The sequence below is a fragment of the Eleutherodactylus coqui genome, chromosome 7 (genome assembly GCF_035609145.1).
Source record: "Eleutherodactylus coqui strain aEleCoq1 chromosome 7, aEleCoq1.hap1, whole genome shotgun sequence".
Classification (NCBI taxonomy): Eukaryota; Metazoa; Chordata; class Amphibia; order Anura; family Eleutherodactylidae; genus Eleutherodactylus; species Eleutherodactylus coqui.
Window position 1 is genome coordinate 140,510,575 of NC_089843.1, and position 72,089 is coordinate 140,582,663.

Sequence of the window (72,089 nt, forward strand, 5' to 3'; positions counted from 1 at the left end):
AATATGATGCAGATACACAATGTATCCCTCTGCTGATGAGTTTGTGGACTGTTCATCTGCAGAACCCCTATATACTCCTCAACATTGAATTAGCAATACCAAGAAGGAAAAGTCATACGTTCTTGAAAATCTAAGGAAGCTGAAGGTGCCGCTAACATATACAAATGACATGTGGCATGTAGAATGGGGCTTCAATGGTATCAAAGCCAGATTGAAAGCAAGTTTTTTCAGCCACATGAAACCTCAAAAATCATACATAGTCTTGTGGCATGATTGGGCAATGCCTCCTGTTCATCAACATGTCAGTTATCACCACTCATTGCAAACTGGAAGAGACCCTGGTTTATCTCTTCAGCAGATTCCTATGCACTTAGGTGGGGATGTCATCAATGTCAATGTTACATCTCCAAGTGATTGGGAGAATCATGGCAAACAGAGGTAAATTTATGAATGGACAGATTGTCAGAATAGAAGAATGGAACATAGTGATCCATTCTGTACTACAGGTAAAGTAGTATCATAGTTAATATCATAGTTGACATCATATTCCAAGCCTAGGGCATCGAACAGTGTCTACACAAACCATCTTTAAGTGTTTGCAAAACATTGAGCTATGAGCCAGATGTCCAGACACAGGTGTTCCATTGATCTCACACCACCACTCTCAAAGACTAACATCGTGCAGAGCATGATGGCAATGGAGGCTGGCATGGAGGTCTATACTCTTCATAAATGAATATTTGCTTTTGTTTTGGATGCAATGATAACTGGAGACTGATCTAGAGACCACATGGGCAATGCCACGAAGAGATCTTCATGAGGGAACATCACACTGGTCCTACTTCTGGGATTTTGGTATGGGGCATAATGTATGGTAGCCAGACCTCTCTAGTCTTTTCTACAGATAAACTAACAGCTCAGTGCTATGTCGATTTGGTTGTGGAACTAGTCGTATGGCATTTGTCCAAAGTGTTCCAGAAGCTACATGTTCCTTGTGCAACTGTGAGCAGCCTGCATGGACTAAATATTCTACTATGGCCTTCATCATGTCCATATTTGTCTCCCATTGAGCACATCTGGAAGGTCATTAATCAGCAATTGCAAATGGAGCTGCTAACACTGTATCCTAATGATTTGTGTGCTCAAGTGCATTCAACATGGGAGAACATTCCTCAGACAACCATTAATAACATCATTGATAGCATGCCAAGGCACGTAAGTGCATGTATTTCTGTGTGTGGTGCTGATACTGAATAAATCAAGATATTTTGAATATTTTGAGTCCATTTTTTCATTATTTACATATCATTAACATGTCTATTGATCCTGTAATTTCCATATTTGCATGACTTATGATTCTTGGTGTTACTTTTTCAATGTTGAAGAGTGTGAATTTTAACTAGCAAACCCTCATAAGCCTTATTCTCACACCATTTACCCATCCATTTTGTGTATATTGTCACTAAAATATGCCTCAAAGTAGACAATATCGGAAGATTTCTGGGTATTCCCAGGCAGATTGAGAAGAAGTCTTAAAATGTACCGCAAATGATGATTGAAATGCTGGTAGATTATATTATATTCAATTAAGATGCCCAAATACATTATTGCATCTTAACAATAGAAAAGCAAAGATGAGGATATTTTTTATGATCTCTAAAATGCCTCCAGAAAGAAATTATTCAATGTGCAGCAATTAAGAAATGCTTCAAATAAATTTTCCTATTCTAATTAATCTTCAGATGAATAGTTAGTCATTAGAGATGAGCGAACCTACTCGTTTCGAGTAATTACTCGATCGAGCACCGCGATTTTCGAGTACTTCAGTACTCGGGTGAAAAGATTCGGGGGGCGCCGGGGGCGGGGGGAGGCGTGGCGGCACGGGGGGTAGCAGTGGGGAACAGGGGGGAGCCCTCTCTCCCTCTCCCCCCCCCCCCCACTCCCTGCTGCAACCCCCAACTCACCCACGGCACCCCCGAATCTTTTCGCCCAAGTACGGAAGTACTCGAAAATCACGGTACTTGGGCGAAAAGGGGGCATGGCCGAGTAGGCTCGCTCATCTCTATTAGTCATAGATAAAAAGTATTGATGTCTCTCTACACGGCTTGTACATAGAGGTCTATGTTTTGCCACCTTAATATACATATATATATATATATATATATATATATATATATATATATATATATATATATCAGAATAAACTTTATTAAGTATCTTATTTTGTCTTTCATCCTTATTCAAGTGCATGGTGCTGAGCTGCAACACCAGCCAAAGCCCATGGGCAAGAGCCGCACTGTTTCTGGAAAGTAATACTTTTTTAATATCCTTTAGAAGCAGTTTTAGAATGCAAAAAAATGAATCATATTAAGTATACAGATCATAAAACATGTACAATGTTTGCCAATGACATGTTGTTAAAAAATTATTTTGTTAAGAGTTATGATATTTACTAGGGATGAGCGAACGTGTCCGTTACGGACACATCCGCACCCGGACACCGGCTTTGCCGAACACTGCAGTGTTCGCGCGTAAGTGTCCGGGTGCCGCCGGGGGGCGGGGAGATGCGCGGCGGCGCGGGCGGCAGTAGCGGGGAACAGGGGGGAGCCCTCTCTCTCTCCCTCTCCCCCCCACTCCCCGCCGCACCCCCCCGCGCTGCCACGGCGGCCCTCGAACTTTTTCGCCCGAACACTGAAGTGTTCGCAAAGTTCGGTGCTCGGGCGAAAAAGGGGCGGAGCCGAACGTGTTCGCTCATCTCTAATATTTACTTGCACAGTATGGAATCAAGTATATAACAATGTGCACATCCAGCTAATGAGCTGAATGCTGGTGGACATACATGCTCAGTCATCCTCTCCTGTGTTCACTGCTATGCTGCCAGTAGAAATAACTTTCTGTTTTTCTTGACAGGGACCCCTGCAGTAGTGTAGCGGTATACCTGAGAAGACAGGAGCAGTAAGAAAGGACTATATTATCAGCTGCCAGATTAGAAAGGAGACTGATTCTGTCTAGAGCCCACCCAGCAGTACAGAATATATCATCAACACCAAGGGGAACACATTGAAGCAAAAAAGAATGGGAAAGGTATTTATTTTATGCTAGAAACACTGCAACTTATTTTGCAATAGCTATTAACAGACTTTCAGGACTTTGAGTGTAAAAATGATTCACAGGATAACCCTTTTAAAAGTGGAATAGAATCCTGCTAAATGGATGTATTGACAACAATGAGTACTTTAAACTACTAAACAATAAACACACAATAGATGTTGATGAGAATGAAAAGTTGCAAAACCCAACAGAGCTGTGTATTTCCCAGAAATAAGGATTTTTCACATTTGTGTTCACATATGTGTTGTAAAAAAAAAAAGTTGAGAAAATTATTTAGCATGCTGTGCTATTTTTTCGGGTAACGAGCGCTTGACAGGAACCAGTGCTGTTTGTGACTGTTCTATTCTTGACTTGCATTCCCTTTTTTTTCCATTTCTGTGATAGAACAGGAAAAAAATGAATTCCCAATGCAGATTTGAGTAAACCTTTAAGTGCAAATGGAAACCTGTATTCATACCCTTGAACATACATATTAGTGAATATATAGATATTATGCAAAACAGCTTTCTGAGCAAGCGGTCTACTAAAAAAATCATATATTATATTTATATAAAACTGTAAACTTTGCTTGCAATGCAATCAGGCAAACACATTACTTTGCTGAAATGTTTGATTTACTTGAAGTATTTAACCCACAGTTGTTTTGTATAGATGATCCTACTAAAATATTCTAAGCACAATTTATAATTTCAAAGACTATGAAATGACACACTTCGGAATATTCATTATTCAAGACTTTAAATTATTTGCATTTAGTTTTATACTCGTATGTTGCAATCTTTCATGCTGTGCAAATCAGTAAATTAATAGTCATTTACCTGGTACTTAAGCATACTAATACACACATTAAAGTTAGTGTTACATTTGTGTAACTATCACTTTTTGCATCACATATCTGCACTTTTAAAGTTAGTATTTTAAGGGGAGGCAGTGATAGTGAGAAGGTACAGGTCCATAAAATGGAAGAATCTGTCTCAAAATGGCCGCTAGACACAAAATGGAGCATTATAAGATGTAAATAAGCTTGTGTGTAGTGAAACAATTATTCAAGCAGAAATAGCTTTAGAGCAGTATATTCGGTGCAATGTGTAATGATGTGTCTCTCTCTGTTCTTTTTCATGAGAACCAAGTCTGGACAACAGTTCTTATCAGAAAAAGTCTTCCCACACTTTCGGAAAGACTTGGACAAGGGAACTGACTGTCTTGCAACCACCTGAATAACAAAGTGAATACAAGGGAGGACAAGGGAGATAACGCTGAAAAGAAACAGACGCTTGAGAACATAACAGATATATTCTCACTAAACAATGCATGATTCTTAATGTTTTTCTAACCCAATGAGATTAAACCTCGTGACTAATGACGTATTGCTTTCCTGTATTAGAACTATAGTCAGTCAATAAAGATTCAGTGTACGCGCCTTAAGCAGAGTGGGCTGTATATACTTGCCGCGGCTCATCTCTACATATCTGTGAGAGCTAATTACTATAAATCATATAGTTTTTGGCCTCTCTGATGCATCCAGGTATGAACTAATTTGGAACCCAAGGCTTGAAAGGTTAATGTGACCGGTCATGTGTAACGGTCCTTAACAACTGGCGTAGTCGGCAGGATTATTGATTGACGCTGATGATAACCATTGGACTGCGACACAGACCTGGATTGATGATATCAGCCGTGCCAAAGTCCGGGGACTGATCAACCCCATACAGCGCGGTAAGTCTCATATATACATATATATGATGTCTACCGTGGTCTGTTTTGGCACGTTTGATTGTAGTCTGTCCTGCGGTCAGTCGTTATTTCAATGTACAATTGTTAAGCTGTCATCAATAGACATTGTTACCTCAGGTCTTGGGTAATCTTAAGTGACACCAAGGCACAGAATCGATAGATATAGGTACCTAAGTTGCTGTTGCAAATTTATTGTGTATTTAAAGATATCCATGAGTATAGGTTCCAGGGGGCGATTCTGACCTCCATTGGAAAAAGGGCTCGGATATTAGGTGTATTTAAAGATATCCATGAGTATAGGTTCCAGGGGGTGATTGAGCATAGAGCATCAGACGTGAAAGTCTTTGAACATCACGTGATTAAGCATAGGGCGTCAGACCTCCAGTGGAAAAAGGGCTCGGATATTAGAAACATGTTGAAGTTCTTTAAGAAGAAGTCCAGTGTTACTGGTCTCCTGGATCCTGTCCACTTGGTGTCATGTAGAGGAGGGAAGGAGTATGTGAAGAAGGTTAAGAAGTAATGTGAGATAGTGGGTATGCCGTCTGGTGGCAGGCTACAACCTGGATTGTGGTCAGAAATGTTGATTAAGTGTAGAGGGTCACTGAATGATGCTGGTTTATTGAAAGACGCTGAAATGTGGCATAAGGTTTCTGTACAGTTGAAAGCTGAAGGTTATGAGGAAGTTGAATGGATTGAAGAACATGTAAAGTCTTACAAGTACCGTAAGCCTGTCAGACCGCCTCCATACGAGGGCTCTGATAAGACTGATGATGTTCCACATTGGATGTGCACAAGGTGTGGAATTCAAAACCCAGCATATGTGTTTATCTATGAGTCTAAATGCAGGGAATAGTTCATATTCACAGAGAGCGGACAGCCGTTTTACAAAGGTGGGGCTGTCGGAGAAGGCTTGAAAAGTGTGTTAGCTGATAATGAAGGAATTGTAGTTAATAGACGTTTGCTCAAGTTTGCAGAGAAAGATGTTTCAGTAAGTAATGTAAAGTTGAAGTAAGAAAGTTGCAGATTCAAGATGGCGATTATTCATATGCTTTGAGTTGAAGACAAAGGAAGGCAGTCCTTCACCACATCTGAGGGCACCGCCCCAGCCGTGTCATGGACGATGTTTTTCTCCCTTTTGTCCTGCCCCTAGATGGCCGTGTTGTTATTGGGGCCAATACCAGTCGATATATCTTGATACGTGTCTAGTATGTAGTATTCCTGGACCCTCCCGTCACCATCGCCCAGTCAGGCCACGCCTTCGGTGGCCATTTCAGTGCCAGCCATAGCCCTGCGGCCATTTTAGCTTCTGTTGTAACAATACCTTCAGCTGCCACTAAGACGTCCTCTTAGCTCCGCAGCAGAAATGAGCTGGCCTCTGACCTCCCATCTATGTATGTTTTTACCCGGCATACCAATTCTTTGAACTGCAATGACGAGTGCCTTTTCTGAATTTTACATAGAAACATTCAAGTCCCCTCATCCCACCTGCAAATAGCCTTCTCCCGATTATCTGTTCTGCAGTCTGTGTTTAGCACCCCCATCCCAAGTAGGTCTGTGCTTAAAATTGCCCACAAATGTAGTTGTTGCTGGAAAAATCTTTTCCACTTTGCAAGGGGAAAAAATGGAGGAGAAAGGGAATCCTCTAGTATGTGTCCCCCTATGACATGAAGCAAGTTCATGCAGAGTCTGCAGACAATTATGTGACAATTAACCACCGTGCTGTCTGTCCTGTATGTTTTAATGTCATAACATTGTGTCATTGCTGTACGTGTTGTCCATTCCTCATAAGTCAGATACTGCTGAGAAGAAAGGTCGGAAGGAGAGGGTCAGTGTGTGATAATATATATAGATATATAAATATAAAGGAGTACATAGAGGGTTAATGCTTGATCTATGAGAAGCCGCAGCTAGTCCGGAGCAGGTCCTCCCCCCTTCCCTTTGTTTTTCTCTTCATCTAACTCTCAAGACCAAAGATTAGAGCGGAGAACACTGGACAATAATTAAGTTTGCTTGACTAGAATAGAACCCAAAATGAATCCAGTGACTCTTACTGTTTTTGCTGTTCTTTGTGTAAATGTCAGTTCTGTAATTGGTTGGACGTGTGCATAATTGCTAAATGTGTGTTCTTTTATGGGGAATATTAGTGTTGTGGAATCTGTTGTACATCTCTAGTATTACAGACAGTTAAAGTTTGACTGTTTCCAGGGAGGGGTGGTAGTGATTGAATGCATTTGTTTGCAAGATAAGGACAGTTGCATCATACGCGTTATCTCCTGGTGTGAACGGTGTGCATCCTAGTGCAATGTATCCACAATTTCCTGAACTCTGTAACGGCACAAACATTGTGTGTGTGGTGAATCATAGGCATTTGAATGAGAGAGACAGACTTGACCGCATGGATGGATGAGAGTTAATGACCCGTGTTCAGACGATGCAGATATTGACTGGGGATACAATTTCCCCTCCTCCCCCCTGCATATGCAGACTGTAAATTTTCAATGTGGATAGATGTTTGTAGAATATTCTACCCTAATGTAATTCATGTCTCTGTTATTGGTACTGATATCTTACAGGCCTTATCTGCATCCACCAAATTCCCACCGGATAGATCGGTACAGGTTGAGACCTCAGGTGCCAGTTCAGAAGAGTCTTGTAAACTAACTGCTCCAACAAACACCCCTCTTCTTCCAGTCCAGAAAAAACGCTGAAGGATCAGCCAGACACCTACGGCATGTCGGTGCTGTGTGCTGATAATTTGGAAGCCTGCCAACAGGCCACAATTTCACTGTTAATTTTTCTTGCAGAAATGACAAACTCCAGTCCTGCAAAATAAAGGTTGTTCTCCTGGGTCATTGTTTAGGCCAAGGAACTGGACATCTGACAGAGGAACAAAAGGCTGTTGTCCAGGCCATACCTGTACCTACATCTGTTGCCAAACTCCGCACCTTTCTGGGCCTTGTTTCATACTGTCACCCATGAATCCACTCGGTTTCCTCTTTCATGCAACCACTCTATGACTGTCTTTCAATTATTCTTTTCTTTCTCACCTCTGAAGCAGCTCTCTAGTCTTGGGTATTGCCAACTACTCTTTACCCTTTACTCTTTTCTGTACTGAACTTTCTAGCCATGTGACGGCAGTGTTGACACAAAAGCACGGAGGACAACCACGGCCACTTGGATACTACTCGATGAGGGTGGATCCAGTGGCTCGAGGAGCTCCCTCATGTGTTTGTGCGGTGGCAGTAGTACAGGCAATGGTTGACAAACCTTCTGAGTTGATATTGGACTATACCCCCCCCCCCGCCCCCCCATTCCTTAGTGGTCCTCACCCCTCATGTCATTCGGACCATACTCACGCAAGTACAACCCAAGCACTTATCTCTGGCCTGTCAGATCTGGCTACAATGTGCTCTTTTGAACCTGGCTACTCTTCTTTTAATTGAGTATCCTGGTTCACAGGGGGGGGGGGGGAAGGCATAGGTGATCTAGGTATTGCAGATCAGCTATTTTTAAAATTTTTTGCAACAAGATTATGATCTATTTGAAATAGAATATCAGCCTGATTGTCTAGCAGTAATCGGTGCAAGGGGTTTCAGAAGTGCCAATTCAGCTGGCAGAAACTGAACCGCTTGAGGTAGTGTTTTAAGGGTCACGATACCTCATGCGCTTCCTTATGCTGGAAGGTCCTGAAAGCATATTGAGAATTGCGTGATGGGACCCTTGAGATGTTGTATCAAACTTCACCTGTCCGGTGAGGCTCGTATACACCCCGGGTCTGAAAGTCACCCGACCTTCTGTCGGATGGCAGCAGACCAAGCGACACCTCTCCCCGTCCTCACTCTTACGTACGCAGAGGAACAAGCCCTTAGCCCCCTTGGTCCGTCAGTAGCCCCTGACACATGTCCAGGAAGATGCAATTGCAGACACTGTCTCTTCTTTATGTTAACTGAAAGCCCTTGTTAATAATGCATATTCTGAGTTGTTTTTGTAGATGGTACCAGGGCAATTGACGACTCCACGCTGGATATGCAGTGGTCACGCAACAAGATGTCCTAAAAGCAGAATGCCTCCGCATGTCCCAGGACAGGAAGCGGAGTTACAGGCCCTCACTGAGGCGTGTGGAGTGGTAGAAGGTAAGACGGCAAACATTTACACTGACTCCCGGTATGCATTTGGCATAGCTCATGACTACGGCCTAACATAGAGGGCCAGACAGCCAATTAAGAATGGTGCAGCGGTGACAAAGTGGAAAGCTCACACCAATTCCTACAGCAGAGAAACAAGAGGCAATGCCATCACAGATCACACAGCAAAGGCAGCGGCCCTTAAGCCGTGGAAGAAAAGAAGAATTTAACAATAATTTTGGACTTTGATATAAACCTTGGACTTTGAATTACTTTGATACAAACTTTGGACTTTGATATGCTAAAGACTTTACAGTTACAAGCCAGCAATGAAGAAAAAGACAAATGGACTAAATATGGAAGCAGCAGAAATGGGACGGTGAATGGCGAACAGTCAACAGAACTTGCCCACCACGGTCCCTGTGCCACATGATGGCCCAGCGAATGCACGGAAAGACACACCTACCGGGGGTCCAGAAGTCCGCCTTGAGGTCGTGTCCTCTGGCCTGCTCCGTCGCCTCCGGTGCCGTCCGGCATGGCGTGCCCACGAGGGTCTTTCTGACTTTATTCCTGATAATGTTGCCTTCTGTGGCTAGAAACGCACTGACGCCGAAATCTGCGATCTGCACGGAACCGTCTTCACCCAGGAGGATGTTTCCAGCCTTAACATCCCTGAGGATCTGGCCGTTCTTATGCAGGTACTCCAGGCCTTCTAGCACCTCCTTCAGCATGGTGGCGATGCTTGCCTCATCCAGCACCCCGTTCAAAGCAGCAATGATGTCGACGCTTGAACAAGGACGAGTGGCTCCTGGGTTTCCTGTAGTTGCTGCATCATCACTTGTCCAATTTTGCATGATCTTTGCCGTAAGCAACAGGGCAGAAGTAAATTTGCCACATAACGCTTGCCTAGACCACTCTACCCATTTCAGAGATTGCAAATTGGCTACACTCAGCTCCCACTTGTTGGGAAGCATGAATATGTGCTTGTTGTTGATTTCTTTTCAGGTTGGAGACCTACTCTGTTACCAAAGTAAATAAGCAGGTAACCGTACAGAAGCTCATGAATGAGGTAATCCGCAGATATGGGGTACCGGAAGTGATTGAGTCTAACAAAGGTACAAATGTCACAGGTGAAATAATGCAATACATCATGTCTGCTTTGGGTATATTCCAGGCTTTTCACACACCCTACCGTCCACGGAGTAGTGGGAAAGTAGATCCATGGGCAATGAAGGAAACGGGTAAATCTTGAATTGAGTGTCTTCCCTTAGTTTTTCTTTTTCTCCGGAGGATACATGCCACAGTAGCCAAGTTTGGGAAATGATTCTCTTGTTAATTTTGTCATAGGTCTCTCCAAGGAATTGCCAATAACGCATTCTGTGGTCTCTGTTTCTCTCTCAGGTCCTACAGACGAGCGTCACAATCTGAAACCAGGTGGCAGGTTTGATCCACATGTGTATATATATATATAGATGCAATCAGAGTGCCAAGGGGGGTGCCAGATGAGTTTAAAGCCAGGGATCAAGTTGAGGCCGGATTTGAGTCCCTGTTTGGAATAGTAACCATCAATAAGAATGTTTGTATATATATTACAACCAGCAGGGGTTCGTGAGCTATACAAGAGATGCACTTTAGGGGCTTGCTGATCAGTTGGGCCCCACGGCCACCATGGCTTTCCGGAACCGAGTGGCTCTGGATATGATGCTAGCCGAGAAAGGTGGTGTTTGTAAAATGATTGGTGAAAACTTGCTGTACATATATTCCAGATAATACAGGGCCCTCAGGTAAAGTGACTATCGCAATAAAGAAATTGGCCACATTGTCAGAAGAGCTGAAGCGTAATTCTGGGATAACTAACCCCTGGGATGAGTGGTTTGTATGGACCGGACAATGGAAACAATTCTTGATGCAGATAGGAATAGGGATTCTGGTTACTCTTATCATACTCCTGCTACTTTCTGTCTGTATTGTGCCCTGCATAAAACGCTCCTGTGCTAAGCTTACAGATCAGATGGTACCTGTCGCCCCCGTATACGTAGATATAGAAACCCCAGGCGATGGCTATATGCCTATGATACAACAGAGCGATTTGTCCCCTTATGGATCTGTCTCAGCAGAAACAGGGGTGACCACTCTAGTCTCCCAGCCATTAGAATAGAATAGCATGTGTGTTGTAGATCCCTTCTGTGTCTATTAGGTCTTCGTGTTTAGTTAGCTAGGATTAGTTGTCGGGGAAGGGATTAGCCCTTGGACAGCTGACCAACAATGATAGGTAGGGCATAGATCATAAACTAGAGATAGGGAAAGCAAACCTTACCCCGCCCAGTAGAAGTTATAAGGTATTGTTTATTTTGAGACAGTTTCTAGGGGGATTTGAGAAGGTACAGGTCCATAAAATGGAAGAATCTGTCTCAAAATGGCCGCTAGATACAAAATGGAGCATTATAAGATGTAAATAAGCTTGTGTGTAGTGAAACAATTATTCAAGCAGAAATAGCTTTAGAGCAGTATATTCGGTGCAATGTGTAATGATGTGTCTCTCTCTGTTCTTTTTCATGAGAACCAAGTCTGGACAACAGTTCTTATCAGAAAAAGTCTTCCCACACTTTCGGAAAGACTTGGACAAGGGAACTGACTGTCTTGCAACCACCTGAATAACAAAGTGAATACAAGGGAGGACAAGGGAGATAACGCTGAAAAGAAACAGACGCTTGAGAACATAACAGATATATTCTCACTAAACAATGCATGATTCTTAATGTTTTTCTAACCCAATGAGATTAAACCTCGTGACTAATGACGTATTGCTTTCCTGTATTAGAACTATAGTCAGTCAATAAAGATTCAGTGTACGCGCCTTAAGCAGAGTGGGCTGTATATACTTGCCGCGGCTCATCTCTACATATCTGTGAGAGCTAATTACTATAAATCATATAGTTTTTGGCCTCTCTGATGCATCCAGGTATGAACTAATTTGGAACCCAAGGCTTGAAAGGTTAATGTGACCGGTCATGTGTAACGGTCCTTAATAACTGGCGTAGTCGGCAGGATTATTGATTGACGCTGATGATAACCATTGGACTGCGACACAGACCTGGATTGATGATATCAGCCGTGCCAAAGTCCGGGGACTGATCAACCCCATACAGCGCGGTAAGTCTCATATATACATATATATGATGTCTACCGTGGTCTGTTTTGGCACGTTTGATTGTAGTCTGTCCTGCGGTCAGTCGTTATTTCAATGTACAATTGTTAAGCTGTCATCAATAGACATTGTTACCTCAGGTCTTGGGTAATCTTAAGTGACACCAAGGCACAGAATCGATAGATATAGGTACCTAAGTTGCTGTTGCAAATTTATTGTGTATTTAAAGATATCCATGAGTATAGGTTCCAGGGGGCGATTCTGACCTCCATTGGAAAAAGGGCTCGGATATTAGGTGTATTTAAAGATATCCATGAGTATAGGTTCCAGGGGGTGATTGAGCATAGGGCATCAGACGTGAAAGTCTTTGAACATCACGTGATTAAGCATAGGGCGTCAGACCTCCAGTGGAAAAAGGGCTCGGATATTAGAAACATGTTGAAGTTCTTTAAGAAGAAGTCCAGTGTTACTGGTCTCCTGGATCCTGTCCACTTGGTGTCATGTAGAGGAGGGAAGGAGTATGTGAAGAAGGTTAAGAAGTAATGTGAGATAGTGGGTATGCCGTCTGGTGGCAGGCTACAACCTGGATTGTGGTCAGAAATGTTGATTAAGTGTAGAGGGTCACTGAATGATGCTGGTTTATTGAAAGACGCTGAAATGTGGCATAAGGTTTCTGTACAGTTGAAAGCTGAAGGTTATGAGGAAGTTGAATGGATTGAAGAACATGTAAAGTCTTACAAGTACCGTAAGCCTGTCAGACCGCCTCCATACGAGGGCTCTGATAAGACTGATGATGTTCCACATTGGATGTGCACAAGGTGTGGAATTCAAAACCCAGCATATGTGTTTATCTATGAGTCTAAATGCAGGGAATAGTTCATATTCACAGAGAGCGGACAGCCGTTTTACAAAGGTGGGGCTGTCGGAGAAGGCTTGAAAAGTGTGTTAGCTGATAATGAAGGAATTGTAGTTAATAGACGTTTGCTCAAGTTTGCAGAGAAAGATGTTTCAGTAAGTAATGTAAAGTTGAAGTAAGAAAGTTGCAGATTCAAGATGGCGATTATTCATATGCTTTGAGTTGAAGACAAAGGAAGGCAGTCCTTCACCACATCTGAGGGCACCGCCCCAGCCGTGTCATGGACGATGTTTTTCTCCCTTTTGTCCTGCCCCTAGATGGCCGTGTTGTTATTGGGGCCAATACCAGTCGATATATCTTGATACGTGTCTAGTATGTAGTATTCCTGGACCCTCCCGTCACCATCGCCCAGTCAGGCCACGCCTTCGGTGGCCATTTCAGTGCCAGCCATAGCCCTGCGGCCATTTTAGCTTCTGTTGTAACAATACCTTCAGCTGCCACTAAGACGTCCTCTTAGCTCCGCAGCAGAAATGAGCTGGCCTCTGACCTCCCATCTATGTATGTTTTTACCCGGCATACCAATTCTTTGAACTGCAATGACGAGTGCCTTTTCTGAATTTTACATAGAAACATTCAAGTCCCCTCATCCCACCTGCAAATAGCCTTCTCCCGATTATCTGTTCTGCAGTCTGTGTTTAGCACCCCCATCCCAAGTAGGTCTGTGCTTAAAATTGCCCACAAATGTAGTTGTTGCTGGAAAAATCTTTTCCACTTTGCAAGGGGAAAAAATGGAGGAGAAAGGGAATCCTCTAGTATGTGTCCCCCTATGACATGAAGCAAGTTCATGCAGAGTCTGCAGACAATTATGTGACAATTAACCACCGTGCTGTCTGTCCTGTATGTTTTAATGTCATAACATTGTGTCATTGCTGTACGTGTTGTCCATTCCTCATAAGTCAGATACTGCTGAGAAGAAAGGTCGGAAGGAGAGGGTCAGTGTGTGATAATATATATAGATATATAAATATAAAGGAGTACATAGAGGGTTAATGCTTGATCTATGAGAAGCCGCAGCTAGTCCGGAGCAGGTCCTCCCCCCTTCCCTTTGTTTTTCTCTTCATCTAACTCTCAAGACCAAAGATTAGAGCGGAGAACACTGGACAATAATTAAGTTTGCTTGACTAGAATAGAACCCAAAATGAATCCAGTGACTCTTACTGTTTTTGCTGTTCTTTGTGTAAATGTCAGTTCTGTAATTGGTTGGACGTGTGCATAATTGCTAAATGTGTGTTCTTTTATGGGGAATATTAGTGTTGTGGAATCTGTTGTACATCTCTAGTATTACAGACAGTTAAAGTTTGACTGTTTCCAGGGAGGGGTGGTAGTGATTGAATGCATTTGTTTGCAAGATAAGGACAGTTGCATCATACGCGTTATCTCCTGGTGTGAACGGTGTGCATCCTAGTGCAATGTATCCACAATTTCCTGAACTCTGTAACGGCACAAACATTGTGTGTGTGGTGAATCATAGGCATTTGAATGAGAGAGACAGACTTGACCGCATGGATGGATGAGAGTTAATGACCCGTGTTCAGACGATGCAGATATTGACTGGGGATACAATTTCCCCTCCTCCCCCCTGCATATGCAGACTGTAAATTTTCAATGTGGATAGATGTTTGTAGAATATTCTACCCTAATGTAATTCATGTCTCTGTTATTGGTACTGATATCTTACAGGCCTTATCTGCATCCACCAAATTCCCACCGGATAGATCGGTACAGGTTGAGACCTCAGGTGCCAGTTCAGAAGAGTCTTGTAAACTAACTGCTCCAACAAACACCCCTCTTCTTCCAGTCCAGAAAAAACGCTGAAGGATCAGCCAGACACCTACGGCATGTCGGTGCTGTGTGCTGATAATTTGGAAGCCTGCCAACAGGCCACAATTTCACTGTTAATTTTTCTTGCAGAAATGACAAACTCCAGTCCTGCAAAATAAAGGTTGTTCTCCTGGGTCATTGTTTAGGCCAAGGAACTGGACATCTGACAGAGGAACAAAAGGCTGTTGTCCAGGCCATACCTGTACCTACATCTGTTGCCAAACTCCGCACCTTTCTGGGCCTTGTTTCATACTGTCACCCATGAATCCACTCGGTTTCCTCTTTCATGCAACCACTCTATGACTGTCTTTCAATTATTCTTTTCTTTCTCACCTCTGAAGCAGCTCTCTAGTCTTGGGTATTCCCAACTACTCTTTACCCTTTACTCTTTTCTGTACTGAACTTTCTAGCCATGTGACGGCAGTGTTGACACAAAAGCACGGAGGACAACCACGGCCACTTGGATACTACTCGATGAGGGTGGATCCAGTGGCTCGAGGAGCTCCCTCATGTGTTTGTGCGGTGGCAGTAGTACAGGCAATGGTTGACAAACCTTCTGAGTTGATATTGGACTATACCCCCCCCCCCCGCCCCCCCATTCCTTAGTGGTCCTCACCCCTCATGTCATTCGGACCATACTCACGCAAGTACAACCCAAGCACTTATCTCTGGCCTGTCAGATCTGGCTACAATGTGCTCTTTTGAACCTGGCTACTCTTCTTTTAATTGAGTATCCTGGTTCACAGGGGGGGGGGGGGAAGGCATAGGTGATCTAGGTATTGCAGATCAGCTATTTTTAAAATTTTTTGCAACAAGATTATGATCTATTTGAAATAGAATATCAGCCTGATTGTCTAGCAGTAATCGGTGCAAGGGGTTTCAGAAGTGCCAATTCAGCTGGCAGAAACTGAACCGCTTGAGGTAGTGTTTTAAGGGTCACGATACCTCATGCGCTTCCTTATGCTGGAAGGTCCTGAAAGCATATTGAGAATTGCGTGATGGGACCCTTGAGATGTTGTATCAAACTTCACCTGTCCGGTGAGGCTCGTATACACCCCGGGTCTGAAAGTCACCCGACCTTCTGTCGGATGGCAGCAGACCAAGCGACACCTCTCCCCGTCCTCACTCTTACGTACGCAGAGGAACAAGCCCTTAGCCCCCTTGGTCCGTCAGTAGCCCCTGACACATGTCCAGGAAGATGCAATTGCAGACACTGTCTCTTCTTTATGTTAACTGAAAGCCCTTGTTAATAATGCATATTCTGAGTTGTTTTTGTAGATGGTACCAGGGCAATTGACGACTCCACGCTGGATATGCAGTGGTCACGCAACAAGATGTCCTAAAAGCAGAATGCCTCCGCATGTCCCAGGACAGGAAGCGGAGTTACAGGCCCTCACTGAGGCGTGTGGAGTGGTAGAAGGTAAGACGGCAAACATTTACACTGACTCCCGGTATGCATTTGGCATAGCTCATGACTACGGCCTAACATAGAGGGCCAGACAGCCAATTAAGAATGGTGCAGCGGTGACAAAGTGGAAAGCTCACACCAATTCCTACAGCAGAGAAACAAGAGGCAATGCCATCACAGATCACACAGCAAAGGCAGCGGCCCTTAAGCCGTGGAAGAAAAGAAGAAAAGAAGAATTTAACAATAATTTTGGACTTTGATATAAACCTTGGACTTTGAATTACTTTGATACAAACTTTGGACTTTGATATGCTAAAGACTTTACAGTTACAAGCCAGCAATGAAGAAAAAGACAAATGGACTAAATATGGAAGCAGCAGAAATGGGACGGTGAATGGCGAACAGTCAACAGAACTTGCCCACCACGGTCCCTGTGCCACATGATGGCCCAGCGAATGCACGGAAAGACACACCTACCGGGGGTCCAGAAGTCCGCCTTGAGGTCGTGTCCTCTGGCCTGCTCCGTCGCCTCCGGTGCCGTCCGGCATGGCGTGCCCACGAGGGTCTTTCTGACTTTATTCCTGATAATGTTGCCTTCTGTGGCTAGAAACGCACTGACGCCGAAATCTGCGATCTGCACGGAACCGTCTTCACCCAGGAGGATGTTTCCAGCCTTAACATCCCTGAGGATCTGGCCGTTCTTATGCAGGTACTCCAGGCCTTCTAGCACCTCCTTCAGCATGGTGGCGATGCTTGCCTCATCCAGCACCCCGTTCAAAGCAGCAATGATGTCGACGCTTGAACAAGGACGAGTGGCTCCTGGGTTTCCTGTAGTTGCTGCATCATCACTTGTCCAATTTTGCATGATCTTTGCCGTAAGCAACAGGGCAGAAGTAAATTTGCCACATAACGCTTGCCTAGACCACTCTACCCATTTCAGAGATTGCAAATTGGCTACACTCAGCTCCCACTTGTTGGGAAGCATGAATATGTGCTTGTTGTTGATTTCTTTTCAGGTTGGAGACCTACTCTGTTACCAAAGTAAATAAGCAGGTAACCGTACAGAAGCTCATGAATGAGGTAATCCGCAGATATGGGGTACCGGAAGTGATTGAGTCTAACAAAGGTACAAATGTCACAGGTGAAATAATGCAATACATCATGTCTGCTTTGGGTATATTCCAGGCTTTTCACACACCCTACCGTCCACGGAGTAGTGGGAAAGTAGATCCATGGGCAATGAAGGAAACGGGTAAATCTTGAATTGAGTGTCTTCCCTTAGTTTTTCTTTTTCTCCGGAGGATACATGCCACAGTAGCCAAGTTTGGGAAATGATTCTCTTGTTAATTTTGTCATAGGTCTCTCCAAGGAATTGCCAATAACGCATTCTGTGGTCTCTGTTTCTCTCTCAGGTCCTACAGACGAGCGTCACAATCTGAAACCAGGTGGCAGGTTTGATCCACATGTGTATATATATATATAGATGCAATCAGAGTGCCAAGGGGGGTGCCAGATGAGTTTAAAGCCAGGGATCAAGTTGAGGCCGGATTTGAGTCCCTGTTTGGAATAGTAACCATCAATAAGAATGTTTGTATATATATTACAACCAGCAGGGGTTCGTGAGCTATACAAGAGATGCACTTTAGGGGCTTGCTGATCAGTTGGGCCCCACGGCCACCATGGCTTTCCGGAACCGAGTGGCTCTGGATATGATGCTAGCCGAGAAAGGTGGTGTTTGTAAAATGATTGGTGAAAACTTGCTGTACATATATTCCAGATAATACAGGGCCCTCAGGTAAAGTGACTATCGCAATAAAGAAATTGGCCACATTGTCAGAAGAGCTGAAGCGTAATTCTGGGATAACTAACCCCTGGGATGAGTGGTTTGTATGGACCGGACAATGGAAACAATTCTTGATGCAGATAGGAATAGGGATTCTGGTTACTCTTATCATACTCCTGCTACTTTCTGTCTGTATTGTGCCCTGCATAAAACGCTCCTGTGCTAAGCTTACAGATCAGATGGTACCTGTCGCCCCCGTATACGTAGATATAGAAACCCCAGGCGATGGCTATATGCCTATGATACAACAGAGCGATTTGTCCCCTTATGGATCTGTCTCAGCAGAAACTGGGGGGACCACTCTAGTCTCCCAGCCATTAGAATAGAATAGCATGTGTGTTGTAGATCCCTTCTGTGTCTATTAGGTCTTCGTGTTTAGTTAGCTAGGATTAGTTGTCGGGGAAGGGATTAGCCCTTGGACAGCTGACCAACAATGATAGGTAGGGCATAGATCATAAACTAGAGATAGGGAAAGCAAACCTTACCCCGCCCAGTAGAAGTTATAAGGTATTGTTTATTTTGAGACAGTTTCTAGGGGGATTTGAGAAGGTACAGGTCCATAAAATGGAAGAATCTGTCTCAAAATGGCCGCTAGATACAAAATGGAGCATTATAAGATGTAAATAAGCTTGTGTGTAGTGAAACAATTATTCAAGCAGAAATAGCTTTAGAGCAGTATATTCGGTGCAATGTGTAATGATGTGTCTCTCTCTGTTCTTTTTCATGAGAACCAAGTCTGGACAACAGTTCTTATCAGAAAAAGTCTTCCCACACTTTCAGAAAGACTTGGACAAGGGAACTGACTGTCTTGCAACCACCTGAATAACAAAGTGAATACAAGGGAGGACAAGGGAGATAACGCTGAAAAGAAACAGACGCTTGAGAACATAACAGATATATTCTCACTAAACAATGCATGATTCTTAATGTTTTTCTAACCCAATGAGATTAAGCCTCGTGACTAATGACGTATTGCTTTCCTGTATTAGAACTATAGCAGTCAATAAAGATTCAGTGTACGCGCCTTAAGCAGAGTGGGCTGTATATACTTGCCGCGGCTCATCTCTACATATCTGTGAGAGCTAATTACTATAAATCATATAGTTTTTGGCCTCTCTGATGCATCCAGGTATGAACTAATTTGGAACCCAAGGCTTGAAAGGTTAATGTGACCGGTCATGTGTAACGGTCCTTAACAACTGGCGTAGTCGGCAGGATTATTGATTGACGCTGATGATAACCATTGGACTGCGACACAGACCTGGATTGATGATATCAGCCGTGCCAAAGTCCGGGGACTGATCAACCCCATACAGCGCGGTAAGTCTCATATATACATATATATGATGTCTACCGTGGTCTGTTTTGGCACGTTTGATTGTAGTCTGTCCTGTGGTCAGTCGTTATTTCAATGTACAATTGTTAAGCTGTCATCAATAGACATTGTTACCTCAGGTCTTGGGTAATCTTAAGTGACACCAAGGCACAGAATCGATAGATATAGGTACCTAAGTTGCTGTTGCAAATTTATTGTGTATTTAAAGATATCCATGAGTATAGGTTCCAGGGGGCGATTCTGACCTCCATTGGAAAAAGGGCTCGGATATTAGGTGTATTTAAAGATATCCATGAGTATAGGTTCCAGGGGGTGATTGAGCATAGGGCATCAGACGTGAAAGTCTTTGAACATCACGTGATTAAGCATAGGGCGTCAGACCTCCAGTGGAAAAAGGGCTCAGATATTAGAAACATGTTGAAGTTCTTTAAGAAGAAGTCCAGTGTTACTTGGCTCCTGGATCCTGTCCACTTGGTGTCATGTAGAGGAGGGAAGGAGTATGTGAAGAAGGTTAAGAAGTTATGTGAGATAGTGGGTATGCCGTCTGGTGGCAGGCTACAACCTGGATTGTGGTCAGAAATGTTGATTAAGTGTAGAGGGTCACTGAATGATGCTGGTTTATTGAAAGACGCTGAAATGTGGCATAAGGTTTCTGTACAGTTGAAAGCTGAAGGTTATGAGGAAGTTGAATGGATTGAAGAACATGTAAAGTCTTACAAGTACCGTAAGCCTGTCAGACCGCCTCCATACGAGGGCTCTGATAAGACTGATGATGTTCCACATTGGATGTGCACAAGGTGTGGAATTCAAAACCCAGCATATGTGTTTATCTATGAGTCTAAATGCAGGGAATAGTTCATATTCACAGAGAGCGGACAGCCGTTTTACAAAGGTGGGGCTGTCGGAGAAGGCTTGAAAAGTGTGTTAGCTGATAATGAAGGAATTGTAGTTAATAGACGTTTGCTCAAGTTTGCAGAGAAAGATGTTTCAGTAAGTAATGTAAAGTTGAAGTAAGAAAGTTGCAGATTCAAGATGGCGATTATTCATATGCTTTGAGTTGAAGACAAAGGAAGGCAGTCCTTCACCACATCTGAGGGCACCGCCCCGGCCGTGTCATGGACGATGTTTTTCTCCCTTTTGTCCTGCCCCTAGATGGCCGTGTTGTTATTGGGGCCAATACCAGTCGATATATCTTGATACGTGTCTAGTATGTAGTATTCCTGGACCCTCCCGTCACCATCGCCCAGTCAGGCCACGCCTTCGGTGGCCATTTCAGTGCCAGCCATAGCCCTGCGGCCATTTTAGCTTCTGTTGTAACAATACCTTCAGCTGCCGCTCAGACGTCCTCTTAGCTCCGCAGCAGAAATGAGCTGGCCTCTGACCTCCCATCTATGTATGTTTTTACCCGGCATACCAATTCTTTGAACTGCAATGACGAGTGCCTTTTCTGAATTTTACATAGAAACATTCAAGTCCCCTCATCCCACCTGCAAATAGCCTTCTCCCGATTATCTGTTCTGCAGTCTGTGTTTAGCACCCCCATCCCAAGTAGGTCTGTGCTTAAAATTGCCCACAAATGTAGTTGTTGCTGGAAAAATCTTTTCCACTTTGCAAGGGGAAAAAATGGAGGAGAAAGGGAATCCTCTAGTATGTGTCCCCCTATGACATGAAGCAAGTTCATGCAGAGTCTGCAAACAATTATGTGACAATTAACCACCGTGCTGTCTGTCCTGTATGTTTTAATGTCATAACATTGTGTCATTGCTGTACGTGTTGTCCATTCCTCATAAGTCAGATACTGCTGAGAAGAAAGGTCGGAAGGAGAGGGTCAGTGTGTGATAATATATATAGATATATAAATATAAAGGAGTACATAGAGGGTTAATGCTTGATCTATGAGAAGACGCAGCTAGTCCGGAGCAGGTCCTCCCCCCTTCCCTTTGTTTTTCTCTTCATCTAACTCTCAAGACCAAAGATTAGAGCGGAGAACACTGGACAATAATTAAGTTTGCTTGACTAGAATAGAACCCAAAATGAATCCAGTGACTCTTACTGTTTTTGCTGTTCTTTGTGTAAATGTCAGTTCTGTAATTGGTTGGACGTGTGCATAATTGCTAAATGTGTGTTCTTTTATGGGGAATATTAGTGTTGTGGAATCTGTTGTACATCTCTAGTATTACAGACAGTTAAAGTTTGACTGTTTCCAGGGAGGGGTGGTAGTGATTGAATGCATTTGTTTGCAAGATAAGGACAGTTGCATCATACGCGTTATCTCCTGGTGTGAACGGTGTGCATCCTAGTGCAATGTATCCACAATTTCCTGAACTCTGTAACGGCACAAACATTGTGTGTGTGGTGAATCATAGGCATTTGAATGAGAGAGACAGACTTGACCGCATGGATGGATGAGAGTTAATGACCCGTGTTCAGACGATGCAGATATTGACTGGGGATACAATTTCCTCTCCTCCCCCCTGCATATGCAGACTGTAAATTTTCAATGTGGATAGATGTTTGTAGAATATTCTACCCTAATGTAATTCATGTCTCTGTTATTGGTACTGATATCTTACAGGCCTTATCTGCATCCACCAAATTCCCACCGGATAGATCGGTACAGGTTGAGACCTCAGGTGCCAGTTCAGAAGAGTCTTGTAAACTAACTGCTCCAACAAACACCCCTCTTCTTCCAGTCCAGAAAAAACGCTGAAGGATCAGCCAGACACCTACGGCATGTCGGTGCTGTGTGCTGATAATTTGGAAGCCTGCCAACAGGCCACAATTTCACTGTTAATTTTTCTTGCAGAAATGACAAACTCCAGTCCTGCAAAATAAAGGTTGTTCTCCTGGGTCATTGTTTAGGCCAAGGAACTGGACATCTGACAGAGGAACAAAAGGCTGTTGTCCAGGCCATACCTGTACCTACATCTGTTGCCAAACTCCGCACCTTTCTGGGCCTTGTTTCATACTGTCACCCATGAATCCACTCGGTTTCCTCTCTCATGCAACCACTCTATGACTGTCTTTCAATTATTCTTTTCTTTCTCACCTCTGAAGCAGCTCTCTAGTCTTGGGTATTCCCAACTACTCTTTACCCTTTACTCTTTTCTGTACTGAACTTTCTAGCCATGTGACGGCAGTGTTGACACAAAAGCACGGAGGACAACCACGGCCACTTGGATACTACTCAATGAGGGTGGATCCAGTGGCTCGAGGAGCTCCCTCATGTGTTTGTGCGGTGGCAGTAGTACAGGCAATGGTTGACAAACCTTCTGAGTTGATATTGGACTATACCCCCCCCGCCCCCCCATTCCTTAGTGGTCCTCACCCCTCATGTCATTCGGACCATACTCACGCAAGTGCAACCCAAGCACTTATCTCTGGCCTGTCAGATCTGGCTACAATGTGCTCTTTTGAACCTGGCTACTCTTCTTTTAATTGAGTATCCTGGTTCACAGGGGGGGGGAAGGCATAGGTGATCTAGGTATTAGCCCCCTTGGTCCGTCAGTAGCCCCTGACACATGTCCAGGAAGATGCAATTGCAGACACTGTCTCTTCTTTATGTTAACTGAAAGCCCTTGTTAATAATGCATATTCTGAGTTGTTTTTGTAGATGGTACCAGGGTAATTGACGACTCCACGCTGGATATGCAGTGGTCACGCAACAAGATGTCCTAAAAGCAGAATGCCTCCGCATGTCCCAGGACAGGAAGCGGAGTTACAGGCCCTCACTGAGGCGTGTGGAGTGGTAGAAGGTAAGACGGCAAACATTTACACTGACTCCCGGTATGCATTTGGCATAGCTCATGACTACGGCCTAACATGGAAGGCCAGACAGCCAATTAAGAATGGTGCAGCGGTGACAAAGTGGAAAGCTCACACCAATTCCTACAGCAGAGAAACAAGAGGCAATGCCATCACAGATCACACAGCAAAGGCAGCGGCCCTTAAGCCGTGGAAGAAAAGAAGAATTTAACAATAATTTTGGACTTTGATATAAACCTTGGACTTTGAATTACTTTGATACAAACTTTGGACTTTGATATGCTAAAGACTTTACAGTTACAAGCCAGCAATGAAGAAAAAGACAAATGGACTAAATATGGAAGCAGCAGAAATGGGACGGTGAATGGCGAACAGTCAACAGAACTTGCCCACCACGGTCCCTGTGCCACATGATGGCCCAGCGAATGCACGGAAAGACACACCTACCGGGGGTCCAGAAGTCCGCCTTGAGGTCGTGTCCTCTGGCCTGCTCCGTCGCCTCCGGTGCCGTCCGGCATGGCGTGCCCACGAGGGTCTTTCTGACTTTATTCCTGATAATGTTGCCTTCTGTGGCTAGAAACGCACTGACGCCGAAATCTGCGATCTGCACGGAACCGTCTTCACCCAGGAGGATGTTTCCAGCCTTAACATCCCTGAGGATCTGGCCGTTCTTATGCAGGTACTCCAGGCCTTCTAGCACCTCCTTCAGCATGGTGGCGATGCTTGCCTCATCCAGCACCCCGTTCAAAGCAGCAATGATGTCGACGCTTGAACAAGGACGAGTGGCTCCTGGGTTTCCTGTAGTTGCTGCATCATCACTTGTCCAATTTTGCATGATCTTTGCCGTAAGCAACAGGGCAGAAGTAAATTTGCCACATAACGCTTGCCTAGACCACTCTACCCATTTCAGAGATTGCAAATTGGCTACACTCAGCTCCCACTTGTTGGGAAGCATGAATATGTGCTTGTTGTTGATTTCTTTTCAGGTTGGAGACCTACTCTGTTACCAAAGTAAATAAGCAGGTAACCGTACAGAAGCTCATGAATGAGGTAATCCGCAGATATGGGGTACCGGAAGTGATTGAGTCTAACAAAGGTACAAATGTCACAGGTGAAATAATGCAATACATCATGTCTGCTTTGGGTATATTCCAGGCTTTTCACACACCCTACCGTCCACGGAGTAGTGGGAAAGTAGATCCATGGGCAATGAAGGAAACGGGTAAATCTTGAATTGAGTGTCTTCCATTAGTTTTTCTTTTTCTCCGGAGGATACATGCCACAGTAGCCAAGTTTGGGAAATGATTCTCTTGTTAATTTTGTCATAGGTCTCTCCAAGGAATTGCCAATAACGCATTCTGTGGTCTCTGTTTCTCTCTCAGGTCCTACAGACGAGCGTCACAATCTGAAACCAGGTGGCAGGTTTGATCCACATGTGTATATATATATATAGATGCAATCAGAGTGCCAAGGGGGGTGCCAGATGAGTTTAAAGCCAGGGATCAAGTTGAGGCCGGATTTGAGTCCCTGTTTGGAATAGTAACCATCAATAAGAATGTTTGTATATATATTACAACCAGCAGGGGTTCGTGAGCTATACAAGAGATGCACTTTAGGGGCTTGCTGATCAGTTGGGCCCCACGGCCACCATGGCTTTCCGGAACCGAGTGGCTCTGGATATGATGCTAGCCAAGAAAGGTGGTGTTTGTAAAATGATTGGTGAAAACTTGCTGTACATATATTCCAGATAATACAGGGCCCTCAGGTAAAGTGACTATCGCAATAAAGAAATTGGCCACATTGTCAGAAGAGCTGAAGCGTAATTCTGGGATAACTAACCCCTGGGATGAGTGGTTTGTATGGACCGGACAATGGAAACAATTCTTGATGCAGATAGGAATAGGGATTCTGGTTACTCTTATCATACTCCTGCTACTTTCTGTCTGTATTGTGCCCTGCATAAAACGCTCCTGTGCTAAGCTTACAGATCAGATGGTACCTGTCGCCCCCGTATACGTAGATATAGAAACCCCAGGCGATGGCTATATGCCTATGATACAACAGAGCGATTTGTCCCCTTATGGATCTGTCTCAGCAGAAACAGGGGTGACCACTCTAGTCTCCCAGCCATTAGAATAGAATAGCATGTGTGTTGTAGATCCCTTCTGTGTCTATTAGGTCTTCGTGTTTAGTTAGCTAGGATTAGTTGTTGGGGAAGGGATTAGCCCTTGGACAGCTGACCAACAATGATAGGTAGGGCATAGATCATAAACTAGAGATAGGGAAAGCAAACCTTACCCCGCCCAGTAGAAGTTATAAGGTATTGTTTATTTTGAGACAGTTTCTAGGGGGATTTGAGAAGGTACAGGTCCATAAAATGGAAGAATCTGTCTCAAAATGGCCGCTAGATACAAAATGGAGCATTATAAGATGTAAATAAGCTTGTGTGTAGTGAAACAATTATTCAAGCAGAAATAGCTTTAGAGCAGTATATTCGGTGCAATGTGTAATGATGTGTCTCTCTCTGTTCTTTTTCATGAGAACCAAGTCTGGACAACAGTTCTTATCAGAAAAAGTCTTCCCACACTTTCAGAAAGACTTGGACAAGGGAACTGACTGTCTTGCAACCACCTGAATAACAAAGTGAATACAAGGGAGGACAAGGGAGATAACGCTGAAAAGAAACAGACGCTTGAGAACATAACAGATATATTCTCACTAAACAATGCATGATTCTTAATGTTTTTCTAACCCAATGAGATTAAACCTCGTGACTAATGACGTATTGCTTTCCTGTATTAGAACTATAGTCAGTCAATAAAGATTCAGTGTACGCGCCTTAAGCAGAGTGGGCTGTATATACTTGCCGCGGCTCATCTCTACATATCTGTGAGAGCTAATTACTATAAATCATATAGTTTTTGGCCTCTCTGATGCATCCAGGTATGAACTAATTTGGAACCCAAGGCTTGAAAGGTTAATGTGACCGGTCATGTGTAACGGTCCTTAACAACAGTGTTCTGTATCATACATAATGCCAACATTTTCTTTTATTTTCTTCCAGAAAACATATATTCCCATGTTCAAAAAGACAATTCTTTTCAATTGAGTTATTTTGTAAAATAGTAGACTAGGGCTAATTTCAAAAAGAAGAGGTGGAGGACAGCTTCAACCATAAAAAACATTTTCTTCTTTATTAGTTATTCCATTAAAAAAACAATCTGCTTGCAAACATTGTATGCAAAAAATGCTGAATGCGTTTCAGCCAATTGGCCTTTGTCAAAAGCTGTTGACAAAGGCCAGTTGGCCGAAACGCATTCAGCATCTTTTTGCAAGCAGATTGCTTTTTTCATGGAATAAATAATAAAGAAGAAAATGTTTTTTTATGGTTGAAGCTGTCCTCCACCTTTTCTCTTTGAAATGTCACTAAAGCCGCTAGAAGATGGCATTTTGGGGATCCAGCTCCCATTGCATCTTCCTAAAACTACTGAGATACTGCAGGAGAGGTGAGACTATATTTCTATTTCAATTTTATTACCAAGGGCTAATTTCACACAGGCGAGTGCGATATTGGGCAATGAAAATCGGTCAGATATCGCACTCGCCAACGTGCGATCTTGCCGTGGATGCGAAACATTTTTGTGGCAAAAACGCCTTGCATCACTTCAGGGAAGTAGCGGTCCTTTGGCAAGGCTGACAGCCGCGCTGGAGAATTGGCAAGTGTTTCCCATTGTTTTGCAACTTGCCCTGTGATGTTTTTCCTGGCCCCATTGAAAGCAATGGGCAAGGCTTTGAAAAGGGAATGCCCAAAGATAGGAAATGCTGTGATTTTTTCTCACCTCAAAAATCACTCATGTACATGACCCCATTTAAAAGAATGGTGTTCATATTTGTGCAAGATTTGTGTGTCTCGCAGCACACAAATCTTGCATGATTTTCTTGGCCGTGTTTTGGGTAGATGCTGCCCACATGAGGTATTCTGGCCAATCAATAGGTTTTCAGTTCAGGGATGTTTCTTTTGAGTTGATTAGAATTCAAAAAGTTTATTTTCATGTATGATTAGCTCAATGTCAGGTTTATGGTAGAGTGAAATTTATCTTCATGGACTTTTATTAGTTCTTGTTCAGAGTCAGTTTAGATGAATATAATATCATCCCTGTAGAAAAAGTAGTTCCATAGTTGGATGGGGAATAATGCCAGGATGTCATTTTTCCTTTTAGAGCTATTTTACTACAACATTGGTATCAGTGAGTTAACCCCTTAGTGACGAAGCCGATTTGCACCTTAAGGCCTCGGTCAGACGACCGTTTTTTGCCGCGATTTGCGAATCGCATGACGGATGCGCATCCGCAAATCACTTGAACGGGCCGAAAAAAATCGCTGAAAAATCTGCAGCTAGCAGCGTTTTCAGCGAAACGGGCAAACACGAGGAATTGCAGATTGCGCCTATCTGCGATCTGCGATTCTTTGTGTTTTATATATACGCTTAATGGGGCCGGCGGCAGCAGCGCCGACCCCATTGAGAACATATACTACAAAGATCATTCTCCTCTGCCACAGCTGTAACAGCTGTGGCAGAGAAGAATGATGTTCGCCCATTGAATTCAATGGAGCTGTCAATACAGTCGGCTCCATTGAAAGCAATTGGCTGCTGGCGAGCGCGGTTTGAATTTTCGGGAAGGGCTTAAAAATATAAGCCCTTCCCTGAAAATCATCCTAAAATGTGTAAAAATAAAAAATATATATATACTCACCTTGTCCCTGCAGCCGGAGTTCAGCCGCTGCCGGCCGTCAATTCTCCTGAACTGCTCTGTGTAGTATTCAGCAGCCGGGGATTTAAAATCCCCGCCTGCTGAATGGGCTGCCTCTGATTGGTCACAGCTCTCACCAATCAGAGGCAGCTCTCACTCATCCATTCATGAATTCATGAATGGGTGAGTGAGTGCTGCCTCTGATTGGCTCAGCGCAGGGACCAATCAGGGGCAGCTCTCAGCTGTCATTCAATAGCCGGATAGGTGAGATTCCTCATGTCCTATAATTTATCGGACATCCGCATAAAAAGCGACCATGTGACCGATCCCATTGCGAAGCAATGGTTCTAAATATGCGCAGATCGCATGCGCAAATGGCGCGAAAAAATGCCCATCTGACCGAGGCCTAATGACCAAATTTTTTTTAGCTTTTTTTCATCATCAAATTTCTAAAGCCATACATTTTTTATTTCTCTATCAACATAAACATATGATGACTTTTTCTGAACAAGTTGTATTTTTTTAATGGCATCATTTTTGGGTACACATAATGGGAATTGGGGAAATAAAAGAAATTCTTGTTTTTTAGATTTCTATTTTACAGCGTTCATTGTGCAAAATAATGTGTTAACATTATTATCTAGGTCAGCATGTTTATTCTCTAGGTCAATACCAAGTTTATACAGCAGTTCTTTGTTTTGCTATTTTTGTACACAAATAACTTTTCTTTCTTTTTTTAAAGATTTGCTTTTGTGTAGCTGAAAACCAAGCACCATAGCATTTTTATTTTTCCATTAACAGAGCTTAATAAGGGTGGGTTCACATGAGGGTGTTTTGGTGTGTGCATATGCACGCACAAAAACACGCTTGTATTTACAACAATGCATTCCCTATGGTGTGTGCACATGTCCGTGTTTTACAGGTGCGTGCCTGCAAAGACAGGACATGCGTGCACCATAGGGAATGCACGCATTGTTTTCAATGGAGCTGCGGCTGCTGCCGGCGGCTCCATTAAAAACAATGGTCTGCTGGCTCCCTGCATTCTTTTTCAGGGAAGGGCTTTACATATAAGCCCTTCCCTGAAAAAGAAAGATTTTAGTGTAAAAAAAAAATACATTTGCAGGCATTCTCTTCAATGGAGCCACTGCTGCTGCCAGCGACTCTATTGAAGACAATGGTCTGCTGGCACACCTGAATTGTTTTTCAGGGAAGAGCTTTACTTAAAGGCTCTTCCCTTAAAAGGAAACATTTTGGCATAAAAAAATGCAGCCATTCACTTCAATGGAGCCACTGCTGCTGTAGGCGGGTCCATTGAAGACAATGGTCTGCTGACACCACTGAATTGTTTTTTCAGGGAAGAGCTTTACATATAAGCCCTTCCCTGAAAATCAAGTAAAAGTGATTAAAAAAAAAAAAAAAACAGATACTCACCTCCCTTCAGCTGCCGGGGCTCAGCTGTGTCTTCTCCTGCTGTCCCCTGCACTGTGGTGCTGATCTATCAGCAGGTGGGGATTTAAAATCCTGCTGAAAGAGCTGAATGTGATTGGCTGAGGTGCTCAGCCAATCACAGGCAGCTCTCCCCGAATGAATAACAGGTGAGAGCTCCCTGTGATTGGCTGAGCACCTCAGCCAATCACATTCAGCTCTTTCAGCAGGCGGGGATTTTAAATCCCCGGCTGCTGAGAGATCAGCACCACAGTGCAGGGGACAGCAGGAGAAGACGTGGCTGTGCCCAGCAGCTGAAGGGAGGTGAGTATCTATTTTTTTGTTTTTTTAAACCACTTTTACTTGATTTTCAGTGAAGGGCTTATATTCAAAGCCCTTCCCTGAAATCAATTGCCGGCAGCAGAATCCTCTACCACAGCTGACATGTGTGACAGCTGCAGTAGAGGGGGACACAGCAGCGGCAGACAGGTAAGTAATTTTTTTTTTACACTACTTTTAATTGCTTTTCAGGGAAGGGCTTATGAAGCCCTTTCCTGAAAAGCCATTGACAGCTGCTGGAGCTCAGCGTTGACTTCTGCCGCTGTCCCCGGCTCGGTAGCACTGCTGAGCTATCAGCAGCTGGGGATTTAAAAATCCCCGCCTGCTGGTAGCTTTGATTATGATTGGCTGAAGCACTTCAGCCAACCACAATCAGAGCTACCAGCAGGCGGGGATTTTAAATCCCCAGCTGCTGATAGCTCAGAACTACAGAACCGGGAACCGCGCCAGAAGTTGCGGCTGAGCCCCGGCAGCTGAAGGGAGGTGAGTATTGTTTTTCTTTTTTTGCACTATTTTAAATGGCTTTTCAGGGAAGGGCTTATGAAGCCCTTCCCTGAAAATCCATAGACGGGATGCCGGCAGCAGGATCCTCTATCGCAGCTGTCATGTGTGACAGCTGCGGTGAAGAATTGAAGAATTCCCTTTGCTGCATCTGCCACAGATGTGGCAGATGTAGCAGCAGGGAATTCTTTTAACTAGTGGGGGTGAAGGAGGCATGCGGCAGATGTGTTCTTCATGCCCGCGAGGGTCACAGCGGTGGCAGAGGGGTACGTTTTTTTTTTTATTTTTTTTTGTTTTGCACTAAAATGTTTCTTTTTCAGGGAAGGGCCTATATGTAAAGCCCTTCCCTGAAAAAGAATGCAGAGAGCCGGCAGAGCATTGTTTTCAATGGAGCCGCCGGCAGCAGCTACGGCTCCTTTGACAACAAGCACGCAGCTGTGTTCACGCGTGTTTTTGCTCGTACCTAGGTGCGGATGTATGTACGCACCTAAGTACGCACCAAAGCACGCTTGTGTGAACCCACCCTAAGGGCTTGTTTTTTGCAGGATGAACTCCAGTCTTCATTTATCCAATTTTTGCTTTTCATTTCATTTTTTTCTGGAGGCAAGATTAACAAAATCTGCAATTCCCGAATGTTTTTATTTTTAACAGCTTTCACCATGCAGCATAAATAATATGTTAAATTAATTCTACAGGCCAGATTATGTTAATACCAAATTTATATAGTTGGGGTTTTTCTGCAACTATTTCACCCTTTAAAAAAATAGGTATTTTTTGTTTATTGCTGCATTCAAAGATCCCTAAGAGCTTTCTTTTTTTTGTCAACGATACTGGGTTTTCTTTAGGATAAGTTGTACTTTTTAATGGTACCATGCAATGCTTTGATCACTTACTATTCTGTTCTTTGAAAGGTGAGATAAGCAAAATTAGCTATTTTTGCCATGCTTTAAAAAAAACAAAAAACATTTTATGACATGCACTTTGCGAGTTAAATAATGTATTAACTTTGTCCTCTAGGTCTTTTTTGTCTGGATCATTAGAAATTCAGTGGTATCACTTGTGATTTTGACATTGGGGTCAGTTGTCAACATTTTTATTTGCAATTTTTTAACTTTATTTTTGTTCCACCAGGAGACTTGAATATCAATATATTTTACTATTCTTTTAATACACTACTATACTTCAGTATAGCTGTGCATTAGAAAGACTATGAAGCTCAGCCAAAGGTGGATACTCATAGGCTACCATGACTGACAGACCCGGAGTCCATACTCAAGCATGCCCATACTCCGCATGTCATAGCAAATCATGGGGATGCCGCAATCAAATCACAGGGGTGCATTGGCATAGCATGTAAAGGGTTACACAGCAAGAATCCATGTTTTTTCACATGTTAGAGCAGGTGCCAGGCTGTCATCCATGCCATTCTCATGCCAGGCTTCTGATACAGCTGCTGTCAAAAGATTTTGCATCAGAATAAGGCCCCTTAACAGTCACCATCAAAGGATATATGGGTGGTCATTTGGGGTTTAAAAAATTATCTATTTGCAGAAAAAAGCAAAGTTGTGCTTAAGGGTGCATTCACACAAGCATGTTTTTGTGCGTACACACGCACGCACAGAAACACGCTTCTATTTGCAACAATGCATTTCCTGTGAATATGTCCGTACTTTGCAGGTGCGTGCCTACAAAGAAAGGACATGCCTTACATATAAGCTCTTCCCTGAAAAACTGCTGGTAGCTCTGATTGTGATTGGCTGAAGCGCTCAGCCAATCACAATTAGAGCTACCAGCAGGCGGGCGGGGATATTAAATCACCTGCTGCTGATAGCTGAGAGATACAGAGGCAGAGACAGTGGCAGAAGTCGCCGCTGAGCCCCAGGAGGTGAGTATTTTTATTTTTTTTTTCACTATTTTAAAAGGCTTTTCAGGGAAGGGCTTATGAAGCCCTTCCCTGCAAAGCCATTGACAGCTCCCAGGGCTCAGCAGCGACTTCTGGCGCTGCCCCTGGCTCTGTAGCGCTGCTGAGCTATCAGCAGCCGGGGATTTAAAATCCCCGCCTGCTGGTAGCTCTGATTGTGATTGGTTGAAGCACTTCAGCCAACCACAATCAGAGCTACCAGCAGGCAGGGATTTTAAATCCCCAGCTGCTGATAGTTCAGAACTACAGAGCCGGGGACAGCTGCAGAAGCCACGGCTGAGCCCTGGCAGGTGAGTATTTTGTTTTGTTGTTTTTGGACACTATTTAACAGGCTTTTCAGGGAAGGGCTTATGAAGCCCTTCCCTGAAAAGCCAGTGACGACTGCCGTTGTCCCCCTCTGCACTGCTGTTTTGAGCTATCAGCAGCCGGGGACAGCACCACAACACTTTTTTAAATGGCTTTTCAGGGAAGAGCTTATGAAGCCCTTTCCTGAAAAGCCATTGACAGAATGCCAGCAGCAGGATTCTCATGTGTGACAGCTGCGGTTGAGAATTGAAGAATTTCCTTTGCTGCAGATGTAGCAGCAGGGAATTCTTTTAACTAGTGGGGGTGAAGGAAAGATCCGCCGCATGAGGTAGATGTGTTCTTCATGTCGGCGGGGGTCACAGCAGCGGTGGAGAGGTGAGTTTCATTTATTTTTTTTTAGTTTTGCACTAAAATATTTGCTTTTCAGGGAAGGGCTTATATGTAAAACCCTTCCCTGAAAAAGAATGCAGAGGGCTGGCAGAGCATTGTTTTCAATGGAGCCGCCGGCAGCAGCCGTGGCTCTATTGACAACAAGCACGCAGCTGTGTTCACGCATGTTTTTGTTCGTACCTAGGTGCGGACGTATGTTCGCACCTAAGTACGCACAAAAACACACTCGTGTGAACGCACCCTAAGTATACATTATGTGAGTTGTAGCACAGACTCAGAAGCAATCCCATTAGTCTCATGGTACACCTGTAAAGTGGTCAGTCTTTTCTCAAGTGGGATGTTGATATATAAGGACTCCACATTCATGGTGCCTAGGATGGCACCATTGGAGAGGAGATATATGGTTATTTTATAGCTAGCTCTTTTTTTTACCAGTGATTTGAGGAAAAACTCTATCCATCACGAGATTGCTCAATGAGGGTTCCTACACCTGAGATGATTGGTCTCTTTAGATTGCCAAGTTTATGTATTTTGGGAAGCATGCAGGATGTGCCAACCTTGAGATTCCCACGTTTCACGTCCAAAGGTTTTATAGACTCCAGAGATTTCTGATCCCCCTTCTCAACTTCTTCATATATTTTTGAGTTGTGTCTTGAACTAGTTTGGTGTTATATATCTTGTGCAAGTGATCTGTTTGTCCGCTTCTTTCATGTAGTCTTATCTGTTCATGATGACTATAGCCCTAACTTTTTCTACAGACTTGTTTTTTTTAATTTACAGAATATATGGTCCTTCTTTCCTTTACACTATGAAATGTTTATTTCAATTTCCTCAGCATTCTAGACAGCACCACACATCTAAAATAATCAATATATTGGTCCAAAAGTGGTACTGCAGCCAGATAGGAGTGTCCAGTCATACTATATTTCTTTTTGGCCCCTAGTTTCTCTGGTTTATGGGTGTTTAAATGTTCTGTCTTCTCTTTGTCACTAAATATTTTTTTCAGATTTAATTTCATGAAGTATTCTTTATGTAATTAATTTCATGAGGTATGATTTGTCTGATGGGCCTTCTACAATCATGCCTAATACCAGGTGTGTTTCACAAAGGTTCACAATATTGGAACTTGGAACATCCATGGCAAGAATATGCTGGTCATCGTAAAAAATTAAATGGAATGGCTCAACATTGATATTTTTGGCATCAGCGAGTGGCTATTTTAACAGCAACAACTACACAGTTTAATACTCTGGGAATGACAACACCAGACACCATGGAGTAGCTCTCATCACAAACAGAAATACTGCTAAAGCGGTTCAGTGTTTCAACACCACAAATAAAAGAATCATATCCCTACACTTCGATGGGAAGCCTCATTCACTCACAATTTTGCAGATTTATGCACCCACTACTGATGCAAAAGAAGTTGAAAAATGTTATGCAGATCTTCAACAATGAATCATGTCTTTGCCAAAGTCATTATCTTTGTTACTGGGGACTTCAATGCAAAAGTAGGCATAAGAGAAAAAACACCAGTCATAGGCAACTTCAGAATAGTAGAAAGAAATGAGGCTGGGGATCATTTGGGTCAATGCTGTCAAGAAAATAATTTATTGATTGCAAACACATTGTTTGAGCAGCCAAAATGCTGTTTATATGCAAAGCACTTTATAGTGAAAATCAAGAAGCTGGCAATAATACACAGCAAAGATATAGACAGGCAATGGCCCAAGTCAAGCAACCAGTCAGGACGTTGCAACAGAGCAAGAGCCAGATCTTCTAGAGGAGAGGTAGCCTGGGCTATGAAACAACTTCCGAACTGGACAGGGGCATGGCTAGCTGGCAACATGGATGGACGTCTGTGAGCTGAGCTCCCCGGGGGGCATCTCATCATCCTGCATAATCCTGAGGAGAGGGACTGAGAGGATCTTTAAAATAAACAGATATCGGCTGCTGCTAATCTGTTGAAAGACCCAGTGACAGACTGAAACCAGTGAGGTACTGGGGAAGCCTCATAGCAGTGTCTGAACTGCCGACCAGGAAGGCCCTGAAAGCACTGTGACCTGAGATCAACACCCTGTTGAAGGTAACTAGCGCTCACCTCATGCTGTGCTCAGCTGGAGGGGAGAGCTGCAGATGCACCAGAAGACACCACACAGCCAGGGCGGGTGTGTGGAAGAGATATCTGCAGCATCAGTGACAGGAGATGCCCGGACACTGAAAGCGGTAAAGGGGGTGAAGTGGGGGAGTATGGGCAGAGAGAGGAATCCGCGGTGGCTGGGAGCTCTTTACATCACCGCTGTCCTGTCATTTTGAGGAGCGGAGAGGGATAGCGAGATCAGGGGTGCATAGCCCTGCTATTGGGACTGTGAGACTGACATCTGGTGGGAGCGGGAAGGAGAGGAAGGGAGAAGCCTCCATTACCACGTGCAGTCCAGCACCACGTGGAGCCCGCTGTGCACCATAAATAAACTTCAGGCTCGCAGTCTGTGAAGTGTAACATAACACAGACCAGCACTCCAGCTGACAGGAACAGTGAATGATAGGAGGAGTAGTAGCTCTGTGGGAGGAGCAGGGCACCCTCCCCCCCCTCCTAGAAGAAATCTCTGTAACATTACAACCCTACTCAATAAAAGACACTAAACTGACCAAACTTGCATAAACATCCTTTCCAGAGACTGGAAATACTTGCTGACTCTTCTATTACAACATATATAGAGACTCAAGGTTTATCCATCCTATTAATACATATAACTTGCTACCATGCGTACGCGTACAAAAAACTCATCCGTACTGGATAAACTCAGAGACTTTGCTTGGGTATACGCTGCTGAAATGACATCACGGTCAGCGAAATCCACGCCTGCTAAGGCTAAAGATGTTGATACAGAACAAGAGCAAGAACCAGAACCTACCCTGCGGCAGGTGCTGGAGGCTATTCATACCTGTAAAACATCTCTGACGGGAAAGATAGAAGAAATTAAAATTGATGTTAACCTAATCCGTCAAGATTTGCAAAACGTGAGAGAACGCTTGCATGAGATGGAAGAGTCTCCAGTGTAGAAGATAAGATACAACCACTACCAGCCATGGTGCAGGCGGCAGTTAAAAAATCTGATATGTGTCAATCTAAAGCTGATGACCTAGAAAACCAGTTAAGATGAAATAACTTCCGAACTGGAAAGCCCTGGGCATTGACAGCATACCAGTTCAGTTACTCAAAGCAGTGCCAATCCGAATGTTAACAATGCTTTGTCAACAGATCCGGAAGACCAAATTGTAGCCCAAAGACTAGATACGATCCCACTTCCAAAAAAAGGTGATATGCAAGAATGCTGCAACTTTTGGACCACCGCAATCCTATCACATGCAAGCAAAATCCTGCTCAGGATTATTTAAAAACACGTTAACTCATTTATTGAGAAGGAGCTCCGTGTCCAAGCTGGATTTTACACAGGATGTGGAACCAGTGATCAAATTGCAAATGTGTGATGGATCATGGAGAAGACGTGTGAATATCAGAAGGATGTGTACATGTGCTTTATGGAGCTCCATCTAGAGTGCCACAGAGTGGCTGACAGCAGCAGTGGATAGAACTTTGCTTTGGCACAAACATGAGCCACTGTAATCCATAAGAGGGGAGCAGGGCACTGCCAACCACCCTTACATAACTACCAGAGTTCTATCTAGAGTTCAAGTGGGAGCACCCTGAGCTCTGCATTAGTGAGTTTGTGATGTAACAGACTATTAACACAGCTGAATTTACCTGTGTCTGTGTCCTGTTGGGAGTCCAGCTCTGTATTGCCAGACTTAGGGTGCGTTCACACGAGCGTCTTTTTGTGCGTACTTAGGTGCGAACATACGTCCGCACCTAGGTACGAGCAAAAACACGTGTGAACACAACTACGTGCTTGTTGTCAATGGAGCCGCGGCTGCTGCCAGCGGCTCCATTGAAAACAATGATCTGTTGGCCCCCTGCATTTTTTTCAGGGAAGGGCTTTACATATAAGCCCTTTCCTGAAAAAGAAACATTTTAGTGCAAAAAAACTCAAAAACTTACCTCTCCGCCACTTCCGTGACCCCCGCGGGCATGAAGAACACATCTGCTGAATGCGGCAGATGTTTCCTTTACCCCTGCTAGTTAAAAGAATTCACTGCTGTTATATCTGCCACACCTAATCACAATCAGAGCTACCAACAGGCGGGGATTTTAAATCAAAACGGTGCACCAACAGTGATCAAAACAGTGCAATGGGGCATAGCTTCCCCTTCACCACAGATTTAACTATAATTTACCCAAAAAACTGATGCAAATTATACCAAAAATCTACTTCAGGTCATAATTGGCTTAAGTTTCTTTTTTTTTGGCACACAGACATCCACAGACCACTCAAACATATTAAGAAGCTTTTCAGACATTTGGCAGATTTTACTCCAGTGAGGTTCACATTAAAACCGCTGTATGAAACACCGATCTTAATACCGTAAGTTGCTGATTATCTTTGCAAAACCTAAAAATGCTAAGGCTTTATTCACACAGGTGTGCCCGTGTGCTGTACATAAAATTGCATACAGAATACATTAGACAGCAAACAGACATTATTCATGTGTTATCTGGTGCTAAAGGAACACTTAATATTGTATGGCCTATTCATGTCCATGAAAACAGACATGCTGTGATTTTTTTTTCAGATGAACCATGGGCCTACTTGAAAAGTCACATGTATGAATAGCCTAATTAGTTATTATAGTTTTGTGTGCTGTCTAAGTCAAGTGGGATAGCACACAGTCATGTGAATATGCCCCAAAGAAACATATTGAGAGCATGATACAACCTAAACCTGCAAATATCCAACATACCTTTTAATTTTTATCCTAATGGCCCATTTACACGCAAAAATTATCTTTCAAACGATTGAAAGATTTACATTTTTAATAGAGATGAGCGAACGCGTTCGTCCGAGCTTGATATTCGTGCGAATATTAGGGTGTTCGGGATGTTCGTTATTCGTGACGAACACCATGCGGTGTTCTGGTTACTTTCACTTCCTTCCCTGAGACGTTAGCGCGCTTTTCTGGCCAATTGAAAGACAGGGAAGGCATTACAACTTCCCCCTGCAACGTTTAAGCCCTATACCACCCCCCTGCTGTGAGTGGCTGGCGAGATCAGGTGTTCGCCTAATATAAAAGTCGGCCCCTCCCGCGGCTCGCCTCAGATGCGGTGTGAGTTAGATGAGGGACAGTGCTGTTTATACCGGAGCTGCTGTAGGGAAAGAATTGGTAGTTAGTGTAGGCTTCAAGACCCCCCAAAGGTCCTTATTAGGGCCACTGATAGCTGTGTGTTGGCTGCTGTTAGCAGTGGGATTTTTTTTTTTTCTCAAAATCGCCTCTGCAGACCGTTGCACCTGGCATTAGGGACAGAAGTGCTGCATAGGCAGGGAGAGTGTTAGGAGTGAGTGTAGCCTTCAAGAACCTCAACGGTCCTTTCTAGGGCCATATTTATCCGTGTGCAGTACTGTCCAGGCTGCTGTTGGCTGTGCTGCATTTTTTTTGGGCTTCTCAAAATCGCCTCTGCAGAGCATTGCACCCTCCATTGATACTGCAGGGAAAGAATTGTATAGGCAGGGCCACAACACAGTTATTATTCATAGAATATACGCAGTGCTGCCTGTTGGTGGGAAAAAACTGAAAAGAAATCTATTTGTCCAGCCTGTGTCCGTCCTAACGCCTGTGGAGACGTGTGAGCTGCGTGAAAAACATTGCTAAATCATACGCAGCCAGCTACGCTTTACTGCTGGGTTCGCCATTTGCTTTCCTTAATTGGGGAAAAAAATACCTGCTCTCCAAGAGTTATAATAACTCTGCTACCCTCACGTTCTGTGACACATAAGCAGGGACACAGCGCAGTTATTAAACTTCGCAGGTTCATTGAATATACGCAGTGCTGCCTGTTGGTGGGAAAAAACTGAAAACAAATCTATTTGTCCAGCCTGTGTCCGTCCTTACGCCTGTGGAGACGTGTGAGCTGCGTGAAAAACATTGCTAAATCATACGCAGCCAGCTACGCTTTACTGCTGGGTTCGCCATTTGCTTTCCTTAATTGGGGAAAAAAATACCTGCTCTCCAAGAGTTATAATAACTCTGCTACCCTCACGTTCTGTGACACATAAGCAGGGACACAGCGCAGTTATTAAACTTCGCAGGTTCATTGAATATACGCAGTGCTGCCTGTTGGTGGGAAAAAACTGAAAACAAATCTATTTGTCCAGCCTGTGTCCGTCCTTACGCCTGTGGAGACGTGTGAGCTGCGTGAAAAACATTGCTAAATCATACGCAGCCAGCTACGCTTTACTGCTGGGTTCGCCATTTGCTTTCCTTAATTGGGAAAAAAAATACCTGCTCTCCAAGAGTTATAATAACTCTGCTACCCTCACGTTCTGTGACACATAAGCAGGGACACAGCGCAGTTATTAAACTTCGCAGGTTCATTGAATATACGCAGTGCTGCCTGTTGGTGGGAAAAAACTGAAAACAAATCTATTTGTCCAGCCTGTGTCCGTCCTTACGCCTGTGGAGACGTGTGAGCTGCGTGAAAAACATTGCTAAATCATACGCAGCCAGCTACGCTTTACTGCTGGGTTCGCCATTTGCTTTCCTTAATTGGGAAAAAAAATACCTGCTCTCCAAGAGTTATAATAACTCTGCTACCCTCACGTTCTGTGACACATAAGCAGGGACACAGCGCAGTTATTAAACTTCGCAGGTTCATTGAATATACGCAGTGCTGCCTGTTGGTGGGAAAAAACTGAAAACAAATCTATTTGTCCAGCCTGTGTCCGTCCTTACGCCTGTGGAGACGTGTGAGCTGCGTGAAAAACATTGCTAAATCATACGCAGCCAGCTACGCTTTACTGCTGGGTTCGCCATTTGCTTTCCTTAATTGGGGAAAAAAATACCTGCTCTCCAAGAGTTATAATAACTCTGCTACCCTCACGTTCTGTGACACATAAGCAGGGACACAGCGCAGTTATTAAACTTCGCAGGTTCATTGAATATACGCAGTGCTGCCTGTTGGTGGGAAAAAACTGAAAACAAATCTATTTGTCCAGCCTGTGTCCGTCCTTACGCCTGTGGAGACGTGTGAGCTGCGTGAAAAACATTGCTAAATCATACGCAGCCAGCTACGCTTTACTGCTGGGTTCGCCATTTGCGTTCCTTAATTGGGAAAAAAAATACCTGCTCTGCCACAGTTAATAACTCTGCTACCCTCACGTTCTGTGACACATAAGCAGGGACACAGCACAGTTATTAAACTTAGATAATTCATTCACTAGAGGCAGTGGGGCCTTTCGTTTTCCAAAAAGGGCAAAAATTATATTTGGCCTGCAGTCTTGCGCCAATTTATTTCCTGCCTGGGAAATCTAATCACTGGTAATACAGCATGCTGAGGGGTAGGGGTAAGCCTAGAGGACGTGGACGTGGACGTGGCCGAGGACGCGGAGGGCCAAGTCAGGGTGTGGGCACAGGCCAAGCTCCTGATCCAGGTGTGTCGCAGCCGACTGCTGCGCGATTAGGAGAGAGGCACGTTTCTGGCGTCCCCACATTCATCGCCCAATTAATGGGTCCACGCGGGAGACGGTTATTAGAAAATGAGCAGTGTGAGCAGGTCCTGTCCTGGATGGCAGAAAGTGCTTCGAGCAACCTATCGTCTACCCGCAGTTCTGCGCCGTCCACTGCTGCCAATCCGAATCCTCTGTCTGCTGCTCCTCCTTCCTCCCAGCCTCCTCACTCCACTACAATAACACCTGCTCAGGAGCGGGAGCACTCCCAGGAACTGTTCTCGGGCCCCTGCTTAGATTGGGCAGCAGCGGTTCCTCTCCCACCAGAGGAGTTTATCGTCACTGATGCCCAACCATTCGAAAGTTCCCGGGGTCCGGGGGAAGAGGCTGGGGACTTCCGCCAACTGTCTCAACAACTTTCTGTGGGTGAGGAGGACGATGACGATCAGACACAGTTGTCTTGCAGTGAGGTAGTAGTAAGGGCAGTAAGTCCCAGGGAGCAGCGCACAGAGGATTCGGAGGAAGAGCAGCAGGACGATGAGGTGACTGACCCCACCTGGTGTGCAACGCTTACTCAGGAGGACAGGTCTTCAGAGGGGGAGTCAAGGGCATCAGCAGGGCAGGTTGCAAGAGGCAGTGCAGTGGCCAGGGGTAGAGGCAGGGCCAGACCGAATAATCCACCAAGTGTTTCCCAAAGCGCCCCCTCGCGCCATGCCACCCTGCGGAGGCCGAGGTGCTCTAAGGTCTGGCAGTTTTTCACAGAGACGCCTGACGACCGACGAACAGTGGTGTGCAACCTTTGTCGCGCAAAGCTCAGCCGGGGAGCCAACACCAACAGCCTCACCACCACCAGCATGCGCAGACATATGATGGCCAAGCACCCCACAAGGTGGGACGAAGGCCGTTCACCGCCTCCGGTTTGCACCCCTGCCTCTCCCCCTGTGCCCCAACCTGCCACTGAGATGCAACCCCCCTCTCAGGACACAGGCACTACCGCCTCATGGCCTGCACCCACACCCTCATCTCCGCTGTCCTCGGCCCCATCCAGCAGTGTAGTTCAGCGCACCGTTCAGCCGTCGCTTGCGCAAGTGTTCGAGCGCAAGCGCAAGTACGCCGCCACGCACCCGCACGCTCAAACGTTAACCGTCCGCATCGCAAAATTCATCAGCCTTGAGATGCTGCCGTATAGGGTTGTGGAAACGGAGTCCTTCAAAAGTATCATGGAGGCGGCGGCCCCGCGCTACTCAGTTCCCAGTCGCCACTACTTTTCCCGATGTGCCGTCCCAGCCCTGCACGACCACGTCTCCCGCAACATTGTGCGCGCCCTCACCAACGCGGTTACTGCCACGGTCCACTTAACTACGGACACGTGGACAAGCACAGGCGGGCAGGGCCACTACATCTCCCTGACGGCACATTGGGTGAATTTAGTGGAGGCTGGGACAGAGTCAGAGCCTGGGACCGCTCACGTCCTACCCACCCCCAGAATTGCGGGCCCCAGCTCGGTGCTGGTATCTGCGGAGGTCTATGCTTCCTCCACTAAAGCACCCTCCTCCTCCTCCTCCTCCTCTGTCTCACAATCAAGATGTGTTAGCAGCAGCATGTCGCCAGCAGTCGGTGTCGCGCGGTGTGGCAGCACAGCGGTGGGCAAGCGTCAGCAGGCCGTGCTGAAACTACTCAGCTTAGGCGATAAGAGGCACACGGCCCACGAACTGCTGCAGGGTCTGACACAGCAGACGGACCGCTGGCTTGCGCCGCTGAGCCTCCAACCGGGCATGGTCGTGTGTGACAACGGCCGTAACCTGGTGGCGGCTCTGCAGCTCGGCAGCCTCACGCACGTGCCATGCCTGGCCCACGTATTTAATTTGGTGGTTCAGCGCTTTCTGAAAAGCTACCCACGCTTGTCAGACCTGCTCGTAAAGGCGCGCCGGCTCTGCGCACATTTCCGCAAGTCCCACACGGACGCTGCCACCCTGCGCACCCTGCAACATCACTTTAAGCTGCCAGTGCACCGACTGCTGTGCGACGTGCCCACACGGTGGAACTCTACGCTCCACATGTTGGCCAGGCTCTATGAACAGCGTAGAGCTATAGTCGAATACCAACTCCAACATGGGCGGCGCAGTGGGAGTCAGCCTCCTCAATTCCTTTCAGAAGAGTGGGCCTGGTTGGCAGACATCTGCCATGTCCTTGGTAATTTTGAGGAGTCTACCCAGGTGGTGAGCGGCGATGCTACAATCATTAGCGTCACCATTCCTCTGCTATGCATCTTGAGAAATTCCCTGCAAACCATAAAGGCAGCTGCTTTGCGCTCGGAAACGGGGGCGGGGGAAGACAGTATGCCGCTGGATAGTCAGGGCACCCTCCTGTCTATTTCTCAGCGCGTACAGGAGGAGGAGGAGGAGCATGAGGAGGATGAGGAGGAGGGGGAAGAGACAGCTTGGCCCGCTGCTGACGGTACACCGGCTGATTGCCTGTCATCCTTTCAGCGTGTATGGCCTGAGGAGGAGGAGGAGGAGGAGGAGGAGGATCCTGAAAGTGATCTTCCTAGTGAAGACAGCCATGTGTTGCGTACAGGTACCCTGGCACACATGGCTGACTTCATGTTAGGATGCCTTTCTCGTGACCCTCGCGTTGCACGCATTCTGGCCACTACGGATTACTGGGTGTACACACTGCTCGATCCACGGTATAAGGAGAACCTGCCCACTCTGATTCCCGAAGAGGAAAGGGGTTCGAGAGTGTTGCTATACCACAGGACCCTTGCGGACAAGCTGATGGTAAAATTCCCAGCCGACAGCGCTAGTGGCAGAAGGCGCAGTTCCGAGGGCCATGTTGCAGGGGATGTGCGTAGATCGAGCAGCATGTACATCCCAGGCAGTGCAACAGTCTTTAAGGGCCTGGCCAGCTTTATGGCTCCCCACCAAGACTGTGTCACCGCTCCCCAGTCACGGCTGAGTCGGCGGGAGCACTGCAAAAGGATGGTGAGGGAGTACGTAGCGGATCGCACGACCATCCTTGGTGACGCCTCTGCCCCCTACAACTACTGGGTGTCGAAGCTGGACACGTGGCCTGAACTAGCCCTGTATGCCCTTGAGGTGCTTGCTTGTCCTGCAGCTAGCGTCTTGTCGGAGAGGGTGTTTAGTGCGGCTGGGGGAATCATCACCGATAAGCGTAGCCGCTTGTCAACCGACAGTGCTGACAGGCTAACACTCATCAAGATGAACAAAGGCTGGATTTCCCCAGACTTCTGTTCTCCACCAGCGGACAGCAGCGATACGTAAGCAATACGTAGGCTGCACCCGCGGATGGAAGCTACGTTCTCTCTCACCATCCAAAACGGGGACATTTCTGCTTCATCAATCTGTGTCTAATATTCCTCCTCCTCCTCCTCCTGCTCCTCCTCCTGAAACCTCACGTAATCACGCTGAACGGGCAATTTTTCTTAGGGCCACAAGGCTCACTCAAATAATTTTTCAGAACAATTTTTATAAGTTTCAATTAGCTTAAAAGCGTTGGAACTTTAACTTGAACCAATTTTTCGTTACACTGGGCTGCCTCCAGGCCTAGTTACCACTTAAGCCACATTAACCAAAGCGATTCACCTGCCATCTTGGTTGGGCATGGCCAATTTTTACTGAGGTACATTAGTACTGTTGGTACACCAATTTTTTGGGGCCCTCACCTACAGTGTAATCATAGTAATTTCTATGTTCTTCGCCTGCACTCATGGTACAGAAAGGTGTGTGGGGTTGGCCTACAGTTTAGCTACATAAATGTCACTTGTGCCTTGGCTATACTAAGGCTACTGAAATGGAACGAAGACTGCGCTCCCGCTATACTGCTGCTTCAGAATTGTTACTGGGGCCTGTCTTGAGTGCTACTATTGCTTACATGGAACGAAGACTGCGCTCCCGCTATACTGCTGCTTCAGAATTGTTACTGGGGCCTGTCTTGAGTGCTACTATTGCTTACATGGAACGAAGACTGCGCTCCCGCTATACTGCTGCTTCAGAATTGTTACTGGGGCCTGTCTTGAGTGCTACTATTGCTTACATGGAACGAAGACTGCGCTCCCGCTATACTGCTGCTTCAGAATTGTTACTGGGGCCGGTCTTGAGTGCTACTATTGCTGACATGGAACGAAGACTGCGCTCCCGCTATACTGCTGCTTCAGAATTGTTACTGGGGCCTGTCTTGAGTGCTACTATTGCTTACATGGAACGAAGACTGCGCTCCCGCTATACTGCTGCTTCAGAATTGTTACTGGGGCCTGTCTTGAGTGCTACTATTGCTTACATGGAACGGACACGTGGAGAGGACACGTAGTGCCTCAAAAACATCCCCCTCCTCCTCCAACAGGGAAAACATTGTTGGCAAATGCCTTTGCATTGGTTCGTCTGGCGGCAGTCCAAGAATTTCACCTTTACCGACACTACTAGAGAGCCCCCCCACCATCCCCCCGCCACGGCCCACTTAATCCTGGCCACATTCCGAAAACCAACAAAATACAACCGTGGTACTAGGTCCGCAGTCACCACCACATTACCACCAACGCGGTTACTGTTAAGGTGCATATAACCACGGACACGTGGAGAGGACACGTAGTGCCTCAAAAACATCCCCCTCCTCCTCCAACAGGGAAAACATTCTTGGCAAATGTCTTTGCATTGCTTCGTCTGGTGGCAGTCCAAGAATTTCACCTTTACCGACACAACGAGAGCCCCCACACCATCCCCCCGCCACGGCCCACTTAATCCTGGCCGCATTCCGAAAACCAACAAAATACAACCGTGGTACTAGGTCCGCAGTCACCACCACATTACCACCAACGCGGTTACTGTTAAGGTGCATATAACCAGTCTGACTGGGGCATGCAGACACCTTGACAGAATGAATAGTGTGTGGCACATAGGTTCCCCATTGCTATGCCCACGTGTGCAGCTCCTGATGGCGGTGGCACAGGATTGTATTTCTCATTGCTTCTGTACAGCATTGTGGGCTATCGCCCCGCCCCTATTAAAGAGGGTCGCTACCTAGCCGTGCCAACCCTGTGCAGTGTGTGCCTGCGGTCCCTCGTCGTGGCAGACGCACTTCTAAATAGACGTGAGGGTGGTGTGGCATGAGGGCAGCTGAAGGCTGCGCAGGGACAGTTTGGTGTGCGCTGTGGGGGGGAGGGGGTGCGGTTGGGCAGCATGTAACTCAGGAGAAGTGGCAGTGGAGTGTCATGCAGGCAGTGATTGTGCTTTGTTGGAGGTAGTGTGGTGCTTAGCAAAGGTATGCCATGCTAATGAGCGCTTTTCAGAAGTAAAAGTTGTTGGGAGGGGGGGGGGGCCCACTCTTGCCGCTATTGTGGCTTAATAGTGGGACCTGTGAACTTAGGATGCAGCCCAACATGTAGCCCCTCGCCTGCCCTATCCGTCACTGTGTCATTCCCATCACTTTCCTGAATTGCCCAGATTTTCACACATGAAAACCTTAGCGAGCATCGGCGAAATACAAAAATGTTCCGGTCGCCCATTGACTTCAATGGGGTTCGTTGTTCGAAACGAACCCTCGAGCATCACGGGAAGTTCGTTACGAATAACGAACACCCGAACATTTTGGTGTTCGCTCATCTCTAATTTTTAACGATCTTTTTGCATAAAGTGTTAATAGCCACTGATGGCCAATAACATTTTATCATCTTCATTTGCAGGTAAATGGGCCTCCACATGTTGTTTGCAGAGCCCAGCACGGGAATAATCACATGCCCAGATGTGCACACAGCTGCATTGTTCTCATCACGGGTGCCATCAGAATGCAATGTTAACTGCTGTCTCTCCGTGCAAACTGCTTTTTCTTCAGTAGCTGAACTATGGATTTAAAGTTCACCTTAAAATCATCATTCAAACGAAAAGTGCATGATGCCCGCGTTTACATGCAATGATTATCGCTCAAATTGGGTTATTTGAACAAATTTTGAGTGATAATCTTTGCATGTAAATGGGCCTTTACACTAAAACAGTTAAAACTTGAAGCTGTACCTTTGCTACTATTTAGTGTAAAGATAATAAACAAACCTTTTGTTAATGTAGAAAATGGACAGATGGCAAAAGATAATGCCGTGTTTAGACGGAACGATTATTGTTCAGAAAATCATTTAAGTAAGCAAAATTGAACAGTAATCATCACGTTTAAACGCAGCAAACATCTGAAAGACAAATAATAATTGTGCACTTAATTCAGTTTCAGCCAGCGTAAAAATCAACACCCAAATCTCTTGATCAACAATCCCCCTGAAGCACGCTAGTGACTATAACATTTAATATTGTTGCACTCAAGAAAGTCATCCAGGCCCCTCATCATAGAATGGTAGAGTTGGAAGGGACCTCTAGGGTCATCTGGTCTAACCCCCTGCTCAGTAATTTATTTCCACATGGACCACTGGTCCATGTGAAAACTCGCCCATGTGAATAGTCTTAAAACTCAACCATGTTTATAGTCTTGGGTTTGTGTGCCATCTGTGAAATACAGACAGCACACAGGTGGAAAATACGACCATCTGAATAAAGCCTTACAATAAAGAATGCCATTCGATGTTTGATGTAACCTCCTTTCCTCTGGTTGTAGAGTATTGCCACTTGTTACAGTCCTGGGTATAAGTAGATCACTGGAGGGATCTGTGTATTGATCCCTGATACATTTATGCATAGCTATTGGGTGTTCCTTTAGCCATCTTTTTTCTAAACTAAATAACCCTATTTTTTTATAATCTGTCTGGGTATTGTAGTACCCTAATCCCTTTATTACTTTAGCAGACCGTCTTTGAACCCGCTGAAGCTCAGATATGTCTTTCTTGAGCATCAGTGTTTAAAACAGTACAAAATATTCCATGTGAGGTCTGACCAGCTATTTGTGAAGAGTAAAAAGTAAGAAGAATGTTCTCATCCTGTGTCCCTATGCCTCTTTTTATGTACCCCATGATCCTATTTGACTTGGCAGCTGCTGCCTGACACTGGCTGCTCAAGCTAAGTTTACAGTGAACTAAAATCCCCATGTTTTATTGCATCTTCACTGCCTCATTGCTTTAGTAGTTTAAAGATGTAAAGAGGGCAATAAACAACAAAAAGAAAACACTTATTCAGCCACATTGGATTTATCTTGTTCCTAACCCTTACCATAAGGTATAAACCACTCACAGTGAATACTAAGATACTTTTAAAAAAATTCCAGTTATTGTTTATGCTCTTATTTTTTAGGACATTGTACCAGTCAATAAGGGGATCTTTAAGCTCATCTAATTTAGTTTTTCTAACATATTCATATTTTTTTGGAAGACAAGTGGAAATTTAGTGTATAACAACTGTGTATGCCATAATCACTGCTCACCGGTGTCATGTATCTGTATTTTAAGCTGACAATAGCATATCATTTTCCATCCATGCTATAAATCACATAAGTAAATGTATGCCATGTACTTGCATACTATATTACATCTACACATGGCATAAGGGACTATTTCTTAACCTACAAGGCAGCCTATCTACTCTTCTGTATACTCGTATGAACTGAAGTAATGCACAGTGTGAATCATTATATGGTAGCAGTAAGTTGTGTCCTTGTGACTGACTTTCCAATCTGAAGTCAGCACACTAGCAAACTAGCTTTGTGATTGTGCTATAATTCATGGTTTTCCAAAATTACCACATAAGCAGTTATGTGCAGTAAGCGCTCTTTACTCGGACCATATTCCCAGTGTATTCTATTTGCTATGTCTAGACTGAATTCTACCTTTAGTTCTTGATCACCTCTGAAGTTAAACAAGAAACTTCATGTTAAATTAGTTTTCAATTTTAAACTGATTCCGCACAAGAAGCTATTATGTGCTACTGGTCAAACATTAATGTTTGAGCCAATGAAATGTAAAAACATTATGCCTCAGTTAGCAAAAGTGTCAATGTTCCTTTAATTACATGATCTGCAATTGAACTTGTACACAGAGATTTTAATTGCATTAACTGTACAAGTAAAGAAAAGCCAAGTAATTAAAAGCAACATATAAATTATCTTTTTCAGTTTGTTTCAACTTAGTTACTTAGTTGTTGAAATGGAATAGCTGCGTTTGTCAGCTATATCCTTTTCTCTTAATAATTATACATCCAGAGAAAATATTTAAAAGTTCTCTGGCAGATTAAGTGATAGAGGAAATCAAGCAGGAAGTTGTGGAATAAATGTTATGTTAAAGTGGTTGCCCCTTGAAATTAAAGGTGTATTGTGCTTAGTTGGTTATTTTTCCAGTTTTTACCCATAGGTGAAGATGTATAGATAGATAGATAGATAGATAGATAGATAGATAGATAGATAGATAGATAGATAGATAGAGGCCTTAGTGCTGTGAACCCAACTGATTGCCAGAATATGGGTACCCAAGTTTCAAGAATGTGTGGAGCCATAGCATACATTTGTGGCCACTACTGGCAATTGGTGGGCATCCCAATGGTGAGACTCTTACCGATCTTTCCGTTTTCAGTTATCCAATAAATGAGTGAAAACTTGGAAAACATCAACTAACTGGAATACCCCTTTAAGTTACCTCCTATCCATAGGAAAGGAAATAGCTGTCTGATAGTAGGGGTTTGGAGGTAAGTAAAGGCCCATTTACACCAGCCGATGATCGCTAAAAAAAACGGGAATTTTTTTTTTTAAAAATCGCTAATCGGCGATCGTTTTAGCGATAATCGGTGCGTGTAAATGTGCGCCAATTGTCCGCTTTTCGGGTACTGTTAGCTGATCGTTAAATTCAAGCTAACCTAAACATCCTCTTTCAGGCTTATCAGTAGTTCTCCACGGGAGTCCTGATAGCATTGTTTCCCCATGGAGAACAAAGGATCTGAGTGCAGATAATAGCCCTTGGGCTATTAACTGCATTCAGGGAAGGCTTTATTTGCACACCTAAATGGTATTTACTGAGTAGTTACTTAAATACCAATTTATACTTTATGCAAAATGATCGCTCAAAGCTGTCACTCAAACTGTTGTTTGAGCGATTTGAGCGATCATCGGCCTGTGTAAACTAGGCTTAAGACGTTTTAATTGCATATGTATGTACAATGCATCTTTATGTGTACCATAAGAATCGGTTTCTGTTGTATTTTTTTTAATCCAGCCCTCTTATTAATAAAAAATAACAAGGCTTGTTAATTATGGATTTTTTTCCAGTAATCTTGATCATACTGTATCTGGAGAGTCCACAGTATCCCAGTAAAGAACTGTGCCAATATTGTGTTTCTGACTCCTTTAAATTACTAAAAGAATCTATTTTTGGTTTCACAACTATTGTTAGCTGAATATATATTTTCAGTTAAGTACTAAACTAAAATTATGTATTTAATAGAGATGAGCGAACACCAAAATGTTCGGGTGTTCGTTATTCGGAACGAACTTCCCGCGATGTTCGAGGGTTCGTTTCGAACAACGAACCCCATTGAAGTCAATGGGCGACCAGAGCATTTTTGTATTTCGCCGATGCTCGCTAAGGTTTTCATGTGTGAAAATCTGGGCAATTCAAGAAAGTGATGGGAATGACACAGAAACGGATAGGGCAGGCGAGGGGCTACATGTTGGGCTGCATCTCAAGTTCACAGGTCCCACTATTAAGCCACAATACCGGCAAGAGTGGGCCCCCCCCCCTCCCAACAACTTTTACTTCTGAAAAGCCCTCATTAGCATGGCATACCTTTGCTAAGCACCACACTACCTACAACAAAGCACAATCACTGCCTGGATGACACTCCGCTGCCACTTCTCCTGGGTTACATGCTGACCAACCGCCCCCCCTCCCCCCCACAGCGCACACCAAAGTGTCCCTGCGCAGCCTTCAGCTGTCCTCATGCCACGCCACACTCATGTCTATTTAGAAGTGCATCTGCCATGAGGAGGAACCGCAGGCACACACTGCAGAGGGTTGCCATGGCTAGGCAGCGGCCCTCTTTAAAAGGGGCGGGGCGATAGCCCACAATGCTGTACAGAAGCAATGAGAAATAGAATCCTGTGCCACCGCCATCAGGAGCTGCACACGTAGGCATAGCAATGGGGAACCTATGTGCCACACACTATTCATTCTGTCAAGGTGTCTGCATGCCCCAGTTAGACCGGGCTTTTTAATTCATAGACACAGGCAGGTACAACTCCCTATTGTGAAGTCCCTGTCGACCCACAGCATGGGTGGGTGCCAGGAAGCCACCGGCGGTACATAGAAATATCCCATTGCATTGCCCAACACAGCTGAGGTAGTAATGTCGTGCGTAATACAGGTGGGCTTCGGCCCACACTGCATGCCCCAGTCTGACCGGGGTTCTTTACAAGTGGACACATGTAGGTTACACTCCGTGTGCACCTACAGCATGGGTGGCTCCCTGGAACCCACCGGCGGTACATAAAAATATCCCATTGCATTGCCCAACACAGCTGAGGTAGTAATGTCGTGCTTAATGCAGGTGGGCTTCGGCCCACACTGCATGCCCCAGTCAGACTGGGGTTCTTTACAAGTGGACACATGTAGGTTAAACTCCCTGTGGACCCACTGCCTGGGTGGGTGCCAGGAAGCCACCGGCGGTACATAGAAATATCCCATTGCATTGCCCAACACAGCTGAGGTAGTAATGTCGTGCGTAATACAGGTGGGCTTCGGCCCACACTGCATGCCCCAGTCAGACTGGGGTTCTTTAGAAGTGTACAGATGTATTAAAAACTCCGTGTGCACCTACAGCATGGGTGGCTCCCTGGAACCCACCGGCGGTACATAAAAATATCCCATTGCATTGCCCAACACAGCTGAGGTAGTAATGTCGTGCTTAATGCAGGTGGGCTTCGGCCCACACTGCATGCCCCAGTCAGACTGGGGTTCTTTACAAGTGGACACATGTAGGTTAAACTCCCTGTGGACCCACTGCCTGGGTGGGTGCCAGGAAGCCACCGGCGGTACATAGAAATATCCCATTGCATTGCCCAACACAGCTGAGGTAGTAATGTCGTGCGTAATACAGGTGGGCTTCGGCCCACACTGCATGCCCCAGTCAGACTGGGGTTCTTTAGAAGTGTACAGATGTATTAAAAACTCCGTGTGCACCTACAGCATGGGTGGCTCCCTGGAACCCACCGGCGGTACATAAAAATATCCCATTGCATTGCCCAACACAGCTGAGGTAACGTCAGCTGTAATGCAGGTGGGCTAAAAATTAATTTGATTACACTGTAGGCGAGGGCCCACAAAAATTGCTGTATCAACAGTACTAATGTACATCCCAAAAATTGGCCATGGCCAGCCAAGAGGGCAGGTGAAACCCATTAATCGCTTTGGTTAATGTGGCTTAAGTGGTAACTAGGCCTGGAGGCAGCCCAGTGTAACGAAAAATTGGTTCAAGTTAAAGTTCCAACGCTTTTAAGCGCATTGAAACTTATAAAAATTGTTCAGAAAAATTATTTGAGTGAGCCTTGTGGCCCTAAGAAAAATTGCCCGTTCAGCGTGATTACGTGAGGTTTCAGGAGGAGGAGCAGGAGGAGGAGGAGGAATATTAGACACAGATTGATGAAGCAGAAATGTCCCCGTTTTGGATGGTGAGAGAGAACGTAGCTTCCATCCGCGGGTGCAGCCTACGTATTGCTTACGTATCGCTGCTGTCCGCTGGTGGAGAACAGAAGTCTGGGGAAATCCAGCCTTTGTTCATCTTGATGAGTGTTAGCCTGTCGGCACTGTCGGTTGACAAGCGGCTACGCTTATCTGTGATGATTCCCCCAGCCGCACTAAACACCCTCTCCGACAAGACGCTAGCCGCAGGACAAGCAAGCACCTCCAGGGCATACAGCGCTAGTTCAGGCCACGTGTCCAGCTTCGACACCCAGTAGTTGTAGGGGGCAGAGGCGTCACCAAGGATGGTCGTGCGATCCGCTACGTACTCCCTCACCATCCTTTTACAGTGCTCCCGCCGACTCAGCCGTGACTGGGGAGCGGTGACACAGTCTTGGTGGGGAGCCATAAAGCTGGCCAGGCCCTTAAAGACTGTTGCACTGCCTGGGATGTACATGCTGCTCGATCTACGCACATCCCCTGCTACCTTGCCCTCGGTACTGCGCCTTCTGCCACTAGCGCTGTCGGCTGGGAATTTTACCATCAGCTTGTCCGCAAGGGTCCTGTGGTATAGCAACACTCTCGAACCCCTTTCCTCTTCGGGAATCAGAGTGGGCAGGTTCTCCTTATACCGTGGATCGAGCAGTGTGTACACCCAGTAATCCGTCGTGGCCAGAATGCGTGCAACGCGAGGGTCACGAGAAAGGCATCCTAACATGAAGTCAGCCATGTGTGCCAGGGTACCTGTACGCAACACATGGCTGTCTTCACTAGGAAGATCACTTTCAGGATCCTCCTCCTCCTCCTCCTCCTCAGGCCATACACGCTGAAAGGATGACAGGCAATCAGCCGGTGTACCGTCAGCAGCGGCCCAAGCTGTCTCTTCCCCCTCCTCCTCATCCTCCTCATGCTCCTCCCCTTCCTCCTCCTGTACGCGCTGAGAAATAGACAGGAGGGTGCCCTGACTATCCAGCGGCATACTGTCTTCCCCCGCCCCCGTTTCCGAGCGCAAAGCAGCTGCCTTTATGGTTTGCAGGGAATTTCTCAAGATGCATAGCAGAGGAATGGTGACGCTAATGATTGTAGCATCGCCGCTCACCACCTGGGTAGACTCCTCAAAATTACCAAGGACATGGCAGATGTCTGCCAACCAGGCCCACTCTTCTGAAAGGAATTGAGGAGGCTGACTCCCACTGCGCCGCCCATGTTGGAGTTGGTATTCGACTATAGCTCTACGTTGTTCATAGAGCCTGGCCAACATGTGGAGCGTAGAGTTCCACCGTGTGGGCACGTCGCACAGCAGTCGGTGCACTGGCAGCTTAAAGTGATGTTGCAGGGTGCGCAGGGTGGCAGCGTCCGTGTGGGACTTGCGAAAATGTGCGCAGAGACGGCGCGCCTTTACGAGCAGGTCTGACAAGCGTGGGTAGCTTTTCAGAAAGCGCTGAACCACCAAATTAAAGACGTGGGCCAGGCATGGCACGTGCGTGAGGCTGCCGAGCTGCAGAGCCGCCACCAGGTTACGGCCGTTGTCACACACGACCATGCCCGGTTGGAGGCTCAGCGGCGCAAGCCAGCGGTCGGTCTGCTGTGTCAGACCCTGCAGCAGTTCGTGGGCCGTGTGCCTCTTATCGCCTAAGCTGAGTAGTTTCAGCACGGCCTGCTGACGCTTGCCCACCGCTGTGCTGCCACACCGCGCGACACCGACTGCTGGCGACATGCTGCTGCTAACACATCTTGATTGCGAGACAGAGGAGGAGGAGGAGGAGGAGGAGGGTTCTTTAGTGGAGGAAGCATACACCTCCGCAGATACCACCACCGAGCTGGGGCCCGCAATTCTGGGGGTGGGTAGGACATGAGCGGTCCCAGGCTCTGACTCTGTCCCAGCCTCCACTAAATTCACCCAATGTGCCGTCAGGGAGATGTAGTGGCCCTGCCCACCTGTGCTTGTCCACGTGTCCGTAGTTAAGTGGACTGTGGCAGTAACCGCGTTGGTGAGGGCGCGTACAATGTTGCGGGAGACGTGGTCGTGCAGGGCTGGGACGGCACATCGGGAAAAGTAGTGGCGACTGGGAACTGAGTAGCGCGGGGCCGCCGCCTCCATGATACTTTTGAAGGACTCCGTTTCCACAACCCTATACGGCAGCATCTCAAGGCTGATGAATTTTGCTATGCGGACGGTTAACGTTTGAGCGTGCGGGTGCGTGGCGGCGTACTTGCGCTTGCGCTCCAACAGTTGCGCAAGCGACGGCTGGACTGTGCGCTGAACTACACTGCTGGATGGGGCCGAGGACAGCGGAGGGGAGGGTGTGGGTGCAGGCCAGGAGACGGTAGTGCCTGTGTCCTGAGAGGGGGGTTGCATCTCAGTGGCAGGTTGGGGCACAGGGGGAGAGGCAGGGGTGCAAACCGGAGGCGCTGAACGGCCTTCGTCCCACCTTGCGGGGTGCTTGGCCATCATATGTCTGCGCATGGTGGTGGTGGTGAGGCTGTTGGTGTTGGCTCCCCGGCTGAGCTTTGCGCGACAAAGGTTGCACACCACTGTTCGTCGGTCGTCAGGCGTCTCTGTGAAAAACTGCCAGACCTTAGAGCACCTCGGCCTTTGCAGGGTGGCATGGCGCGAGGGGGCGCTTTGGGAAACACTTGGTGGATTATTCGGTCTGGCCCTGCCTCTACCCCTGGTCACCGCACTGCCTCTTGCAACCTGCCCTGCTGATGCCCTTGACTCCCCCTCTGAAGACCTGTCCTCCTGAGTAAGCGTTGCACACCAGGTGGGGTCAGTCACCTCATCGTCCTGCTGCTCTTCCTCCGAATCCTCTGTGCGCTGCTCCCTCGGACTTACTGCCCTTACTACTACCTCACTGCAAGACAACTGTGTCTGATCGTCATCGTCCTCCTCACCCACAGAAAGTTGTTGAGACAGTTGGCGGAAGTCCCCAGCCTCTTCCCCCGGACCCCGGGAACTTTCGAATGGTTGGGCATCAGTGACGATAAACTCCTCTGGTGGGAGAGGAACCGCTGCTGCCCAATCTAAGCAGGGGCCCGAGAACAGTTCCTGGGAGTGTTCCCGCTCCTGAGCAGGTGTCATTGTAGTGGAGTGAGGAGGCTGGGAGGAAGGAGGAGCAGCAGACAGAGGATTCGGATTGGCAGCAGTGGACGGCGCAGAACTGCGGGTAGACGATAGGTTGCTCGAAGCACTTTCTGCCATCCAGGACAGGACCTGCTCACACTGCTCATTTTCTAATAACCGTCTCCCGCGTGGACCCATTCATTGGGCGATGAATGTGGGGACACCAGAAACGTGCCTCTCTCCTAATCGCGCAGCAGTCGGCTGCGACACACCTGGATCAGGAGCTCGGCCTGTGCCCACACCCTGACTTGGCCCTCCGCGTCCTCGGCCGCGTCCACGTCCTCTAGGCCTACCCCTACCCCTCAGCATGCTGTATTACCAGTGATTTGATTTCACAGGCAGCTAATAAATTGGCGCAAGACTGCAGGCCAAATATAATTTTTTCCCTTTTTTGAAAACGAAAGGCCCCACTGCCTCTAGTGAATGTATAATCTAAGTTTAATAACTGTGCTGTTTTCCTGCTAATGTGTCACAGAACGTGAGGGTAGCAGAGTTATTAACTGTGGCAGAGCAGGTATTTTTTTTCCCAATTAAGGAAAGCAAATGGCGAAGCCAGGAGTAAAACGTAGCTGGGTGCGTCTGATTTTTACTGGTTGCACACGCAGCCGACACGTGTCCACCGCCCTTAGGACGGACAGAGGCAGGACAAATAGAATTATTTTCCGTTTTTTTGCACCAAAAGGCAGCACTGCGTATATTCTATGAACATGAGAAGTTTAATAACTGTGCTGTTTTCCTGCTAATGTGTCACAGAACGTGAGGGTAGCAGAGTTATTAACTGTGGCAGAGCAGGTATTTTTTTTCCCAATTAAGGAAAGCAAATGGCGAAGCCAGGAGTAAAACGTAGCTGGGTGCGTCTGATTTTTAAACGTTGCACACGCAGCCGACACGTGTCCACCGCCCTTAGGACGGACAGAGGCAGGACAAATAGAATTATTTTCACTTGTTTTACAAGCAAAAGGCAGCACTGCGTATATTCAATGAATAATAACTGTGTTGTGGCCCTGCCTATACAATTCTTTCCCTGCAGTATCAATGGAGGGTGCAATGCTCTGCAGAGGCGATTTTGAGAAGAAAAAAAAAATGCAGCACAGCTAAGAGCAGCCTGGACAGTACTGCACACGGTTAAATATGGCCCTAGAAAGGACCGTTGAGGTTCTTGAAGGCTACACTCACTCCTAACACTCTCCCTGCCTATGCAGCACTTCTGTCCCTAATGCCAGGTGCAACGCTCTGCAGAGCCGATTTTGAGAAAAAAAAAAATTGCCACTGCTAACAGCAGCCAACACACAGCTATCAGTGGCCCTAATAAGGACCTTTGGGGGGTCTTGAAGCCTACACTAACTACCAATTCTTTCCCTACAGCAGCTCCGGTACAAACAGCACTGTCCCTCATCTAACTCACACGGCATCTGAGGCGAACCGCGGGAGGGGCCGACTTTTATGTTCGGGTGACACCTGATCTTCCCAGCCACTCACAGCAGGGGGGTGGTATAGGGCTTGAATGTCACAGGGGGAAGTTGTAATGCCTTCCCTGTCTTTCAATTGGCCAGAAAAGCGCGCTAACGTCTCAGGGAAGGAAGTGAAAATAACCAGAACACCGCATGGTGTTCGTTACGAATAACGAACATCCCGAACACCCTAATATTCGCACGAATATCAAGCTCGGAAGAACACGTTCGCTCATCTCTAGTATTTAACAATATTAAAAGATTTACAAAACTTTTTCTTGTTTCACCATTATACCATTTTAATTAGATGTAATTAGGTCTGAGGAATTCTACATCAGAAAGTATGTATGACAGAGCTTGTAGACGTGCAGAGCTTTAAAAAATCCCATTCATGTAAAGCTACCGGACAGACAGTGAGTGGTGAGCATATAAAGAAAGCTGCTAATTTATGCACTCTAAAATGACCAGGGGAGGAGCTTCTAGTTAATAATTATAAGCAGTAGTTTAAATAAGAAATATAGATAAAATTCAGTAGGATCTCAAGAATTGGTATTTAAAGGAAATGCTGTAATCCTCCTGTAGCATTAATGTATCACATATTATACTTTTAGCAAATCTCATGGAAAAAAACATACAAAACCATAAATTGTATTACAGATGCTTTTTAACTCACCAATTAATAGTAATCTCTCTAAGGAAAATGGTAGAAAGAAAAATGGCCCCAGCGCTCGCTGGAGAAAAATTCCAATATGTATGGAAATAACTAGTTTATTTTGCAACGCGTTTCAGCCACTGCACGTGGCCTTTTTCAAGCATAAAAGTCATTCATACACAAACAGTATATATAAGTAAAACAAAACTTACAATCAAGAAGTTCATAGGTGCCTGCTGTAGCTGTGCATGTGTCCTCAGGCAGCGGCCATTTTGGAGGCGGGGGCAGCTGTGAATTACACACCCCCTCATAAAACTTTTGTTCCATAAGCAGAGATTCATATATATATCCCCCTATCACTAGAGGATGATCCCTCTCCAACATAGATACCCTCATAGGGTGAAAGTTTGTAATATAATAAACATTAGCACTATAGCCAAAGGATTCATGTGTCATGTGACATATGGACACATGATTAAACTATACGTCTCTGAGTGCTGTGAGACGCTGTACGGTGACGCCTGGGAACGTGGTGACGTAGGGCTTAGTGAGTACTTTGCCTCCTCTCTCACTGTAAGCGCTATGATGCATGATAGAATGATGCCGGCGTCATGTACGCCGGAGATGCAGATCACATGACCTCTCCTCAGGTTCCATAGTAAAAGTGGAGTTTTTGTTATCTCAGAGGGTCAGCACACACTAGTGTGGTGACGTATAGTTTAATCATGTGTCCATATGTCACATGACACATGAATCCTTTGGCTATAGTGCTAATGTTTATTATATTACAAACTTTCACCCTATGAGGGTATCTATGTTGGAGAGGGATCATCCTCTAGTGATAGGGGGATATATATATGAATCTCTGCTTATGGAACAAAAGTTTTATGAGGGGGGGTGTAATTCACAGCTGCCCCCGCCTCCAAAATGGCCGCTGCCTGAGGACACATGCACAGCTACAGCAGGCACCTATGAACTTCTTGATTGTAAGTTTTGTTTTACTTATATATACTGTTTGTGTATGAATGACTTTTATGCTTGAAAAAGGCCACGTGCAGTGGCTGAAACGCGTTGCAATATAAACTAGTTATTTCCATACATATTGGAATTTTTCTCCAGCGAGCGCTGGGGCCATTTTTCTTTCTACCATTTTCCTGAATTTATTGGGTCTCCTCCTTGGGGCACTCAAGGAACCCTGCAGCTCTCCCAATCTGTGGATGTGGAGGAAGAATTTTCATCAAAAATTTTAAGGCGATCTTGGACCGAGAGGTGCTGGCAGGGCCTGTCTTGGTATAAGACCCTGCGCAGTACCGGGTAAGTCCTCATTTAATATCTTATATCTCACTATATATGACCGCAGGAGCGCTACGCTGACCTCTGTATATTTCAATCTCTCTAAGGGCTTTTTCACATGGCTGTAGGCGTTTTTATGTGTACCCGCTGGTGCTGTAAAAACATGAGAACAGGTGCACAAATCTAACGTTTGTGCGCCCGTTCAGGAATCACAGCCCCTGCACATATATGCTGAGGCCGCAATGCCACTGCCACAATGCTAAAGGGGGAGACAGCTTAGCTGTCTCCTGCTTCCCTCCCCCTCAAGAGTTCACCTCTTCTCTCCTCCCCTCCAGCTGTTTGCAATAGGAGGGGGCGAGATGTGGGCAGAGCTAAGCTCCCACCTCTCCCTGCCTCTTGTCCGCAGCCAAGAATCGGATGGGGCGAGATGGAGCAGAGCTTAGATTCTCTTCACCCCCTCCCATTTCAAACAGCTGGAGGGGAGGAGGAGAGAAGGGGGAGGAAGTTTAGCAGTCACACTGCTAAATTCCCTCCCACCTCCTTTCTCCAGCTGCTGTCATTGGCTCCCTTAGGAGCCCATGCAACGGCCGATGTATTCCAGCTGGAAAAAGAATTCCAAGACTATCTCTCTGGCCCAGCGTAAAAAAAGTGCCCAGCGCTATATTGACCCAGGCGGGCGCTTTTTACACTGTGGGAATATGGCCATGTGATCTTATGCATTGGAATCCTGTGTATTAGATCGTAGTGGATATCAGCCAGCTGTGAAAATGGCGGCCGATATACGTTTGTGTTAAAGAGCCCTAAGGATTATGTATTGTTGATCCTCATATATGCTGTAAGAACTTTACAGTTGTCCTCTATTATAAATCTTTCTATTCAAGTCATTTGAAAAATGGTATTTAGTTTTATTTCTCAATAGATAGACAACTTAAGACAACTGTGTTGTTTTTACATTGAGTTTTTACACATATTACAACTGAAATTAGTTGGTCTTCAGAAGACTGTCAATTGATGACAAGGCTTTTCTGGACTAAAACTTTTTTGTCAACTTGTCAACTGTAGAAGTGACCTAAAATATTATCTTAATAATGGCATTAACAGCACAAGACAATTCCCCCAGGTAAAGATAAAAACATGTACATTTACAATTACAGGGTCTAAAGGAAATTCTTAGGCAGCACAAATAAGATGCTCATTACCTTAAGGGATGTCAAAATACAACTGTTCTTCGTCTTTATTGAGAAAGGCAAGTATTAGTGATCCAATCAAGAAATTAAAGTTGACATTTTAAAAACTGATAGTCATCCTTTTATTTCTTTTACCATTGTTTAATAATCTAGATCAAATGTAGCTAGGAGTCAGAGATGATGAGCTTCTTTTGAGGCCTATAGCACTGTTTGATTTAATTAGAAACAATGAGGGAGATTTATTGTTTATTAGCCTTTCCTAAAGTTTTTACATTTCTGAATGTTTGAAAAATCATGTGCAGTATGTATTAAGATTCTATAATAGGGATCTTTTATGTGGACATAAAAATGTTCGCTCATCAACAGCACTCCCCCTCATGAAAACAGGACCGGGTATATGCTTTTGACGAAAGCCATCTGTTTGAGGACGAACAATTAACCCTTTCCAATCCACTGTCTGACATCTAAAGACATTCTGATTAAAGGCTGTACAGCTCCAATGTCGGAAGACAACCTGCAGGGTATTCTTACTGTATATTTCTGGCTGCTCTGTTGTTGGGGGCCTCTCCAGCATGTCCCATACCGCAGTACTGGCTTTAGCCAGCAGATGGTGCCATTGTATAATGGCAGAAAGAGAAAGCCCCCTAGGAAAACCCTGAATCCAAAATTGGATTGCAAAGGGTTAAATTAATGATCATGTATCCCTTCATCACTAATTTTCTGTAAATGTCCATGGCAGTAACAAGCAACAATAGGCATGCTGTTTAACAGCAAACAAATCAGCAAATGGGCAAACAATCAGCCCATGCAAAAGGTCCTTTAGAGAGGTTGTCCAAATTCACTAAAGTACTTTAATTCTAATTATCGTATGAATTGCTGCAATCTGTAATATACAATAGGTGCTGCAGGTACTATAAAATGGGGAGTCTGGGTGTCATGTTTGTGCTGCTAGGACATGTGGTTCTGTTTGGTTTCCAGGAGCACATTGCTGCGGGTCTAGTTTATTTGGCTGGCTGATGGTGTAGAGTTCTCCAGCCAGTCAATCATTACCAGTCTGCTGCATATAAATGCCAGTACCTCTTGCTAGAGTGCACTGGTCATTTATTCATCCTTAATCTCAATCCCACTCAGAGCTAGGTGTTATGCATGATGTTAATCTGAAGTGTTTCTCCCACCCTACCTGAAGATGGCCTGGACACCCGTATTCCCTTTCTGCATTTTTGCGGACCCTCTCTCCCTTTCCCTTTGACAGGTGCAGCAACCAGGCATCTGATGTCATGTGTGTTGTCAGGTGGGTGATGCCTGACATGGTTCCCTTTTCATTAGTTCGGTGTATGATGCTCTTTCCCCTTGCTGTGAGGTCACTTGCACTAGCTTCTGTTTATTATCTGTATGAATGAGTTCTGAGTGGGGTTTCTGTCTGGTTGTTGGTGCGAAAGCGATGTGTTCAGTGTCTGTGTATGTGACCAGACGTAAGGTGTGAACAACCCTATTCAGTGTGTATGTATTCCCCTTGTCTGTTGTTGGTGTGAACAGTGATATGATCAGTGTCTATGTAGGTGATCAGACATTTGAGACATTTGGGGAGAACAGTTACCTGTTCAGGGTGGATGTTCCTTATCTGTTGGTGAGATTGAACAGTGTGCTGTCTCTTACCATCTAGGGTGAGCCAGGGGCCAGCATGGGGCCATCCCTGGGACGATCGCCCTGCTTGTAGGCAGGACTTCTAGGGTTCAGTTGTCTTGTTAGAGTAGGGACTCACAAGACAACGAGGATCCTTGAGTATCTTGGCCAAAATATGAACCATTACCTCCTACGTACTTTAGCTATTCCATCTGCTTATGCGTGTTGGTATCCTAGGTAAGTGTTTTGATGTTTGTCAGTCAGTGTAGTTTGTTTTCAGGCATGCCTGATGTATCTATTGTAACGTTACAATACAGATTGCTGTTGACATCTATTGTCTGTGTTGTTGTGTATGCACGTTCCCTATCCTTGTGTGAACAAAACTTTGAATTCATCCTGGGTTTGGTGATGAGCGAGGTGCATCCTTTGCTCAGGGTAAACACAACGGAATGTGCAGTCTTAGGGTGCATTCACATGAATGTATATCGGCTCGGTTTTCACGCCGAGCCGATATACATTGTCCTCATCTGCAGGGGGGGGGGGTGGAAGAGCCAGGAGCAGGAACTGAGCTCCCGCCCCCTCTCTGCCTCCTCTCCGCCCCTCTGCACTATTTGCAATGAAAGGAGGCGGGACGGGGGCAGGGCTAAGTTTCGAGAATTAGCACCGCCCCTTCCCGCCTCTCCTAATTGCAAATAGTGCAGAGGGGCGGAGAGGAGGCAGAGAGGGGGCGGGAGCTCAGTTCCTGCTCCTGGCTCTTCCATCCTCCCCCCTGCAGATGAGGAGGACGTATATCGGCTCGGCGTGAAAACCGAGCCGATATACGTTCGTGGGAATGCAGCCTTAGTTTGAGTTCTGTCGTTTTCCCCATGGCCTGTATTTGACATAACACTGGAAAAATAAAATTAATAAAACTGTGCTCAGCGCTGTATAAAAACATACAAAAATGTCACACTTACATTACCTAATCCCACACAGTTCCCTTTCAAACATTGCTCAATCCCACTCTTCTTCTAGCTGCAACAGTCACAGGAGCATGTCACTGCTGTAGCCAATTACTAGATGATCCTGACTTACTTACAGCCTGCAATTGCTTGCAGCATGCTGGAATGAGAAGAGAAGTGCAGCACGGCATCAGGCACCATTGGAATGGATGTTGTGGGAAACTGGTAGAGTGAGTAGGGCTTTTGTAATTTTGTATACAGTGCTGAGCACACTTCAACTAAATTCTTTCTCCCCAGACTACCTTTTTAACATTTGAACATCTGAACTCTAGATTAACCACTACTTATATAATCTGTAGACAAAAAATATTGTGTTGTGTAGCACTAAACACTATAATATTAACATTTCTTTATTGAAAACGTTAAAGCTACCATAAAAATGGATTTTCAAGAGACATCATTTGGCTATGAATAAGGACGTGTGTTGAGTGTGAAACGCATAAGCATAGTTGCCTCTTGCAAATCTGATTTATGGCGGTTTTTTAATGTCTTCAGTAAAGAACTTGTATATTTGTGTTTGGTGCTGGACAATACACAATATTTTTTCTCCTGTTTGTACATGCTCAGCTAAGTGGATTCTGTATATTTGTTCTGGGCTAAGCTAAACAACATATTAGAAACTGCAGACTTCCCAGGAATAAGTTAAACATTGTAAAAGATTAGATTATTTAGTTTTAATTGTGGCATTTGGCATCTATCTCCAGAATATAGTATTTGTCATTAAACCAAGCTAACTGCAGAGGGATTTACAGAGCAGTACGTCTAGAAGTGGTTCATAAATTAGGTCATTTAATTCTAAAAAATTAGTTCTGAATTCCTGCAATTTACAATTATTGATTACCATCTTTAACATTCACATTTGTAATAAGATTGCAATAATTGCAGAAGTGATATTGTTCGAAAATGTGTCACAGAATCTAATTTTTTTCTATGATTTGAGAACCTTCTAACAGTAATTTATCCAATTAACACTTAATAGTGTAATGAAGGCATTAGGCCTGAAACAGACATTAAAAAATTGACATTTTATAACTTAATATATGAATTTACCTGTTACCCAGAGCTTAATTATATGGTGTTGCTTCAAGTATTGTACTAATTAAACAATGTGGCCTTTTGTTAAACTAAACAGGCATGGCTGCTGTTAACAGTCATAATAGAGTTATGAGCATAAAGTTATGAATAGTTCTACTTTAGTTAAATAAGAAAATCAGATTAACCTTTAAATGACTATGCATGTCTAGATGTCTAGGGTTTCGATGTCTAGAGATAAATTCTACCTAGTTAAAAGCTGCATTCAGAAGATTTTCATTTGCAAAAAAATCTTATTGTTCCAAATTGGGTGGGTTATCATTTATTTTGTAGGTCTTATTTTGTAGAAAATGGACAAAAACAGAAAAACAATTTTAAAAAATAATTTTTATTTTTTTCTAAGGTAATTAATACAGATGAGCGAACGTACTCGTCCGAGCTTGATGCTCGTTCGAGTATTAGGGTGTTCGAAATGCTCGTTACTCGAGACGAGTACCACGCGATGTTCGAGTTACTTTCACTTTCATCTCTGAGACATTAGCGCGCTTTTCTGGCCAATAGAAAGACAGGGAAGGCATTACAACTTCCTCCTGTGATGTTCCAGCCCTATACCACCCCCCTGCAGTGAGTGGCTGGGGAGATCAGGTGTCACCCCAGTATTTAAATCTGCCCCGCCCGCGGCTCGCCACAGTTGCATTCTGACAGAGATTAGGGACAGCGCTGCTGATGCTGCTGCTGCTATAGGGAGAGCGTTAGGAGTTATTTTAGGCTTGAAGAACCCCAACGGTCCTTCTTAGGGCCACATCTGACCGTGTGTAGTACTGTTAAGGCTGCTGTGAGCAGCACTTTTTTTTTTTTTTGTATATCGGGCATGCAGAGCATTGCATCCTCAGTCTGCAGTAATTTTACATAGTATAGGGCCAGTAGTGGTGAGGCAGGGACAGTGGGAAAGGTGAAAGAGATATACTGTCTATATAGGCAGTGGGCTTTTTCAAACAAATTTGGGAAAAATACTATCTTTGGGCTGCCTGTGACCGTCTTGAGTGTACTGCGTCTCTGCTGGGGGTAGTAGTCCTAATTAATACGCAGCTAAGTGTTACAGCAGGCTTGCGCAAAATTCTTTCCTGGCTCTGCATTGCCCGTTACATCACCGCCGTCATCCCGTCCAGAGGGAAACAGTCTGCAGTAATTTTACATAGTATAGGGCCAGTAGTGGTGAGGCAGGGACAGTGGGAAAGGTGAAAGAGATATACTGTCTATATAGGCAGTGGTCTTTTAAACAAATTTGGGAAAAATACTATCTTTGGGCTGCCTGTGACCGTCTTGAGTGTACTGCGTCTCTGCTGGGGGTAGTAGTCCTAATTAATACGCAGCTAAGTGTTACAGCAGGCTTGCGCAAAATTCTTTCCTGGCTCTGCGTTGCCCGTTACATCACCGCCGTCATCCCGTCCAGAGGGAAACAGTCTGCAGTAATTTTACATAGTATAGGGCCAGTAGTGGTGAGGCAGGGTCAGTGGGAAAGGTGAAAGAGATATACTGTCTATATAGGCAGTGGGCTTTTTCAAACAAATTTGGGAAAAATACTATCTTTGGGCTGCCTGTGACCTTCTTGAGTGTACTGCGTCTCTGCTGGGGGTAGTAGTCCTAATTAATACGCAGCTAAGTGTTACAGCAGGCTTGCGCAAAATTCTTTCCTGGCTCTGCGTTGCCCGTTACATCACCGCTGTCATCCCATCCAGAGGGAAACAGTATACATATATACGCTGCCTACAGTAACTGTCTGCTGTCTCAGCTCAGCCTTCAAAAAAAAAGAAGCAAAATACTTAAGGCCTACTAGTGGCCTTTGGACACTTGACTGCTTCTGCACTGTGAATTCCACTAGCTCAGTCATACACACCAACGTCTCACTACAGGCTTGCGGAAAATTCTTTCCTGGTTCTGCTGTGCGTTCCGTAAGCGAAGTCAGCCTCCAACCACAGGCCAATAAGCGGCACATTTAATTACAGCATTCTGTTTCTGCACTACTTGTAATACACCATGCTGAGGGGTAGGGGTAGGACTAGAGGACGTGGACGCGGGCGAGGACGCGGAGGCCCAAGTCAGGGTGTGGGCACAGGCCGAGCTCCTGATTCAGGTGTATCCCAGCCGACTGCTGCGGGATTAGGAGAGAGGCACATTTCTGGCGTCCCAAGATTAATCTCACAATTAATGGGTCCACGAGGTAGACCTTTATTAGAAAATGAGCAGTGTGAGCAGGTCCTGTCATGGATGGCAGAAAGTGCATCCAGCAATCTATCGACCACCCAGAGTTCTACGCCGTCCACTGCTGCAACTCTGAATCCTCTGGCTGCTGCTCCTCCTTCCTCCCAGCCTCCTCACTCCATTACAATGACACATTCTGACGAGCAGGCAGACTCCCAGGAACTGTTCTCGGGCCCCTGCCCACAATGGGCAGCAATGGTTCCTATCCCACCGGAGGAGTTGTTCGTGACCGATGCCCAACCTTTGGAAAGTTCCCGGGGTCCGGGGGATGAGGCTAGGGACTTCCGGCAACTGTCTCAAGAGCTTTCAGTGGGTGAGGAGGACGACGACGATGAGGCACAGTTGTCTGTCACTCAGGTAGTAGTAATTGCAGTAAGTGCGAGGGAGGAGCGTACAGAGGATTCGGAGGAAGAGCAGCAGGACGATGAGGTGACTGACCCCACCTGGTTTGCTAAGCCTACTGAGGACAGGTCTTCAGAGGGGGAGGCAAGTGCAGCAGCAGGGCAGGTTGGAAGAGGCAGTGCGGTGGCCAGGGGTAGAGGCAGGGCCAGACCGAATAATCCACCAACTGTTTCCCAAAGCGCCCCCTCGCGCCATGCCACCCTGCAGAGGCCGAGGTGCTCAAAGGTCTGGCAGTTTTTCAATGAGAGTGCAGACGACCGACGAACAGTGGTGTGCAACCTTTGTCGCGCCAAGATCAGCCGGGGAGCCACCACCACCAGCCTCACCACCACCAGCATGCGCAGGCATATGATAGCCAAGCACCCCACAAGGTGGGACAAAGGCCATTCACCGCCTCCAGTTTGCACCACTGCCTCTCCCCCTGTGCCCCAACCTGCCACTGAGATCCAACCCCCCTCTCAGGACACAGACACAACCGTCTCCCGGCCTGCACCCACACCCTCACCTCCGCTGTCCTCGGCCCCATCCACCAATGTCTGTCAGCGCACCGTCCAGCCGTCGCTAGCGCAAGTGTTTGAGTGCAAGCGCAAGTACGCTGCCACGCACCCACACGCTTAAGCGTTAAATGTGCACATAGCCAAATTGATCAGCCTGGAGATGCTGCCGTATAGGCTTGTGGAAACGGAGGCTTTCAAAAACATGATGGCAGCGGCGGCCCAGCGCTATTCGGTTCCCAGTCACCACTACTTTTTCCGATGTGCCATCCCAGCCCTGCACGACCACGTCTCCCGTAACATTGTACGCGCCCTCACCAACGCGGTTACTGTCAAGGTCCACTTAACAACGGACACGTGGACAAGCACAGGCGGGCAGGGCCACTATATCTCCCTGATGGCACATTGGCCTAATTTAGTGGAGGCTGGGACCGAGTCAGAGCGTGGGACAGCTCACGTCCTACCCACCCCCAGAATTGCGGGCCCCAGCTCGGTGCTGGTATCTGCGGCGGTGTATGCTTCCTCCACTAAACCACACTCCTCCTCCAACGCAACCTCTGTCTCGCAATCAAGATGTGTCAGCAGCAGCACGTCGCCAGCAGTCGGTGTCGCGCGGTGTGGCAGCACAGCGGTGGGCAAGCGTCAGCAGGCCGTGCTGAAACTACTCAGCTTAGGAGATAAGAGGCACACAACCCACGAACTGCTGCAGGGTCTGACAGAGCAGACCGACCGCTGGCTTTTGCCGCTGAGCCTCCAACCGGGCATGGTCGTGTGTGACAACGGCCGTAACCTGGTGGCAGTTCTGCAACTCGGCAGCCTCATGCACGTGCCATGCCTGGCCCACGTCTTTAATTTGGTGGTTCAGCGCTTTCTGAAAAGCTACCCACACTTGTCAGACCTGCTCGGAAAGGTGTGCCAGCACAGCGCACATTTCCGCAAGTCCAACACGGACGCTGCCACCCTGCGCACCCTGCAACATCGGTTTAATCTGCCAGTGCACCAACTGCTGTGCAGCGTGCCCACACGGTGGAACTCTACGCTCCACATGTTGGCCAGGCTCTATGAGCAGCGTAGAGCTATAGTGGAATACCAACTCCAACATGGGCGGCATAGTGGCAGTCATCCTCCTCAATTCTTTACAGAAGAGTGGGTCTGGATGGCAGCCATCTGCCAGGTCCTTGGAAACTTTGAGGAGTCTACCCAGATGGTGAGCGGCGATGCTGCAATCATTAGCGTCACCATACCTCTGCTATGCCTCTTGAGAAGTTCCCTGCAAAGCATAAAGGCAGATGCGTTGCGCTCGGAAACGGAGGCGTGGGAAGATAGTATGTCGCTGGATAGTCAGAGCACCCTCCTGTCTATATCTCAGCGCATTGAGGAGGAGGAGGAGGGGGATGAGGAGGAGGGGGAAGAGACAGCTTGGCCCACTGCTGAGGGTACCCATGCTGCTTGCCTGTCATCCTTTCAGCGTGTTTGGCCTGAGGAGGAGGAGGATCCTGAAAGTGATCTTCCTAGTGAGGACAGCCATGTGTTGCGTACAGGTACCCTGGCACACATGTCTGACTTCATGTTAAGATGCCTTTCTCGTGACCCTCGCGTTACAAGCATTCTAGCCACTACGGATTACTGGGTGTACACACTGCTCGACCCACGGTATAAGGAGAACCTTTCCACTCTCATACCCGAAGAGGAAAGGGGTTCGAGAGTGATGCTATAGCACAGGACCCTGGCGGACAAACTGATGGTAAAATTCCCATCCGACAGCGCTAGTGGCAGAAGGCGCAGTTCCGAGGGCCAGGTAGCAGGGGAGGCGCAGAGATCAGGCAGCATGTACAGCACAGGCAGGGGAACACTCTCCAAGGCCTTTGACAGCTTTATGGCTCCCCAGCAAGACTGTGTCACCGCTCCCCAGTCAAGGCTGAGTCGGCGGGAGCACTGTAAAAGGATGGTGAGGGAGTACGTAGCCGATCGCACGACTGTCCTCCGTGACGCCTCTGCCCCCTACAACTACTTGGTGTCGAAGCTGGACACGTGGCCTGAACTCGCGCTGTATGCCCTGGATATGCTTGCTTGTCCTGCGGCTAGCGTCTTGTCAGAGAGGGTGTTTAGTGCGGCTGGGGGAATCATCACAGATAAGCGTACCCGCCTGTCAACCGACAGTGCCGACAGCCTTACAATCATAAAGATGAACAAAGCCTGGATTTCACCAGACTTCTCTTCTCCACCAGCGGACAGCAGCGATACCTAAACAATACGTAGGCTGCACCTGTGGATGGAAGTATCGTTCTCTATCACTATAAAAAACGGGGACCTTTTAGCTTCATCAATCTGTGTATAATATTCCTCCTCCTCCTCCTGCTCCTCCTCCTGAAACCTCACGTAATCACGCCGAACGGGCAATTTTTCTGAGGCCCACAAGGCTCAGTCATATAACTTTTGTAAACAATGTTTATACGTTTCAATTCTCAATTCAATAAAGCGTTGAAACTTGCACCTGAACCAATTTTTATTTTAACTGGGCTGCCTACAGGCCTAGTTACAAATTAAGCCACATTAACCAAAGCGATTAATGAGTTTCACCTGCCCTCTTGGTTGGGCATGGGAAATTTTTCTGAAGTACATTTGTACTGTTGGTACACCAATTTTTTGGGGCCCTCGCCTACATTGTAATCCTAGTAATTTTTAGCCCACCTGCATTTAAGTTGACGTTACCTCAGCTGTGCTTGGCACTGCAATGGGATATATTTATGTACCGCCGGTGGGTTCCAGGGAGCCACCCATGCTGTCGGTTCACACGGAGTTGTAACTGCATTTGTCCACTTCTAAAGAACCCTAGTCTGGCTGGGGCATGCAGTGTGGGCCGAAGACCACCTGCATTTAATCGGACGTTACCTCAGCTATGATGGGCAATTCAATGGGATATACTTATGTACCGCCTGTGGCTTCCTGGGACCCACCCATGCTGTCGGTCCACACGGAGTTGTAACTGCATGTGTCCACTTCTAAAGAACCCCAGTCTGACTGGGGCATGCAGTGTGGGCCGAAATCCAGCTGCATTAAACCTCACGTTAGCTCTGCTGAGCAGGGCACTGCAATGGGATTTATTTATGTACCGCCGGTGGCTTCCTGGGACCCACCCATGCTGTCGGTCCACACGGAGTTGTAACTGCATGTGTCTACTTCTAAAGAACCCCAATCTGACTGGGGCATGCAGTGTGGGCTGAAGACCACCTGCATTTAATCGGACGTTACCTCAGCTGTGATGGGCAATGCAATGGGATATATTTATGTACCGCCGGTGGCTTCCCGGGACCCACCCATGCTGTCGGTCCACACGGAGTTGTAACTGCATGTGTCCACTTCTAAAGAACCCCAGTCTGACTGGGGCATGCAGTGTGGGCCGAAGCCCACCTGCATTAAACTTGACGTTAGCTCTGCTGAGCAGGGCACTGCAATGGGATTTATTTATGTACCGCCGGTGGGTTCCAGGGAGCCACCCATTCTGTGGGTCCACACGGAGTTGTAACTGCATGTGTCCACTTCTATAGAACCCCAGTCTGACTGGGGCATGCAGTGTGGGCCGAAGCCCACCTGTATTAAACCTGACGTTACCTCATCTGTGATGGGCAATGCAATGGGATATATTTATGTACAGCCGGTGGGTTCCAGGGAGCCACCCATGCTGTGGGTGCACACGGAATTCTCATTGCAGAGTTGTACCTGCCTGTGACTATTTATAAAAAACCCCGGTCTGACTGGGGCATGCAGACACCTTGACAGAATGAATAGTGTGTGGCACATGGGTTCCCCATTGCTATTCCCACGTGTGCAGCTCCTGATGGAGGTGGCACAGGATTGGATTTCTCATTGCTTCTGTACAGCATTATGGGCTATCGCCCCGCCCCTTTTAAAGAGGGTCGCTGCCTGGCCGTGCCAACCCTCTGCAGTGTGTGCCTGCAGTTCCTCCTCATGGCAGACGCGCTTATAAATAGACATGAGGGTGGTGTGGCATGAGGGCAGCTGAAGGCTGCGCAGGGACACTTTGGTGTGCACTGTGGACACTGGGTCCTGTGGGGGGGGGGGGGCAGCATGTAACCCAGGAGAAGTGGCAGCGGAGTGTCATGCAGGCAGTGATTGTGCTTTGTTGGAGGTAGTGTGGTGCTTAGCTAAGGTATGCATTGCTAATGAGGGTTTTTCAGAAGTAAAAATTGTTGGGAGGGGGGGGGGGCACTCTTGCCGCTATTGTGGCTTAATAGTGCGACCTGGGAACTTGAGATGCAGCCCAACATGTAGCCCCTCGCCTGCCCTATCCGTTGCTGTGTTGTTCCCATCACTTTCTTGAATTGCCCCGATTTTCACAAATGGAAACCTTAGGGAGCATCGGCGACATACAAAAATGCTCGGGTCGCCCATTGACTTCAATGGGGTTCGTTACTCGAAACGAACCCTCGAGCATCGCGAAAATTTCGTCTCGAGTAACGAGCACCCGAGCATTTTGGTGCTCGCTCATCTCTAGTCATTAAATTAGTTAATATATGTATACTGTAAGGAATGTACCTAAAGGCTCATTTACATGCAATGATTATCACTCAAAATTTGTTCGAATGAGCAAAAGTGAGCGATAATTGTTACGTGTAAGCACATGGCCATCGTGCACTATTTAATCAGTTGTCATTTACCACTGAGTTTCAGCCAGCATAAAAATAGTCTTTAGGTAGTTCACTATTGGTTCCATTTGAATGGCATTCCCCTTAAAAACTGAAAAACTTGAGGGGAGGGGTGATTGTTTACCTTGCCAAACACAATGACTACTTGTTTACTCAGCATTAATGAGCTGAGCCCTTGCCATCAGAAGTCAACTATAACATGTATTTGCCGTCCCGTTTCAATGATAGACATATTATACCGTTGCAACCCTAGCATTTGAAGCATTAGACAGAGAGACCATCACAACTCCTTCATTGGCATCCCAGCATTGTAATTGCAAGATGTCAATGAGATTCTATGATAACTGGGAACCTGATGAGGGCCCCAGGTCTGCTATCTTTGTACATAGGGCCTAATAAGATATATGTCTGTATTACGCTAACAGGCATAATACACAGCAATACATTGAATTATGTCAGCAATGAAGCAATTCCATGGTCTCGTAGACCTCTTTTGCCATTAGAAAGTTATGTATTATGTAAAAAAATAAAAATAAATCACAAATTCAACTATGCTACAAAAATGTATACATATATCAAGTATGGTGAATGCTATAAAGCAAAACAAAATTAAAGGGGTTGTCCCGCGCCGAAACAGTTTTTTTTTTTCAACCCCCCCCCCCCCCCCCGTTCGGCGCGAGACAACCCCGATGCAGGGACTTAAAAAAAAAACCGCACAGCGCTTACCTGAATCCCCGCGCTCCGGTGACTGAATCCCCGCACTCCGGTGACTTCTTACTTACCGGTTGAAGATGGCCGCCGGGATCTTCTCCCTCGGTGGACCGCAGGGCTTCTGTGCGGTCCATTGCCGATTCCAGCCTCCTGATTGGCTGGAATCGGCACGTGACGGGGCGGA